The 72089-nt window shown below is 35.2% G+C and overlaps 3 protein-coding genes, 2 long non-coding RNA genes and 2 pseudogenes across 6 annotated transcripts; 4 read left to right on the forward strand and 3 right to left on the reverse strand.

Annotated features, from left to right (window-relative positions):
- Positions 1-22428: 22428 nt before the first annotated feature.
- Positions 22429-23484, reverse strand: LOC113338642. The gene is made up of 3 exons (XM_026584016.1): positions 23368-23484; positions 22860-23201; positions 22429-22709 (listed from the first exon to the last, which is right to left on the reverse strand). The coding sequence occupies exons 1-3, from the start codon at positions 23482-23484 to the stop codon at positions 22440-22442; spliced, it is 729 nt and encodes a 242-aa protein (XP_026439801.1). The 3' UTR covers positions 22429-22439.
- LOC113338716 lies at positions 22520-29548 on the forward strand (annotated as a pseudogene).
- Positions 29549-30766: 1218 nt separating this feature from the next.
- Positions 30767-35522, forward strand: LOC113338736 (exosome complex component RRP41-like). The gene is made up of 7 exons (XM_026584115.1): positions 30767-30971; positions 31401-31479; positions 31738-31840; positions 31933-32053; positions 34111-34199; positions 34347-34496; positions 35085-35522. The coding sequence occupies exons 1-7, from the start codon at positions 30848-30850 to the stop codon at positions 35184-35186; spliced, it is 768 nt and encodes a 255-aa protein (XP_026439900.1). The 5' UTR covers positions 30767-30847; the 3' UTR covers positions 35187-35522.
- A 217-nt stretch (positions 35523-35739) lies between these two features.
- Positions 35740-37903, forward strand: LOC113338735 (RNA-binding protein CP29B, chloroplastic-like). Its single transcript, XM_026584114.1, has 4 exons — positions 35740-36166; positions 36379-36480; positions 36669-36971; positions 37485-37903. The coding sequence occupies exons 1-4, from the start codon at positions 35804-35806 to the stop codon at positions 37542-37544; spliced, it is 828 nt and encodes a 275-aa protein (XP_026439899.1). The 5' UTR covers positions 35740-35803; the 3' UTR covers positions 37545-37903.
- Positions 37904-38550: 647 nt separating this feature from the next.
- LOC113338227 lies at positions 38551-41978 on the forward strand (annotated as a pseudogene).
- Positions 41979-54189: 12211 nt separating this feature from the next.
- LOC113338983 lies at positions 54190-55578 on the reverse strand. 2 transcript variants are annotated; one of them, XR_003354904.1, is made up of 3 exons: positions 55217-55578; positions 54635-55006; positions 54190-54545 (listed from the first exon to the last, which is right to left on the reverse strand). It is a non-coding gene; the product is annotated as an uncharacterized LOC113338983 (long non-coding RNA). The 2 variants fall into 2 exon arrangements; XR_003354903.1 differs by having other exon boundaries at positions 54190-55006.
- A 1043-nt stretch (positions 55579-56621) lies between these two features.
- Positions 56622-59516, reverse strand: LOC113338359. Its single transcript, XR_003354739.1, has 2 exons — positions 58869-59516; positions 56622-57421 (listed from the first exon to the last, which is right to left on the reverse strand). It is a non-coding gene; the product is annotated as an uncharacterized LOC113338359 (long non-coding RNA).
- Between the last annotated feature and the right edge of the window lie 12573 nt (positions 59517-72089).

Raw genomic sequence — 72089 nt, forward strand, 5'->3', positions numbered from 1 at the left:
TTGAAGAAAAATCAGATTGATTCAAAAGAATCAGTTCATGAATATTTTAGCCACGATTTGCAAAGATTGCATTCCTTAGATTATAAATGTATTTTTTCATGAGTATGAAATCATACTTAACACATTTTAGAACTTAACCACATAAGTTTGCAAACGAGTACGCAAACTTAAGTTCCGGACTTTGATTTTTTCCGACAGTTCGCAAACTGGTACGCATACTGTCGTTCTAGACCGAGTTCAGGTGAAACAATTTGGAAATGGGTATGCAAACTTAGTTCCCGGACTTTGACAGTTAAAACTGTTTGCATACGGGTATGCATACTTGGTTCCCGGACCTGAGTCATTCTTACAACAGTTTGCATACTGGTATGCATACTGTGCTATATCAAGAAAATGGTAAATTGTTCTAAACTCCCATTTCAATCATTGAAACATCCTTAGAAGGCAGCAATAGTTGTCTCACAAAAACTATTAGCTTATAAGTAATTTTCAAGTGATTAAATGATCAATACGAAACATTCCGAGTCTACATCAAGTGATTGTCTCACATAAATCCTGTAAGATGTTACAAGGCGATTCTCACATGATCATCTTTTGACTCATAATTTAGTTTCTAACAAATAAACTGTTTCCAACTAAACTTGTCAAGAATAATGATGAACGTATTTAAAGAAAAAAATATTTCCAACAAATATTTCGAGAAACATATACGCGAGTTAAACTCAGCTCGAAATATCAAATGTGTATAATATAAGAGTCTATATAGCTATACGACTTAGTCTCAGTAAGAGATATAATATAATAGACTTCTGAGTGATAGATGAGTTTAAGTCTCCACATACCTTTTGTTGATGAAGTTCCTCCAAGCTCCCCTTAGTAGATATTCGTCTTCAATCGACGAATGTCGTGAAGTCGAAAACTCAACTACACATTTTATCCTAATCCGAAACATACTTATAAGTAGACTAAAAATCAAGAATTATAGTTTTGACACCTAAACTTGGCAAACAAGCTTGAGATAGCAATGCTTGCGAGTTCAACCGAGCAGTGCTCTAACACTTCTTCCTGTTATTCCCTGTCTCACCTTCATTGATTTCTGAATATTGGCTCCGCTAAGGATTAATCGAACCCTAGATTCTTAAATTTCCCCGTGTTTATAATCTGACCTAGAACATTTGTTTTTGAAGATATTTATAAGCGGGTAATATGTTTGACAATTTTTTCCCCCACAACATCACGATTATGAAGTGGTTTCAAGTAAGAAAGCTTTCCATGTTATGTCTAATGGTCGATATTTTGGTTTATGCATTTGTCACTTTAGTTAGGGGTTTGTATTATGTATAACACTATGATTTCAAAATACCATTTGGACTTCCAATTAGGTTTCAGAAGGAATCGAAACATATATAGGAATTTCCCACACTTGATAGGCTTAGCTTAATCCACCACCATGATTGCAACAGATAAAATCAATTTATTTTCCTGTTTTCTTACACTATGATTTAACTATTTTATGTTGTTGGTTGGACTGCGTTGTGAAGGTTTGTAGTGCCATTCCAGAAGGCAGACATATAGATGCAGTAGGACTATTGATATGGGTAAAAATAACAGTTCCTACACCTTTTATAGACATAAAATTACTCCAAAATCAAGTAAAAAATATTGAATATTGACCTTAGGTGTTATAGGTCATGTTGTTCTTATGTTATATAGAGGTTTTCGCCACCATTTTACTATTATAATATTTCTAAAGAGGCCGAACCGAAAGTGTGCCAAGGTGACGATCATTTTTGTCAGTAATAATACAGAACAAATATAGGTATTATGCTTGATATGTCTATGCAAATATCCATTACGAGCCCTCTCATTTGTTAGCTTTTTACAAACTCTCGGTCTCATAGAGATCATTTTATTCAATTTAACCATTTTTGCCTTTCTCTTAATTTCTAAGATGTGTTATTGGTTGTGCCTCACCAAAATCGCACGATGGTTATTTGATTATGTTGAAAAGTCAATTACGGATGATAGTTCAAAACATACTGACCATTTATAAGGAATTGAAAAAAATAAAGGACTGTTATTGAGTCTATTTTTTGTTTTCATTTTGACACTGTTATATTGAGTAAGTTATTATGTGGATCAATGCCAATGCTAAATTTCTGAAAAACGTGAAACTTTATGTAGATTTCCTTTGTGGTTATCAATCATGATTATTAGAGTCCTACCAGTCTAACCAAATTATGACTGTTATGGTTTTGGTCTCCCCAACCAAAGACTAGAAGAAACTGAAAGATGCAACTAAGGGAAATTATGTATTTAAAGAAAAGCGCATGCCGATGAATTTTTGGTTGCTTATGATATCGGAAAACACTCCATCCGTTTTTGGAAAAGAGATACTTTCATTTTTCCAATTATGTATTCCAAGAGCACTGACTTAAAATTGAGACTCAATCAAGAAGTATATCAAAGAGCTTTATCTCTTTCTCAATATAATCAGTAAAATCGAACAGATAGGAATCCGTGAGCCTGATGGATATGAGAAATAACTTGGGCGGTACCAAAGACCAATGTCCAAGTGTCAATCAAGTTTTATCCAACAAACAATGTCGGATTTATCAATTGTGATTGAAATACGCACAACTTGTGATATTTCAGTTATATAAACAAATATAATGCATAAAAGAACTAACACAGACACCAGAAATTTTGTTAACGAGGAAACTGCAAATGCAGAAAAATTTCGGAACCTAGTCCAGATTTGAACAACACACGGTATTAAGTCGTTTCATACTCTAGCCTACGACAAGTTAACTTTGGACTGAAATATAGTTGACCCGGCCCTAACCAAGTCTCACACAGATTAAGGTCCAGTCGCGCTCCATACGCCTCTTGAATCCCAGCAGGACTCTGTGCACTTGATTCCCTTAGTTGATCTCACCCACAACTAAGAGTTTTTATGACCCAGAATCAAATACTTACAAGCACTAATAATTTCCCATGGATTTTTTTTTTCTCTCAGTCGGATTCACGGAGAGATACATGGTCGTGAAATTTCAAAGTTACGGGATTTACAACTCAGCAGCATCTTCTCCTCGGGAATTCACACCTCCGTGAAAAATAAAAGTTCCTGAGTTTTGTAAACAACATCAAAAGCTTAACTCCATCTACTTCCTCGTTCATTCACAGTACACATATCCAGCTCCATTCCATCACCAGCCCAAATTCTCCTTTGCTGCCATCTATCACCAGCTGCAGCGATCAATCAATGATATCAACACCACAAACTCTAGAGTACACCATTCTTCACTTCCAAGCTCGATCAATTACAGCAACAACCTCAAGCTCCAACTTCTTCTGCATCAGTTCCATCCCGTTGATCATCAGAAGCCTCTCTCGTCATCAGCCAATCGTCCAAACACTCCATCTTTGTTTCATATTCTTCTCAGATTCAACCCAACAGACCTCTTATCGATCAATGGCAGCGCTACCAATCTTCACTACAACCACCGAGCATACCCTGTTCTAGCCATTTGTGCCATCACCATCAGTCTTCATCTCGCTGTATCATTCGCAGCAGCTCAGCCCTTGTCGTCTCTGCCATCTCGAATCCACAGTTAACGAGCATCACCCAAACACGAGTCTCAATTGCAACCAATCATCTCAGCAACTGCCATTAACCTTCAAACCAATCCCGAGCACCACAAACCTAATAAACTCCACTCGAGTTTCCCATTTTGAACTCAAGCTCATTTCCATCGATCACAGCCATCTTGCCTTCCATCTCCATTACTTTCAGCAAAAGCATCATAGTCTCATCACCGATCACCACCATACCCTGGTTTACTATAAGCTCGAGCTCCTCCATCACTGCCCAGCTCTGTCACTATGTCAGTCAACACCATCACTGCCATGAACTCAACTCCATTAAATCAAACATGTTCTGTTTAAGCTCTAGCTCTATCTTCTTCACTTCCAGAAACGTCCATCAGTCACTGGCAGTGATGGTGTTGGAGATTTTCCAAGAGATTTTCGATCATTATTTGGATAAAGCATTTCCAGGAATTATGGAAACCGAATTTGGAATATATTGCATATCTTGAGAATATTTTCGGTTTTGGAAATTCCTTGGTGTCCAATCTTCCTTGGTCTACAAATATGAAAGTTTGCATTTCAAGCAAACTAATCCTTCGTACAGCAAGAACTATCTCAGTTATGCTGTGGTGAAGCCGCCTATTCGGAGAGGAGAGTAACCTAATTAGGAGAAATATCTTACGACCGCTCAGTTTAAAGTCTTCTTTGGATTGAGAAGCTCTATTAGTATCGTTGGTGGGAAACTAGATAATTGCGGTTTATCTTTTGTTTTCGATTGATTTGATTGACTAACGGTGGTTGAAGTTTGATTGCACCTAGTTCGTTTATGCTTGAGAGTCTTCTCTTCTGATATAAGATTCATTCAAACTAGATCGAAGTTTCGACAGGGATATTTAGAATGTTTGTAGATCTAAAGACGTCTTGTGATAATCTATTGTTAACAGACTCCGTTCTGTGCATGATTGATCACAAGAGATTCAAGTTGATTGTGTGCAGGTGTTTATTGAAGATCTAAGAAGATTCCGAAGATTTATGATTTGGGGTGCATAATCTTTGATGTGCACAATACTTGTTTCGATAAAAAGGATCCAACTATAATCTGTTTATCCTTGTGGTAGATTAGATTGTTGTGTAGATTGGTATAAATGTAATTCTTTGTGATTAAAAGTATTGATTGCAAAATCTTAACAATTACTTCGGTAGATGATAATAAGATAAACCTGACGAAGGAGTTTATTGAGATAAACAGAAGAGCCTTTGTCGACCTCACATTACTTGGTTGAAAAGAGTTGCTACCAAACATATTTGTAGTTCCTTTACTATTTGGAATACGAACCAAAAGAATTGTTCCAAGTACGTGACTTATTCATAAGTTGGAGGCGCGGGAATACAGACGGAACTAGGTGAACTACAGGTTTAGTTGCTTGGTATCTCAACTATACGAAGTTGGTTTGATTTTGTATAGCGGCTTAATCCTGAGAGTATTCAATTCTGGACAATGTCCCGGGGTTTTTCTGCATTCGCGGTTTCCTCGTTAACAAAAACGTTTAATCAGAAGTAAAATACACAAACGTTAATTCCTATTTACTTGATAATTAATCCTATTGTGTTTGGTTAAGTCCGAACCTTTTTATCAAGTAAACATACTTCGTCGTTGTATTGTCTCAATCTCGTATCCATAGACAATCACACGAAGTGTGAACCGATTTGTTGTATTGTCTCGACTCAGTCCATACACAATCACTTTCGAGAAAGGACTTATCGGTGGAAAAGTTTTATATTGAGGTATATTTGGGTATCCTCGTCTTTTCAATTCTCCGGCCACTGAAGGATTCTGCATAAAAACCAATTATAAAGAAAATCCATGATAACGAGTTTTTATTTTTTTGTTAAATCATGCATCAATAAGAAAAATAATTTACATATCATTTATAAATAACAAAATCCTATAGCATACCTAGAAACAAAGAAACAAATCAAAGCACAAAACTGTTTGTAAATGACCTTAGTGATATGAAGACATCTGGTGCAAAGAATCACAACCAACATTTACATTCCTACGAATCAAACCCTTCAATCAATAAACATGTACAAAGAATCATAGTTACATAATAACAGGTTTTACATGTTTTCTCCTCGACCACATACACACCACAAATATGGTATATGAAATCACTAAATCGCCCTTTCCAAAAAATTTAGTAGATATGAGATGGAAAATCAAAGAATGGATTTAAAATCCACTCAGTTGATCTGCGTCACCTGACAATTTGAAGGGTTTCACTAATTTATCTGAAGTGAAAACCAAAGACGTAGCGAAGATCGATGAATATTTGAGGGAAGTTATTAGTTTTGAGAAAGTCAGTATTTATAGGAGACAAAAAATATATAATCGCATATAATTTTGGGCCAAATATCGTATTTATTTTAATACCTTCTATGCAGACCTTTTTTCTTCTAATTTTTCACATTTTTATTTTAAAATGATATGGAAAGCGGAAGGATAGGTAATTGTATATACATGTACAAACCATCCTAATTAATCCTTAAAAAAATACCATAAAATACTAATACGAAATGTGTGAGATTCAACTTAACCATATTTTAAGGATATATTAGAGGCCAAATATATTGTCACTAGTTACAATAATTAAATTAGATAAAAAAATTTTGAATTTTTTTTATTGAACATTAACACTATAATATAGGTAATTTAGTTAGGTTTAGGGTTCATCATGATAAAAGATAAATGTTACAATGCATGTCGTTATGGCACGGGTTATTTCTAGTTTATGACAAAAAGCGGGAGAATTATTTAGTAGTAATCCTATTAATACATAGACGAACGTGAAATTTAAATCTAGCAAAAGGAGATAAGTTGCAGATACTAAGGAGGAGAACATATTACCATATTATTGCTTCAAAGTCTTGAAACAATGAATTTTAAAAAAGGGAACAATAATATGCACCGGTATAACAATCATGGAGTAGATTGATTATTCATTCTAAATGGTCTAGCTTGAGTATTCTCATAAGTTGTTATAAGCTAAGGATCTTCAACTACAAGGTAGTGAACGAACACATGCAAAAGCATAAAATAACTTGAAGAACGAAGAATTCAAGATTGTTGAAGGATTCAATAAATCAAGATACATTATGGGATGGAGATGAAAATATTTTAATTTCTTATCCATAATTAATTAATAGTTTTGTCATTAAATTGATAAAAGAGGAGATTGTTAGAGCACCGCTCTGTCAAACTCACAAGTTTTGGTATGTCAATCTTGTTATCAATTTTAGTTTATCAAACTATGTCTTGAATTACATATGATCTACTAAAAATTCGTCTCTGACTAGGAATAGAGCATGGTAGTTGGTATCAGAATTTACCAATTTACCTTGAAGATTTGAAAACTGAAGGCAACATCAACAGAAACTTCATAAACAAATAAGTGAAGACTGAGTACCACACTTACTCATATTATCTACCGACACATGTTGTATGACTTTATATGGGTATTTCAAAGACGCTTGCAAGCTATAAGGAGTAGTCAAGTTAGTTCTTAAAGTTCACAAACTGTTACACGAACTGATATTGCTCCGTTCGCAAACTGGTTGATTTTGAGATAGTACTGGATACTATTTATTTCAGCATACACAAACTGATTTATTCAGTTCGCGAACTAGTTAAAATTATATATTTTTTGTACATTTTTTATATTTCAAGTACACAAACTACTTTTTACAGTTAACAAACTTGTCAATATAAAAAATCCAAAGTTACAAGACAAATTTATAATTTACAAACAGATTTGGGCTTGTGACAAAATAAGCTTGTTTGTTTCAGAATTACTTAATTGTGGCTCTTGAAAACAATATGGTGCACTCTGGTTACATACATCTTCTTTGTAATTCAAAGCAAACTTCTCGCATGCTTTCAGCTTTCATGCATAATCTATATAGAAAAAGGCTCACTTACTTGGCAGTTCTATACAAGGAAATAACTCATGATGAACTTATCTTTGTTTGTAAGCTACTGTATGCTAAAATAAATAGTATTAAGTACTATCTCAAAATCAACCAGTTCGCGAACTAGTTAATGTTATATATTTTTTGTACGCTTTTTAAATTTCAAGTACACAAACTACTTTTTACAGTTAGCAAACTTGTCAATATAAAAAATCCAAAGTTACGAGACAACTTTATAATTTACAAACAGATTTGGGATTGTGACAAAATAAGCTTATCTGTTTCAGAATTACTTAACTGTGGCTCTGGAAAACCATGTGGTGCACTCTGGTTACATATATCTTCTTTGTAATTCAAAGCAAACTTCTCGCATGATTTCAGCTTTCATGCACAATCTATATAGAAAAAGGTTCACTTACTTGGCAGTTCTATACAAGGCAATAGCTCATGATGAACTTATCTTTGTTTGTAAGCTACCAAGATTTTTCATCAATATAAACATAGGACTTCCTGCACATTAAAAACTTAATGTTGGCGCTTATGTGTCCTAGTTGTACACTAGAGTCGTCCTCTAAAAACCCTATGTTTCCTCTGGAAACTGTATCCTAGGTTAAGACTAAGAAAGCCTCCACTAAGGGATTCATGAATCCCGGGAAAACTATCTTTTACCTGATAGTTGTTGTCATCCGGATCTTTTTCTTATTAATCATATAAGTTCTCGAAACTTTAGATCAGGAACTTAATTGATACAAATCAAAAAGTTTTCTTTGTCTCAAATGTGTATCTAAAATCACTTTTGACTTTATTTGTTTAAATTTTTTTTGTGAGGTAGAATTGATTAGGCATTTCTATAATTTCTTGAAGAGAATAAGTCCAACATAATCATGAGTTTGTTTGATTTATATGTTCTTGAAGATCCCATGTAGCATATAGATTTCCATACCTTAACTGAATATTTTTCGGAAGGAAATCAAATAGGCTTTTTGTTAGAGGCAGGATAGTCATAAAAGCCGTCACTTAGATTGAAGAAACTCTTAGGACTCTAAATAACGCCAGCTAGAGGAATCGTGTTGGGTAGGGTCTTATGAGATCCAAGAAACGTAAAGAAGTGCAAATGAAGTTGAATTTTTAGTAGCATATGAAAAAGCGGGGGTCTAACAACCACACCCAATATTTCGTTAGGCAATCTGTATGGACTAACTCCAATACAATTACGAGAGAATCAACTAGACAGTAAGACTCAATGAAGAAAATATATCCAAGAGTTATATCTCTGTTTATCAATGTAATAAGCAAATCAAACAGATAGAATGCGTGAGCCTGATTATTATGAGAAACAACTTGAACGGTACCAAAGACCAATGTTCAAGTGTCAATCACCAAAGGTTGGATTTACCAATTGATTGAACTACGCAAAACCTGAGATATTTCAATTATATAAACAAATATAATGCAGAAAAGAAATAACATAGACACCAGAACTTTTGTTAACGAGGAAACCGCAAATGCAGAAAACCCCGGGACCTAGTCCATATTTGGACACCATACTATATTAAGACGTTGCAGACTCTAGCCCACTACAAGTTAACTTCAGACTGGAATGTAGTTGAGCCATAACCAATCTCACACTGATTAAGGTACATTCGCGTTCCTTACGCCTCTGAATCCCAGCAAAACTCTGCACACTTGGTTCTCTTAGCTGATCTCACCCACAACTAAGAGTTGTTACGATCTAAAGTCGAAGACTTTAAAAGTCTATTCTGATAGCTAAATATGTCTCCCACAAATTACCTACGAAGTTTGTTCCATCTTTTGATAAATCAAGGTGAACATGAACCAATTGATAATCCGGTCTTATTTTCCCGAAGAACAGCCTAGAAATATCAATCACCTCACAATAACTTAACTATATGGTAGTAGAACAATTTATTGTGGAATCACAAAGAATGAGACAAAGAGCTTTGTGATTACTTTTTATATCTTACCTATTGGAGATAAATCTCGAGCAAATCTTAGAGAATATAGTACTCAATACGATAAAACAAATAAGATCATAACACGTAACTGCATAGAAAATAATGGGGTCTGGCTTCATAATCCCAATGAATTTTGTAAGTCGTTAACCTATAATGGTTTTAGGAAAAACCTAGGTTAAAGGAGAATCGACTCTAGTCGCAACCGGTATCACACATGAGGTGTGGGGATTAGGTTTTCCAGTTGTTAGAGTTCTCCCTCATATAGTCTTGAATCGGGTTTTGATAACTTTGAGGCAAAGCAATCAATATTCACCGTTATATGAAAAACCTGATTTAAGATTCAAAATGAGTTTGCACTGTTAGATGGTTTTATCTTGTTACACATAAATGAATTATATCTTCATTTAGATATGGGTAACCGTACCTAAACGTGTATATTGAGTTGGATCAATAACAGTTAACAGAAGTTAGCCATATGAACACTTTTGTATTAACCATTTTCGTCTTAACACTTATAGATAAATTGATAATCAAATGAATCTCATTGTGTTACTCATAGAGTTGTTCAATTGTTTATATTCTCATAGAAGTATACGACACACAATTGAAGCAAAATCGGATTGATTCAAAAGAATCAGTTCATGAACAATTTAGCCACGGTTTGCAAAGAATGCATTCTTTAATTTTACAAATGTGTTTGGTCATGAGTATGAAATCATACTTAACCGATTTTAGAACTTAATCTCATAAGTTTGCAAACAGGTACGCAAGCTTAAGTTCCGAAATTGATCATTTCTGACAGTTCACCAACGGGTACGCATATTTTCGCTCCAGACTGAATTCAGGTGAAATAGTTTGCAAACGAGTACTCAAACTTAGTTCTCGGACTTTGACAGTTAAAATTGTTCGCATACGGGTATGGATACTTGGTTCTCGTACCTGAATCATTCTTATAACAGTTTACATACTGGTATGCATACTGTGTTATATCCAGACAATGATTAATTGTTCTAAACTCTCATTTCAATCATTGAAAGATTCTTAGAAGACGATAATAGCTGTCTCACACAAACTATTAGCTTATAAGCAATTTTCAAGTGATCAAATGATCAATACAAAACATTCCGAGTATACATCAAATGACTGTCTCACACAAATCATGTACGATATTACAAGGCGATTTTCACATGATCACATTTTGACTTTCGTCAAGAATAATGATGAACCTAGTTAAAGAAAAAAGATTTCCAACACATATTTTGAGAAAGATATAAGCGAGTTAAACTCACCTCGAAATATCAAATGTGTATAATGTAAGAGTCTATATAGTTGTACGACTTAGTCTCAACAGGATATGAAATATAATAAAATTCTGAGTGATAGATGAGTTCAAGTCTCCACATACCTTTTTTTTATGAAGTTTCTCCAAGCTCCCCTTAGTATATCTTCATCTTCAATCGATGAACACCGTGAAGTCTAAAGATCGATTACACATTTTATCCCGAGACATATCTCTAAGTAGACTAGAAATCAAGACTTACAGTTTTGACAACTAAACTTGACAAACAAGCTTGAGATAGCAACGCTTGCGATTTCGACCGAGCAGCGTCGATTCGATCTCAACTACATTCCAGTTCGAAGTCTAATTGTAGGCTAGTGTGTGTAGCAGCTTAAATCAGTGTGGTGCTCAAGTTCTGGACTGGGTCCTGGGGGTTTCTGCTTTGCAGTTTTCCTCATTAACAAAATGTATGGGTTCTTGTGGTTATTTATTTTCCTCATTTTATTGTTTATCTTTATAATAGATATATCACAAATATTACCTTAGAATAACCTAGACAGTTTTTAAGCTTAAAAGACTGTATAAAACCTACAAGGTTTATTCTTGAGAATTTGTATCTTAAAAGAAAGATTGCAGGACTAGTCCTTGTTGGAATTCGATACTTATTATCGTCCAAGTAAAAAACTTGTCATCATATCAGGTATCAGAAATTTTTGTTGGTCTGTACTACAGATTGTGACAAGTTTGTCCATATTAGTTTCCAAATTAAAATTTGATGGTGTACTTGGTACCCCCTCTTTTTCAAATGTCACTATGTATACTTCTACTAGTGTTGTAAGCATTACTATTTCTATTGAGATTTGTTTTTGGTCTTTTAATAAATATCAAAATAATGTAAAAAAAAATATGAGACAACTATCTGGAAAATGACGATAAGACTGAAAAAAATAAAGTAACAATTTTGTGTAGAAATAGAACAGACGAGAGAACAAGTAAAAACAAATTAATGATATCTACATCTTGTTTGTTTGCAGCTGACTCGACGTCTGGGTCTGAGTCAACCCCTGACTCGCGCCGAATCAGCAGTTAAACTGTTTGGTTTGTAAATTTGGTAACCCCTGACTCGGTATCTGAGTCAGAGCTAACCCCTGACTCGGGCCCTATTGAGTCAGGCATGGGAATACCCCTGAGTCGTTGGCTCAAACACCCGACTCGCTAAAGTTGACAAAAATTCCCATCAACTCTTTATATCAAAATTTTCATTTCTTCATTTTTTTCCGTCGAGAGCAGAGATGGGAGATGAGCAACCAAACCCTAGACTCTTCTCAACTGATATCTCCTTCATCTCTCTCAATAAATTCACTAATTTCTATCTTCATCACCACTCTCAACTCATCTCTCAATCTCTTTCTAATCATCTAAGCTTCTTTTATAAAATTCATCGTCTTCAAGTATGATTTTCAAATCTACCAATTCTTCATCCATGCCTTTTCTTTCATTATAATATGGGTTTTATGTGATTTGGAACATGAGTTTTTATTTATATTCTAATTTGAGTTCTTAATTGGCTTCAAGGGGGAAAGAAATAAGGAAGAAGGAAGAAGATTAAAGTTTTGTGAAGGTATAATAATTTCATTCCATGTTGTTTTCTTTTAGAGCCAGGGGTTTCCTATGCTCATACTCCACTTGATTATTTTGTTCTTCTAGGATGGTTTGATTTGCTGGTTCAGTATTTGATGAATGTTTTTTTTAACTTTTAGATGGTGTTTGTGAAAATGCCAAGGAAACAAGTATATTTGATCATTAAGCATGATAGAATATGTCATCTCCTATGGATTTTTGTGTCATGTTATGTGAATGTTTCTAATTTATCTAGTCAGTATACCTAAGATGTTATGATATAATTGCAGACATAGACATAAGAGTATGACTTTTGTGTGCTCTCGTATTGTCTCCTTGGCATGACATGCAAGAGCATCAGTTACTAAGTTAAGCATGTAATCCCTTTGAGGTTAGGCATGTTTTACAAAAATAAGCATTGGGAATTTCAATACAAAAATATTGATTCCTGGATTCTTCATTGACGATGTCCTATCATTAATTTTTTTCCCTTAATTGTGAATTAACCTTTTCATTTTGAGCTCTATAAATACTAAATCTCATAGGAAATCGTTTATTATACCCATTGCTCTCTCTGTCCCCCTCTCTCGCATATGATGTTTGACATGAAGTCGTTTTACAATAGCAGTAGTTTGTTGAGGTGCCTAATTCTGTCTCTTCTAGCATCTTTATACCCACAAGTAGGACAATACCAAGTGCATAACTCATCTTTGCTGCCATTATCGTGGTTTCACCGAGGACATGGTTTCGTTAAAACAAGAGGTACATGTTTCATGGTGAATGGGAAGCCACTATACTTGAATGGTTTTAATGCATATTGGTTGATGTCCATGGCATCTGAGCCATCTAATATTATGCACATTGTCCTGGCTTGTTTAACTGTTTATTCTGATGTTAAGACATCCAGGAAGAGTGATTGGCCGTAATGATTGAAGTCTTTTCTATGGATTTTTTTTCTAGTTTAAAGTTTCTCTATTTCAAGTTGATCTGCTGTGTTTATTTTTCTATTTCCTATTGTACAATGTGATTTGCTTTAGCTTAAAACCCCAAAGCAAATTAGACAGGGGCCCAATATAAATTGATTGATTCCATTTGCACTTGCAGGTTTCAATTGAAGAAGATCATTATCAGATCTTGGTAACAACTTCCAACTTTGATTTTGTTTCAGTTCTTATTTGTATTTTTATTGTTTTGCTCTTGGTAGGAATTATATTTATGTATCATTCAACTTCCAACTTTGAATGTGCTATACTGGACACAAAATATGGCAATTATACTCTGATTAGTCATACATACATTTGTATAGTGGCTGGAGTCCAATAAATTAAGGATAGGTGACAATTATACCCTGATTAGTCATACATACGTTGACCAGGAATGAGGACACATAGGCCGTAACGATTTGGTTCCCATCATTGCCGTAACGATCATGTTTATCCTGCTAGAGCTTTTGTATCGGGCTGTTTCTTGTTAAATCCTCCACCCCAAATTTAACATAGTTCACCTCCTGGTGTGTCACATTATGATTGTCATCTCTTAATCATACTATGACCCTACTTCTAAATTGAACATAGTTCACCACATTTGATATACACTATCAATACAGCTAGCTATATGAATGATAATGATTATAACATTATGCCAAGCTTTTGTTTGGACTGAAGGGTCTGCTTAGGATTCTATTTCCCAGCAAATATCTAACATTGGGATGGAGGAACAAACCCCAACAACTCTTTGGATACTTTGTGGTGAGCATGTCTGCGAGTAAGGATGTCTTGGCTCGCGCTGGTTCATCTTCCATGATCCGACTGATGGTCCTCAAGTTTGTTTTGGGCATGTATGCCAGTAAGGATGTCCTGGCCCTGGCCTCTCTCAAAGTTGACCTGTCAAGCATTGAGCATGGCTCTACTGTGACTGTAAAGTGGTGTGGGAAAGCAGTTTTTATCAGGCGCCGCACTGAGGATAATATAAAACTTTCCAACAGTGTTGACCAAGGCACCCTGTGATCCAGAGGATGATGCAGTTAGAGTCGAGTACCCAGAATGGCTTATTGTTGTTGGTGTCTGTACCCATCTTGGTTGCATCTTTTTTCCTAATGCCTGGGGTTTTGTTGTCATTCTGTCCATGCCATGGTTCTCACTACAACATTTCATGCAGGATTCGAAAGGGCCAACCACCAAAGAACCCGGAGTACCTACTACTAGTTTTTGGTGGATAACAAGTTTCTTTATGCTTTTAGGATTTTAAACTTGAAATTTATTGTAGAATTTATTGTTTGGTGATGTTTGATTACATGAAAAAGAAAGATGGTTAAAGAGTCTATTGAATAAGTTGGTAGTGGTAAATGTTAATGATATAAAATGTGCACAAGGGCATTTCATGTCCAAAAAAATTCAGTTAGCTGAGTCAGGTCTGACTCAAAAAACAAACATATTTTATGACTCAGATCTTAGTGAGTCAGATCCAGGTGAGTAAGGTGATTTCACTCAGATCCAAACGACTCAGATCCAGACGACTCAGATGAGTCAGCTTCAAACAAACAAACAAACAAGATGCTAGTTATATCAATCGTGGGTTTGCAAAGGAAGCGTGGATAAGAAGAAATAACAGCTAGAAGAGGAAATGATCATAGGGTTGCTTAATAAGTCAATGGCAGTCAATTTATTTGACGTGACAGGACCCACGTGATGACAAATATTTTTTAATATTTTTGATTTTATATGCGCTTGATCAAGGAGGAAAAACATATCATGTTGTGTAGTATTATATACCACATAATTGAATATATTCCTAGCTCTCCTTTAAGGAGTAAGATTTTTTCACTCAAATGCTTCAACAACAATATATATTTTTTTAATATTTGTTGGACTTTGTCTTGTTGGAACTTGGAATCAAGCGTAAGAACATATAATTAAGAGAATGTTATGTAATGTAATATTTGTCTTTTAATTTTTGTATTCTTCATATGTAAAGAGTTTTGTCACTAAAATTGAAAAATGAGGAGATTGTTGTAGCATTGATCGGTTGAAGCCACCAAGTATTGGTTTGCCAAGTTTGGTTGTCATATTTTAGTTCCAAAACTCAAAGCTATTTGATTTGATTACTAGAGTCAACTTCGTCAGGTTAGACTAGGAACATTAAAAAAATGTTGAGACTTGCATTTATTACTCATGAAGAACTTGAAGACGTATCAGCATCAATGAACACTCCATCCTTCAGTTCTAGGTTATTAATAATGACCTGATTTATTCCGTTTTTATCTTTCGTTCTTTCAAGTCGATTTATATTGAAACCATAACATAAGAAGTTCTTGTTTTCATGGTTTCAGTAAGTAGACTTGCAAAACTTGTTTCATCCAAATGATCTTTACTAGGACTTTTCCTTAAGAGAAGGATCTTTATTAGGACCGATCCCCAAGAGAAGGATATCTATTAGGACAGATCCTTGGTCTGACCGAAAATTACATTTCCGATATGTTAGGATTTCGATGTCATTTGGTTAGAAAGGAAAAATCACGTATATCGATATAGTGTATTTGAAACATGTGTTAAACTCATAATACTATATTTTCAAGTGTTTTCCTTCGACACTCAATGTAAATTGACTCTAAAACCAAAATATTCTATATATTTTAGATATCAAATTTACATGTTTATCATATCCCATATATTTGCATATCTCTAGTTACTATATTTGTAAAGTGTATGAAAATATGCTCGCTAATGTTAGTTGTCAACTTGGAGAGTTTTTGGTTTGCTAGTTGGATTACAGTTGGTATTGGTTAATTTCAGAAATAATATTCTCTTAATATATTCTGGGAATTTTCGGAATTAATCCTACCTTGTTTTCTAAACAAACCTTTGTCGTAACACCATAAATAATAAAGCTTGTATTTCTTAATAGATAATCCTAGAACACACTACTTAATTACATGCATGGGAAACCCACTCGTCGACAAAGGAGAGTATTCAAATTAGGTGAAATACTTTGTTGGCCTTCGTTTAAAGTCTTCTTTGGGATCAAGAAGCTTTTACTAGTACCATTAGTGGGAAACTAAATAGTATTGATTACTTTAAAATTTGCTTATTTTATTTTGATAGACTAACCGCATAGTTATGCTTGGTAGATCTTGCTCTTTTTGTTTTTCTATAGTCATTCTCTTATGATATAAGGCCACTCGAGCTTGATGAAGGATTGTTTATAAACATATCTAGTGATTCAAGATATGTGGATAATATTATTGATCATCTAACGTTAGCAGACTCTGTTATGTGTGTGATCGATCAATAGTTGGAATCAAGTTGTTTTATTGTGCATCGATTACTCCGAAGATTGAAGACTTGAAGATTTTCATTTTGGTTTCGGGTCTTTGTGATTGTCTTCTTACACACTTCATTCGATATGATTTAACCAATCAATCTATTATATAAACGTTATACTTGTTTTAAAGATCAACAATTTATCTAGTTGTTTTTCTTTTGAGGATTGCTCGGATAGTTTATGTACTAAGATAGGTTATTCCGATAATCTTTGTCTTTGTTGATCTTTGACCTGAAAGAAATATACATTGATCATACGAAAGATATATTTTACTTAACATACCTCTAATTAAATATTTGATCAAGGAGATTGACAAGTAAGTGGTTACTGAAACAGGTTAGTCATCTACTGTTTCGGGATACGATCCAAATGAGTTGAGAAGCGGAAGTCTTCACAGCGGATGAAGCAACTTGAGATTTTAGGGATTCACGTGTATAAACCATATTAGTTGTAGGTGCATGGATACTGAGGGTCTATTTGGGAGCTTGGAAATAGAATAACATATGATAATGTATCTTAATTTAAGTTATGTTAACTTTGAGATTGATAAGTTTTTGTGTTCTTTGTCTAAAATCCTATCCAGATTTGGATTAACTCAATTTGTGTTTGTTTAACACTCAATCCAGCAGTATATTAACATTGAGATTGATCAGTTTTAACTCAACTTGTGTAAGCATATCAGATATCAAGGTAAACTAGTAAGACCAAATGACAAAATAGTCTTAAGAAAATTTAAATTGTAAAGTGTTTGGCTCTATCCTAGGTTGGGAATGGGGAGAACATGTTTTCCGTAGGATACCATAAACCTAACTTTTTAGCCATTCGAAAACCAAGGATGGATTAGCTATCCTTATACCAACTTGGAATAAAATGTAAACAAACACTTTTCACCCATTTTTTTATTTTTATAATCCTACCTGGGTTGGGATACCCAAGTTCCCAAACATGACCTAAAGGAACCGAGTAACTAGGGGTAGTTTCCTTGGTCTCAGCTATTCGAAATTGCAGTAGTTAATTTGTATAACGTCTTAATTCTGAGAGTATGCAAAACTGGACTATGTCCTGAAGTTTTTATGCCAAACAGTTTTCCTTGTTAACAAAATCTTGTTGTGTGCCTTTACTTTACTTTAAATATTGTAATTATTGTCATAATTATAATTAAAGTAATAATACTTGTACGTTAACCAAATATTTGGTGAGACCCCATAGTTGGTTCGGTCCGGACTATTATATACGAAGTTTACATCTTGTTTAAGTAATTCTTTGTCCATTATTGTTTTGATAGAATTACACAAGGTATGTCTGCATAGGTTGATATCGAAAATATTATTGTGTAATCGGTACCCTCGAAATTTCACTTTGATCTCAAGTAATATAAAACTTCTTGATATAGTTTGATTTCAACGAATAGAAATCGTGTAGCATGCAAGAAGTTTTCTTTGAGTTACAAAAAAAAAAAAAAGTGTATACCGGATCGTTGTTATGAGACCGTGCACAAAATAAGCCCATAATATAATAACCCAATAAGCTTGCGAAGAATGTATCAATATTCAAAAACACCAAAAACATACTACAATAACACTATAATAATTAATAGTCATGAGACTGGTAATTTAACAAAGTATTAATTTATATATAAATTGAATAGTTATTAATATATCGAAACAAACCAAATTTAAGTTTAAATTTTAAAAATATGTAATATCTAGAGATTGTATTTCATAATTATGTATTGTATAATTTTTGTCCAAACACATGTATTTTCATGTTAAAACTCAAACAATTAGAAGAACATCATAAAAAAAATCACTTTAAAAGTTCTCAAAGGACTACATAACATTGGAAATAAAGTCCAATGTTTATACAAATGTGAACAAGAACAAACAACTTTGGATTCCAGTTTTAATAAGGCACCGTAATTTAGTTCTATCACACTGATTATGAACTTGTACATTAGTTGGGCCATATTGGAACGTGGAAATTTTATTCTCTTATAAATTTAGCACACTGGCCCAACTCGAGAGTGACAAAAATTGTTTTGTGACGAAGTTAATAATTTATCACCGATTAATTTAATAAAGTTCAATTGTAGTTCTGGAACCCTCCGATTAGTTTGTGTACAAAGACGTTTAAAAATGTCCAGGAACATATTAAAAAATGTCTAGTTTGCGAGCTCATAAATTAATGTACAAGAGTAATCATAAAAAAAATTTAGGAACATATCCAAAATCACGTAGTTCGCGAACCCTTAAGTTGGTCCGTGAACATATGAGTAAATTTGCAAAATGTATAATAATACGTTGAAGTTTCACAATTGTGAACCCATAAATTGGTTTTTGATCTCTTGTGCACTTTGGAGTTTCGGAACATCATGTTTTTGCACAGTTTGCGAACCCTAATATTAGTTCGTGAACAACTTGATATTTTTAGGTTTATATTAATTCACAGTCATAGTTTTTTTGAATAATGAGTTGCTCTCAACCTCATAAGTGATAAACCTTTTAATATCAATTGCTTGTAATATTGAAATTAATCAAGTACAAGTTTGCACTCGAAAAGTTTTCTTTGCAATTCATCAATTATAAAGCCGTCCAATGTTATCTTAGTAGATAAAATGGTATAAACAATGAGTAAATATGATAGTCAGTCTTCATATACCTTTGTTGAAGAAGTACTCAAAAATGTCTTCGTTGTTCTTCAATCTTCAAGGGTTATTCAATGAATTCTAACACTCAACTGCCATGCTCTAGTCCTAATCTAGGACTGGTCTTAGTAAATTATAAATCAAGATATAATTTTGTGAAGCTAACATTTAAAACAAGCTTGACATACCAAAATTTGTGCGTTTGACCGAGTAATGCTTTTAAAAATTTAATTTTTCTTCTCGAGACCGTATTTGATATTCCAACAAGAAACAGTAAGAGAAAAATATAGTTTCTTCAGTATTCTATGATTCATAACAACAATTTTTCTTATCTCTTTGTTGGTCTTGTATTCACCATTGTTTTTTTCGACCAACCTTGCTCCGATAGTTTTCAGTATAGTTGAACTCGTTCGATATGAATTTTTCTCATTATTGAGGATTTTTTGAACTAATCTTAATATAAAAAAGTTCTACGAAGAAATTGGATAGCGCAATGATGAATTTTGATTCTAATTGATGATTTCGTTTACGATTTTATGTTCCACTGGTTGCGTTTCAATAGGCTAAAAGAGAGACTAAGAAATTTTTGATCAGGAAAAATATTTTGAACGGTGGTTGATCATTTCTTTTACGGATTTTATGGGAGCTTATATTGGTCTTGCTACAACTAAGATACTCTTTAAAATAATCTAAGGCCAAGAAAATAATTTCGTTAAGACCCATAATTTTAGGGTCATAACAATAAAAGACCGTATGAAAAAACTGTACATTGTCACTGCCAACAGAAATGTTAGACACCCAAGAATGGTTTTGAAAGATTGTTTTAGGGTAAACGATCATTTTATAAATTTATGGGAGGTTATTTTAGTCTTGTTACAACTAAGACAGGGTCACAATGGTCTTAAGGAAAAAAAGATAGGGCATTATTGATTTTTACGACACAGAGGTCATGGGGTTAAAATACATGATTAATAGGTCATTTTGGTCTTGTTATGATTAGGTCAAGGGTCTTGGATTCATGACGATACTTTAATATTTATTTTTATATATGACCATGAAAGTAAAACTCATAATTTTGTATGACTAAGAATTTTTTTCTTTGATGTCCAAGTTCATTTTATTTGGAAAAAATATCGTTTGGTCCTTTTTTTAGGTGGATCCATGTCTGTTTGGTCCTTTGGTCAAACGTCTTTACTGTTTGGTCCATAATTATTTAAAAATATTAAACTGGCAAATATACCCTTCCGTGTTAATTTTTATTTATTTTTTTGTAGCAGTTCATTCCAGAAATGAAGTCCATACAAAAACCTAAAAAAAACAGACTTCATTCCACAAATAAACGCCATACAAAAACATAAAAAACAGACTCCATTCCAGAAATGAACTCCATACAAAAATCTAAAAAAACAGAGTTCATTCCAGAAATGAAGTCCATATAACAACCTAAATAAACAGACTTCATTCCAGAAATGAACTCCATATAAAAACCTAAATAAACAGACATCATTTCAGAAATGAACTCCATATAAAAACCTAAAAAAACACAGTTCATTCCATAAATGAAGTCCATATAACAACCTAAATAAACAGACTTCATTCCAGAAATGAACTCCATATAACAACCTAAATAAACAGACTTCATTCCAGAAATGAAGTCCATATAAAAACCTAAATAAACAGACTTCATTCCAAAAATGAACTCCATACAAAAACCTAAAAAAACAGACTTCATTCCAGAAATGAAGTCCATACAAAAACCTAAAAAAACAGACTTCATTCCAGAAATGAACTCCATATAAAAACCTAAAAAAACAGAGTTTATTCCAGAAATGAAGTCCATATAAAAACAGAGTTCATTTCTGGAATGAACTCCATATAAAAGCAGAGTTCATTTCTGGAATGAACTGCAACATCATCATCTTCGTCGTCTTCAACAACAACAACATCTTCGTCTTCAAAAACACCACCGTCTTCATCATCAACGGTAGTCGCAGTAGCAGATCTTTATCTTCTTCATCTTCTTCATCATCAAAATCAAGATTAACACCATCGTCTTCATCGTCAACAGCAGCAGCAACAACATATCTTCATCTTCTTCATCGTCAACAACAATAGAAAAAATAAAATCAAGATTAACACCATCGTCTTCATCTTCTTCATCATCATCATCAAAATCAAGATTAACACCATCGTTTTCATCGTCAAGAGCAGCAACAACAACATATCTTCATCATCTTCATCGTCAACAGCAGCAGAAGAAAGAAAAAAAACCCTAAAAAATCGTATTCAACAGTACCAACATCATCGTATTCATCGTCTACGACTACCGATCTAAATATCTAAATCGATTTTCACCTTCATCACCATCGTTTACAGCAGCAAGAAGAAAAATAGAAGAAAAAAAATGGAGACGCCATTAACAGGAGGAAAAAGAAGAAGAAAAAAAAAGAGAGAGATATTAGATCTGGAAAGATGAGAGAGAAAGTAAATCTGATAATGACTTATTGTCTCTTATTTTTTGATTATATATATGGTCCTTATCCAAAAGGGTATTTCTGCCACTACAAGGTGACATTTACATCATCCATGACATCATCCTAGGACCAAACCATAATTTTAGGACCAAATTATAATTTATATTACTAAATAGGACCAAACAGACAATTGATTAGGTCCACTGGACTAGACTGCCTCTAATATATTATTTGTAGGACCAATCGGTATTTCATTGATTTTATTTTCAGCGACCCAAATGATATTTTCAGTGACCCAAATGATAAAAGTATAATAATAATATAATTAGTTGAGTGAACAAGTAAATGCAAGTCATTGGAAGAAGAATACAAGTTGTATTCATTTTTTGTTTTCCTTTTGTTGCGTTTTTACATATTGACTTGATGACTGATTAAGACGACTCGAAGACTTACTGTTTTTTGTTGCTTTTTTACATAATGACTCGATTACTGATTAAAACGACTCGAAGACTAGAAACAGACTCGACAAGACTGACTCGATGACTCATGAGGAAACATCACATTTTTTAATATTTTTTCACATAAGACTCGATGACTCGGATAGAAAGACTCTGTTGAGTTGATACGATCTGCCTCATTACGTGGCATGGATATGACCTGGCTCGATCGGGTGCATCGGAATCTGATGAGCATCGGCTTGGAAGGTGCAGCTGTAAACGGAGCTCAGCAAGGTCTGCTCTGGTCTGTTTGAGTTCCGTTTCAATCTCCGTCAACTTTTTATGCGTTTTGTAGACTTCCAAAGACACGTAATGAGATGGTTCGATCCATTTTAACGCCTGCAAAAACAAACAGCACTTGGTTCCTTTTTACACAGATCTGAAAATCTAATCGAGAATCAACTAATCGGATAAAAGCAAATCCAATCAAATCAAGAAAGAATCGAAAATCAAAATCAAATTTAGTACATAGAGGATGAGGCAAATCACCAATGTACACCAGAAAGAGATCTTCCCACATAGCAGCTCTGAAGCAGTCTCTCCATTCTTCAGTTCCCATTTGTGAAAGGTGATGATAAATCTAACGGAAAGCATCACCGCTGCTTCAGGGAAGCCGGTGTCTAAAGCATAGCGATCTAGGCCGACATCAATCACAATAACAGAATAAAAGAGCGAGGTAAAAGTTGTCCAACCGAGCTTCTCCTCCACCTTCTTCAGTACAAACTCCGCCCACAGATGAGAGATGATTACAGTGATGAAAACTCGCACTCCAATCAACTTCAGTAAATTTGTTGCGGTGAAAAGCAATTTCTCGTTCTTATGTAATGCTCTCTAGATAGCTAAACCAAAGAATGTAAATCCGAGCACAGTAAGGAAGTAGTAATAGAAATTCTCACCGTCGGACGGCATCTCGAAGAGTTTTAGATATGTTCATACACTCTCAACGATGGATACACCACCGCCAATGGCAAAGTAGCGATAAGAAAAACTTAAGAACCAGTTTCAGACATTTGTTAACAGCAGCGATGAAGTTTTCGAGCGTAGAAAGATGATTAAGCAACGCCATAACTGTGATTATTGTTCGAGCCGGAGGGAATTGAATCGGAAATGCCATTTTTTGAGTTAGGGTTGGAAATTGAGAGGGAATGAGAGGGATTTTAAAAAAAAAAATATGAGCTGTGTGATGAGATATAGTTAGGTGGTGGTGTTTTTATAGGCGGCAATAAAATTGGATGGGTTTTGAAAGGCTTTTGAAATTTGAATTCATTGAGAGTTTGTTAGATCAGAAATTCCCGGAGAAGGTTGTCGAAGGTTTTTAAATTTTGGATTAGAAATGAAATCGGCTCAGATTCGCAGTTCGTTATTCTTGAAACGGTTAGTGGGTCAGCGCAAATGCTGCTTATTGTCTTGCACGGTTTTTTGATGTTTAATTCTGATCTTGTGCGCGCCTTACATGTGAATAATGAGAAGGCAAAGATGTTGCTGAAGCCTGATGCAATGGTTGTCACTGAAAGACATCACATTTGGCCTTCTCTAACTGATGATCAATGGATGCAGGGTAAGCCTCTTTTTCACATTTTTCTTGATGCAGTCTGAGATATATCATATTATTCTTGGTGCTGAGATCACTACTACCCTCGCAAATGAGCAGTTCAAGAAGGTTCAAATGGAGCTTGATGGTAAGATGATTGAACTCCATGCTCTTGGTAAAATTACAGGAAACTGAGTATAAAATTTTTGTATTGGTCAAGTAGAAGTTACAGATGAGTACTATGGGCATGTGGGGGACATAGTGGAGGGCCTGGAGGCCTATCTTTTGTGTAGAAAATATTACTTTTCATGATTGGGGAAATGGTAGATAATACCATGCAAAAACAAGCAGCGATGTTGAACGATGTTTCTTGTACATATGAACGTGATAAGAAATCCTGGGTTATAGCTATTAATAACTTGGAAAGAAAAATCAAGGTACTTCGTTTGACTCCATGATAATACCGGTAAATTTCTGTTTATTAGAGTTCACATTCCTAGTGCATATTAACTTGGATTTCTTTTGCAGATAATGTAAACAGAGCAGTCACAGCTGTCCCATGAAGCCCATGAATGCGCCGACTCGATTCCTGATTTAAGCCAAATGGTGTATGCTGTTCAAGCATTGGGTAAGTTGAGCTCCACTTCATCTGCAGATTTGTTCAATGCACAATATGCATCTCATTTAATTAGAAATATTTGTTGTAGTGGCCCAATGTGATTATCTCAGAAGGAAGTAGTTGGGGGAACAAGCAATGAGAAAGAAACTATATAACCAAGTTCAGGAATCTAAAGGGAATATTAGGGTGTTCTGTAGATGCCGCCCACTGCAAGGAAGATATCTCAGCTGGGTGTTCAACAGTTGTTGAATTTGAAGCTGCCAAAGATGGGAATCTTGGAGTACTGACTGGTGGCTCCACTAAGAAGACCTTCAAGTTTGACTGGGTTTATGCTCCAAAGGATGGACAAGGTATTTCCGCACGTCGTTTTTGTCGAGTGCATCAAAGTAGGAACTTTGAAATATTTACTAACTTCAAATGTCTTTTGCCATAACAGCTGATGTGTTTGTGGATGCTTCACCAATGGTGACTTCAGTATTAGATGGATACAATGTTTGTATATTTGCATACGGGCAAACAGGGACTGGGAAGACGTTGGAGGGACCTGAGCATAATAGAGAAGTCAATTATAGGACTTGACGAGCTGTTTTATAGAGCCAGGGAAAGGAGTGACACTTTTACTTGCAGCATATGCGTCAGAGTGCTTGAAGTTTATGATGAGCAGATTAGGGACTTGCGTGCTACGTCCCCAGCAACAAAGAAGTAAGCTTTTATAAATCTCTTGCAAACAGTTATGAAAATGAACTGGTTTTATTACCGTTCTCCTTTTTCTATAATGAAAAGCACTTATCAGAATTTGTATCTTGTTATAGGCCGGAGATCAGGCTAGCTTCTGAAGGAGTTCACCATGTTCCAGGAATTGTGGAAGCTAAAGTTGAGAACATAAAAGAGGTCTGGGATGTATTGCAGGCTGGAAGTAATGCAAGGGCTGTGGGATCTAATAATGTGAATGAGCATAGTAGCAGATCTCATTGTGTACAACATGCTTTCTATAATGGTAAAATCTAAAAACTTGATGAATGGTGACTGCACCGAATCCAAATTATGGCTAGTAGATTTGGCTGGCAGTGAGAGGCTGGCGAAGACTGATGTGCAGGGGGAGCGACTAAAGGAAGCTCAAAAGATCAACAGATCCCTTTCAGCTCTTGGGGATGTCACATTCCTTGCAGGTTTTTACTCGAACTTGCTTGTCTTCTCGTCTGGCCTTCATCTTCAGCTGCTGATTATTTTCGTGGAGCATTTTCAGGAACTCGAAGCTAACACACTTAAAGATTCATTAGGTTAGTTTACCAAAATATGCTTTTTCAGAGTTAGATGCTTAATATCATTATTAACATATTTTTGAACTTCTGAATTGCAGGGGTTGACTCAAATTTTTTGATGTTCGTTCAAATCAGTCCTTCAGAGAATGACTTAGGTGAGACACTAAGTTCGCTAAATTTTGCAACAAGGGTTCGAGGAGTTGAGCTAGGTCCTGCAAAGAAACAAGTCGACACTGCTGAGCTTCAAAAGTTGAAAACCACGGTAGGAAAAGCAATGGTGATTCAGACATTTCTTAAGTTCCCTTTCCAAGTTAGATTTCAGAACTACTGAGCTAGTGGTTGAGTTGCTGTATAAGCTTGTTGCTTGCTTCTTTTTCGATTCCATCTATCCTGAAGCTTGATAAAGCAAGGCAAGAGTCGAGATTCAAAGATGAGTCTTTAAAGAAGTTAGAAGAGAACATACAAAACCTGGAATTCAAAGTGAGATCCGAGGATCAGCTGTGCAAAAGCCAACAGGAAAAGGTTAAAGAACTTGAAGGACATCAAAGATGGAGGTGCACAACCAATCTGATAAACATGTTTGGCAACTTAATGAGAAATTGAAGGGCAGAAAAGGAACATGCATTGGTCTTCAAAACAAGGTTGTTTTATAGTGGTTAATTTTGTCAAACTTTTGATATTATTCATACCACTCTGACAAAATAACTGGAATAATTTCTGATGCATCGTCACTTCTAATTTCCTTGTTCAAAGGTCAAAGAGCTTGAAAGTAAACTGAAAGAACGAGAACACATGGAGTCTTTGGCACATCAGCAGAAGGTTTGTTTGTTCTATAAACACTTCATTTTTTGCCACAAATAATTAATCCATACATTCTTCTACTTAGATAAGTTTTCTTAACTTGACAATTGTATCGTATCATATCAACCACCCTAGTTAACAATTCAGGGTCGCAAAACATTGCATTAATGGACATCATAGAAGTGATACGATTAATTTCGTGTGGTCTGTTGTGCACAGATTAAGGAGCTCGAAGTCAAACTGAGAGAAAGCTTGGCAACAATCTGACTCTGGTCCTTCAACAAAAGGTTTGTTGATTCTGTGTCCTTAAAGCTATTTTGTGAACGGATACGAAAGGTTTTATGGTTGCTGGAGCGCAGCTAAACCAAGTGAAATTCATTTATCTAAATTTTTGTTCTTGTACAGGTTCGGGAGCTTGAAAACAGGCTTAAGGAGAGAGCGCAACAGCCGGCTGAGTCTGTGATTCTTCAACAAAAGGTTTGTGGCAACTAAACAAAGCTTAAATTTGTTTCCCTGGAAATTGAGAATCTTGATTCTAAATGCCTCTATGTTACATAGGTGAAGGAGCTCGAAAGCAATCTTAAAGATCGAGAACAAAACATGGAATCAGCACTTCTTCATCAGAAGGTTCTTACTGAAAACCAATTTTTTTACTCTGCTAATTGTATGTTCGCTTATGGCTGCTAAACAATTGGAAAACTTGTGTAATTGCTAATTTCTTTCATGTGTCTATGTCAGAATAAGGAGCTTGAAGAAAAGCTTTGAGAGCGAGATCAACAATTGAAGTCTATGCTGCAACTGTCACATTCTTCTAAGATGTCTAGATGTACCCCACTGGTAGTAAGCCCCCCTGAAAACCTTCAAGGGAAAGAGATACGCTGTAGTGTAATGGTTCCTTAGTTGGGTACACATCAGCATGTGACTCTTCCATCGGCTCTTCCGGAGCATGATTTCTTGAATGACCTGGAGCCGCTTGGGTGGATGGATACCCAACAAAATGAGCTTCCTCAGCTGTGTCACAGGTACTTGATTTTCTTTTTTTCTTTGGTCATTATCATTGTTCTCGTAGTTTGACAGAAGACTATGAAGATCCTTGTTAGCATCACCTCTCCTAACGTGAAGTTAAAATTTATGTAGACAAACACTGGAAGTTGACTTTCTGATGTACCTTGTTTTTCAGTGTCAAGTTGGATCTGACTTTTAAATTTTTTACTTTGTGCAGGATTTGAATCGCCATGCTCGGATGCTTGAGATAAAAAGCAATGGGAATGGAGAAAACTGCATCATCCTGACCTGCAGTTTTGCTCCAGGTTCATGCTCATTAACTGAAACTTTTCCCTTCAGGATATGAGTGGGGCCGTGCTAACAAGGACTCTAGAAGCTATCCCCATGGATGTACTCCAACTGTGATTGGGACTACAGAGGAAGCTAGAGCATCCATGGTTCTAAAGAAGAACAAAACAAAGAAAGGAAAACAAGGTAGTCAAAGCTCTGTTGAATTTGTTAGTCTAATTCATAAAGAGAAATTAACTCAAGGAAATGGGAAAAGACAGAGAATGAATTTTGAGTGGAGATCCTAAAGCTAAGGCCAAGGGGTGGTGATTAAGGATACTGGTAACATCATGGGAGAGAAAGACAAGAGGATGAAGAAACAGATTCAGATGATGAAGTTAAGAAGGTGAAAAAACGATAGGATTGAGATACTATTGAAGGAAAATATCAATTGCAAGGCTATGCTTGGCTTCTATTAGACTACATTCAGTTGGGAAGGAAAAAGCTGGTGACATCATTTCAAATGCTCTGGCTTATGGTAACATGGAAGCTGGTCCAGTAAATAATATCCCTCTGGAGGTAGCTGAAGCAGCCTTAGTTGAGGAAACCATGGTCTTTGAGAAAGTGAAGGAGCTAAAAATTGTTGAACAAAATTCGAGTACTGAGAGCTCTGTCAAGGTACTCCGTATTTTTTTTCCTAAAACTTTAAACATTTTATCTATGCTGTTATCACTGTATTGTGTTAGTAGAGATAATACAGTCACAGGAAGTTAATCACACATGACTTATATTTTATAGATATAAAAGACCTTTTCTACTTTTACAGTTGATTCTCTAACGGCGAAATGGTTAGTATATTATTGCTTAAAAAATATGTCTTTTGACAAGATATGATTTTTTTAACACATAGTTTATAAATGGTTTGCTGGATTCGAACAAACAGACCAGCTCTTATTTTTATCCTTTTTTCTTTAGTAATATTTCTGTGCTTAATGGTTTTCTTGATTTAGAAAGGATCTTTTGAAGGAAGGTTGTAAATGTCATTGAAATGTGGGTGCCTATTTTCAAATCCAAGTCATGAAAGACTGCCTTGTGATCTTAAAATTTCTCATGGGTCTCTGACCGTTTTTTCATAATTGGTATCTTTTTTTTTTCCTTTTAAGGATCCCCGTAATGCGAAATTGGCTTTAAGTTGAATTGAAAAATGGTAGTGTCTCAACCATTTGTCAAGGAAAGGAACAGTGTGTACATAGTATTTAATTGGATAGTTTCCCCATAGTGGGATAGCATGCAGGTCATTCTGATGTGCCCATAATTATGTATCTCAGGTTTTTTAGATTCTTTCCAACTGCTGCAATACAGGCGTATCTTCAGAAAGAGCTGGGAAAGATACAGGACTTGAGAAATAAAGCCATGTTAGATGGGGAACTGTGGGACGACCGTGTTTTTAGCTCCATGGGTCAGAATTCATAATTGTTTTGCTCAGTCTGGTGCTATCTGAAGTTATGAAAAACTGGAAGAGTGTGCATTTTGATTCTTCTTCAGCTTAAGATTGTTTGTGATTGTTTTCTTTTCGTTTCCATCTCAGCATCATTATTTTGTTGAAAAGAAGAGATCCAAAGTAAGTTCAGTAGGGTTACAACAATTCGGAAAATGAAAAGACACATGTTAACTTATTTTTGGTTTGTTGGAATTTTCAAGTCCAGACGCGTTTAACCACCTCTTGTTTCTGGATGATTGGAGGGCCACAAAGAAGTTCTTATTATCAAATTTCTTGCAGTATATCTATATTTTTCAATGCTGGTTTAAACTTTACTACAGAAAAGCAGAAAACTAAACTGGTACTTACTTTGGAGTTATTTCTGGCAGTAGCTCTGGTGTACTTGGTAAACATAGAACAGTTCTAGGCTGTACCATCACCGGCCTTGCAGAACAGGCTGTTTAAAGCAACTTCAATTGAAAGAAATTTTTAACAAACTGATCTGAAATAGTAAAGAAGACTGAGAACAGAACCAACATGAAATTCAAATCTCAAGAGTCAAAACCAGCATGGAATAAGATTCTAAAATTCTACATGACAAAAGAAACACTGTATCATAAGTAACCAGTAATTTTTACAATTCGAACCCAAATTTAGCCTCCACTTGGGAACACGGACCACAGTAAAATTTAGTAACGCCTATCTTGCACAACCTACAAACCTGCCACCAGGACCCCGTAGACTTGGGTTCTAAACTAAGGTCTAAAACCCATGAGGGTTTAATCGGATACCAGAACTGAGAGCGTCCACAGTGGTGCGAGTATAACCAAAGACCAAAGACTAAAAAAAAAGACCAAATTTGGGTTTAGTCCGTCATGTGGCGTAGTGGGAAAAGAGTATATTTGATGGCGCGTTGATAAACATTACGCCTGGGATCAGGCATTGGTAAAGATAACGCCCGAGTGGGGCGTTGGTATAGTCTACGCTTCAGAAACAAAAAAAAAATAAAAAAAAAAGTAATAATGGGGCGGAGGTATAAAGCCCGCCCCATGCAGAAATCAAAAATTGTGAAATACAAATTGGAGTGGGGCGTTAAGTATATGAACGCCCCATTTCGCGCGACCACCTTTACCAACGCCCCATCGGGCGTACATTATATCAACGCCCCGTTTCAGGCGTACATTATATCAACGCCCCTTGTGTAGCGTATATTATATCAACGCCCGATGAATGGCGGAGATTATATCAACGCCCGATGTGTAGCGGAGATTATATCAACGCCCGACTATATTTGGATTTGGTCTTGATCGCAGACCAAATTTGGTCTGGATTTTACTCTTTGATCAAATTTTGATCAATGGTCCGTCCCACTACGCAGGCCCACTCGACTAAAAATTTGGGTTTACTCATCCATTGCAGTTGCTCTGAAGAGTTTCTGTATTTTTCCACACAACATTCAGCGAAGAGACTTGAAATTTGTAAGAGACGGTGAGAGAGGCGCTCGAAAGAGAGATGGCAACGGGAGCTCCAACAACATATTCACCATCTCCATCAAACAAAAAACAACAATCTATATTCAAAGATGTCGATTGGGTTCGTCCTGATGGTCGCGGTTTTCATCATTGTAGACCTGCTTGTAAATCTCTCTCAACTATTTTCTTGTTCTAATTTTTGAGAAATTTGTATTGATGTTGTTTTTTTGTAGTAAGGGTTTTTGGTGGGGGTCAGTTCTGTATAGATTTCACTTCGTTTCTAGGTTTTGATTTTTTTTTTTTTTTTTTTTTTTTTTTTTTGATTTTTGATTCTGTGAACCGTATGAGTAATTTGGTGCCAAGGGTTAACAAAAAAGGAGTTTGTTTTGGTTAGATAGCAATAGGGAGCATTGATCAATTTTAATTTTTTGTTGCCCTAGACAAGAACATAGAAGCTTTGGTTCAGGGTTGGGTAGATTCTGAGGAATTTTAACTGAATTTTAATTTTACTTAGTACTTCAGTGTTGGGGAACTCTAACTTTGTTATTCTTATTGGAGGTACATAGATAATTTGATGCTTAACTTGTTTGCAGTTTTGAAGACTGGTATGGTGAATGCCGCATCAGGATCTGCATATGTGGAGTTCGGAAACACCAAGGTCATCGTATCTGTGTGAGTATAACTTCTGCATCAGCGAATTTCTATTTTATCGTGTTTGTTTCTCTTAACCGTCGCTATTGTTTTGCGAAATTGTTGATTATTGATGGTTAAATTTGGTTAGTCTCTAAAAATTGAGTACTCTAATGTTGTTCATAAGCTACCAAGTAGGCAAAAGTTTCTCGTAATTCTTTAGAGCCGACCCATCTCTTTAGTTCTTTCATTCTCTCGCTGTGACTTCTCTTAATTGCGTTTTAATTGCTTCTTGTTCAGATTTGGTCCAAGAGAAAGCAAGAAAGCTATGATGTACAGTGATATAGGTCGTTTGAACTGTAACGTGAGCTACACAACATTTTCTTCCACCATTCGTGGACAGGTATGTGGCTGTGTTTGCTGCAGTTGTGCTTTTGTTTTTCGCACTGTAGGTATAATATTTATGTAATAGTAGTGATTTTTTCATGTCCTCAGGGTGCAGACAACAAAGAGTTTTCATCGGTGCTTCATAAAGCTTTAGAGGGTGCTATTATACTGGAGACTTTTCCAAAGAGCACCGTAGATGTTTTTGCATTGGTCCTGGAATCTGGTGGCAGTAAGTATTCCAGAATTTCCTTTATAAGTCAAGTCATTTTTGTGATGCTGAGTGATCATTACCGTCGAACTGCATTATTTGGGATTTATCGTGCTGATTTTATTTCCAATATGCAGTGCTGCAGCTTGTTGGTTTACTTTACTTCTCTTAGTTTTGATGTTACCTGTTTAAACTATACCTACTTGTTTTGTGACTTTTGTCCATGCCGTTTCTTAATAGCTTCTTAGATTTTTTTTTCCTTCCCTGTAGTCTTATAGCATGTAGTGATGCTCGAAAATCTGTCTCACTTTTATTAAAACCACACTAGGTATCACCCCGGCCGCACTCTTCGATTGTTTTGTGTTCTACAATTTGTTTCTACCTTTCTTCGCTTTATAACTTAAAACATTATGCCTAACTATCATTGTCAAAATGTTATGCCTTCCACTGCAACATATGTATGCACTAATGAAGATTAGTTGGAGTCTATTCGGGGACGTTAGTTAGTCCATTTTATTCGACAGATGCCTGAACGATGCAGATGTGGTAAACTTTCTGTTAAACTGAATAATTATGGTGGAACTGTTTTCCAAAGAATATTTGGAGGCATTTCTTCTACAGATTCGGGTATAGGCCGAGTCTTAGTTATCCTACCAAATTTCCTCATTCAGAAATCACTCAAAGATCTCGGGCACCTGATTGTTATCTGGTTATCAATTCCTCCTCAAAGATCTTCACAAGTACTTTTTCAAGTGCATCCTTAGCATTTTCCTGCTTTTTTTATAACATACTAAGTCAGTAACCTGCATAAATAGCTGTGACAAATATTCTTGTTAGTGATGGTAGCTGTACACACTCGTCCAAAATTGAGTGGATGGAGTTATGGTATTTTGATATGCGGATCAGGTCAGTTGTCGTGCAGACAAAAACCTTTGTACCTGTCCAAGGACTCAAAAGCAGTTGTACCTGTTTGGTCTTCCATTCTTAAGTGTAGCAGGAACTTCGGATTTGTATCATCCGTTTTCAGCCAGTAATGGTTGGGCCTTCACACATTGCAATTTTAGATAAAATTACAATTTTGTTTAAATACTGCAAGCATTCTTACACTAGTTATTATTGATGGGAAAGCCTCAGAAATATACTGGTTATTTTGCCCTACATACATAAAAAGGAATGAAAATTAGTAAGTTACTACTGTGATTTGGTATCTTTGAACCATGATAGTCCAGAAGTTGTTTTGGACAATCCTGAGGGAATCAAAGTGGTACTTTAAGTTTAATATCCCATCGACAAAAACTAAACATCGGATCATTGGTTTTACTGGATTGTTTCTTTCTTCATACAGAACAATAATTCAATACTGAATAATTATCTTTTAGAACAATACATGTAGTAGAAATAGTGGTTACAACAGTCTGAATCCTACACAATACACATAGAGATAGAACGTAATCTGGAAAACAACTTAGATGCATGCAAAGTGTATCAGAAGAGACACGCTTAGAATTCTATGCATTGACTACCTCATAATTTGGAGCTTCTACTGGATTGTAACAACTTTTGATGGGATAAACCGGTTGGACAATTGGATTTAGAACAATTAGAAGGCGTTCGATGATCTTAGGACCAGGGTTGCAAAACAATCCTCTAAAGTTTATGTATAAAAATCCAGGTCGTAGTTATTGATGGTGTATCCTTTCTACCTGGAAGCAACGGCTCATACAGTATTCCAGTGATTAGACAATTGTACGGAGTATGTTCCAGTGATTGGAGAATTGTATAGATTGATTGTGTATGTTAGATACGGAAATTAAATAAGGAATCCGTTTTAGACAGAGAAAGGTTAGAGGTTAGCTATTTCCGGGCCATGACATAATCTATGCCGTCCAGTCTAGAATTGATCTCAGCCGTCTTTTTTCCATCGTAGACACCACCTCTCCTTAGAACATTGATTAGTTAATAAAATGGGAGAAGGTGGTGCTAGAAAGTATGGATTTTCTTTATGAGCACCTTTCTTTTTCTAACTTGATTATAGTTCAAATGTAGTTTTTCATTAGACTTTGATTTTATTGATGTAGGTGATCTACCTGTCATAATATCATGTGCAAGTCTGGCCCTAGCAGATGCGGGGATTATGATGTATGACCTTGTGACATCAGTTTCTGTGGTATGTACCTGCATATATCTTTCTTGAGGTGCTTTAGAAACTCTAAAGTACTTTTAAGTTTATGTTTTCTGAGAGGTTCTTGGTCCCTCATATCTGTTCACTCTTATGAATCTCTTTTCATTTTTACTTGGCTTTTGGGCGTTGCAGTCTTGCCTTGGGTCAAACCTTGTTATAGATCCTATAACAGAAGAAGAAAGTTGCGAAGATGGAAGTCTTCTGATAACGACAATGCCTTCGCGCAATGAGGTCACTCAGCTAAACATTAACGGAGAATGGTCGACTCCAAAGATCCACGAGGTATGAAACTTTTACCCAAAGTTTTTTTTGCACATCTACATGTTTATATAAGAATGCTAAGGACTTCTCTGTCCGTTGAAATGGTTATGAAATGTTCAGCCAATGATCACATATTCATGTGCGTAGATGACTGGTATGTTATGAATCAGATCTTAAAATAGATGTGAAAACTGTGTGTGTTTAAAAATGATGTCAAATGCTTAATGATCTCTCTACTAGTTAATTTACACCGTATGAGCATCAAATATGTAGAGTTAGTCATGGGAACTGTTCATAGGGTAGGGAGTAAAAGCGGTGGGAACTTTCTCGACGCCAAAATACTCGATCTCAGCAACTTAAAAGCCTGAATAGCTAATGCAAAACTTTGAAAAGCGAAATTTCAAACGACAAATTAGTATAACTTATCAGCATGATTCTGCTAACTCTGTTAAATTCCAACTGCGATGTACAAGCCTGAATTGCTAATGCAAAACTTTGAAAAGCGAAGACTCGAACTACTTATCAGCAAGATTCTGCTAATTCTTTGTGAAATTCCACCTTTTCTATAAAATTTCTTGGTTGTTTTATGATAAAATTGTTTATGAGCAGGCAATGGAGCTCTGTCTCACTGCGTGTTCCAAGCTTGGGGAATTAATGAGATCATATCTAACCGAACCGGAACCTGAACCTGCTTCTGCGTCAGAGGAATAGAAATGTTGCTTCATCACTGTCACTCGTCAACTGGTCAACTATGTTCAATCACATGTTCTTCATCACATTTTTTACTCCGACTGAGGATGTAATTGGCTTGACATTCCCACTGAATGCGGAAGGAAGTGCCAGGATTTGTATAGTGTTTGCGATATTTATTCCCAACCTTCAGTACAATGACTAGTAGTCTTGTACCATCCGTCTTTCAGACCAATTTTTGGGTTCAATTTTGTTTGAGTTGTATCACCAGATTGGAACTGGTTCCAGTTATCTTCAGCTTTTATGTCTCAACTTGGAACCAGAATGTGTATGTAGTGTTATTGGAATTTGGAGTTATGTCTACTTGCCTCACTAAAACCCTAAAACCTGTGAGAATATTAGGGCATCTCAATTTGGGACATGGGCCTTTAATAGATATTTTGGAGGCCTATCCATTGACAAAAAGAAAAAAAGATCAAGATTTTCAGATTTTATGTGGGCCCCACATTTAGGTGTAAAGGAGGTGTAAGACAAAGTAAAATTCTTTCTATAAGATAGAATTTCCCATTAGGTTTCTTATCACTAACAAATTTTGCTTCAGATTTTTCTTTCTTTGCTGCAAAAACCTTATCTTTGCAATGGCTTCATCTTCTTTAGTACTTCCATCTATATCTGCTAAATGCATTTTCCATTCACAAACCCTAAAACCATCACTCTCTTTCCACTCAGTTTCACTAAAGCTTTCAAGCAAACCCATTTCTATTACTTCTTCATTTCTCTCTGAGAAAGTAGCATTTAGAAGCTCTCGTTTTGTTGTACCTAAAGTTGCAGTTACTTCAGAATTTGGCCAAGAAGAAGATGTTTCAAGTGGTGATGAAGGTGCTGTTGAGCAGAATTTCTCTCAGGATTTGAGACTTTTTGTTGGTAACCTTCCTTTTAATGTTGATAGTGCTGAAGTTGCTGAATTGTTTGAGAGAGCTGGAAATGTTCAGATGGTTGAGGTGGGTTTTCTCTTAAAATTCAATTCACCTTTTTACTTATTTATTTTATTGAAGTTTTTTGTGTTTTGAATTTTTAGATAAGGTTTGGGGTTTTTAAGGGTTTAAGTATGAATACTGTTTGGGTAATTTTTATTTTTATTTTTAAATCTTATCCTCATTTTGTGGGCTCTTTTCTTATATTTTGATTATCTTGAATGAATTCTTACGACCAGGTAATCTATGACAAGCTAACTGGAAGAAGCAGAGGGTTTGGGTTTGTTACCATGTCTTCTGTTGAGGAAGTTCAAGCTGCAGCACAGCAGTTCAATGGCTATGTAAGCTCTCTCTCACTGCATAATTCTGAGTTGTATGCTATCTTTTGTCTAATGTCTGCAAGTTGATTGTAATCGTTGTATTTGTAAGTGGTATTCTTAACACTGTTTGATAAATTGTGAACGGATTAGATAGATTTTGTTGTTGTTGAAGTTATTTGGTTTCTAAAATGAGAAATTTATGATGACAGGAAATTGGGGGTAGAGCTATTAGAGTGAACTATGGACCACCTCCACCTAAGGAAGATTTTCAGTCGAGAGGACCTCGAGGTGGTGGAGGCGGTGGTTCTGATTCATCTAAAAGGTTATACGTGGGTAACCTTTCATGGAATGTTGATGATCAGGCACTTGAGAGTTTGTTCAGTGAACAAGGAAAAGTATTGGAGGCCAGAGTTGTGTATGACAGGGAGACTGGTAGGTCAAGGGGTTTCGGGTTTGTCACTTACGGCTCAACCGAGGATCTCGACAACGCACTTTCATCCTTAAATGGCGCTGTAAGTCTTATATAAGAATCTCTTACACTCTCTTGTTTCTTATTATTGTAGTTGTTCTAGTTATTGTTCGAGATTTGCTAAGTTGATGGTAGATGATTGCATAAAGTTTAAGTAGAGCTTTTGAATTGTTTTGCCCCCATGTTTCCTATTGCCTATAGTTTAGTTATTCACCCGTATGTTGTAGTATTCACTGGTGTTGTGCATATAAGACTTTCGCAGCTACTTATCATTTTAAATATAAGAATGTAATTATCTGCATTTTCTTACGTAGGCAAGTTACACCAACGTAACTATAGGAATCCCATAACAGGCTTCCTTATCACCTCTGGTGGTGTGTGTCACTAAAGCCACAATCTGTTGAGCCTGATATTTATGCACTGTTTCTTTGTTTCACTTCTCATATAAGCCACTGTAGAATTTTATGGGAGTAGTATTTAGTTTGTGTGCTATAGGCCATAGCTTCATGTCCTCATGTTATGTTCTTACCTTACATCTTTTTGTGTACAATTACAGGACTTGGATGGCAGAAATATTCGAGTATCTGTTGCTGAAGAGAGGCCAAGGCGCTTTTGAGCACACCAGATTTCCACATTCTCCATCAAAAAAATGCCTTTTGGTATAGTTCTGAAACCTTGCTTTTCTTAATAGCTTACTTATATATCAAATAGGCGCGCGAGCAACCGAGATGTGGCTTTGATGCCCTAATCTTCAGAACCACGTTCTTTTTGTGCTACAAGTGCCTCTCTTAGCACTAACCATTTTCACCAATGTGCTCTTCTGGTGGCTTCAAGATGTATCAAAAGAGGACTGTTATAGAGCTCCGAACTATTTTGATGTAACAACTGAATAACAAATTTTGATCCTTTCCCTCCTCTCTGGTTATATGTATCTTGTATTATTTCATTTTGCATGCGATCCAAAATGTTTTCTTATGAGATTTGTTAGCAGTTCCAACCTATTCCTTTTCAAGAGAGTGTTTGCGTTGCTTGTGAATACACTTCCGAGTGGGCTATTGATTTTGTAATTGGAAGCTGCCAATTTCAACTGTTTAAGCCCATTCAGCTGTATCCGCAAGCCGAACACCCTACACCTGCAAAGATCTGAGTCTTTGAAGTTGTTGCATTTGGCCCTGTAGTGTAGACCGTGAGGCATGTTTCAGCTAGACAATCAGCCTGGGTCCATGAATGATATTCTTAACCATGTTGCTTTGAGGTGAAAAGTTACCATGAGATTTCAACTGAAGCCAGGTACAATAAAACAGACTGATATATGCAACAGCTATGATGCTGCTCTCTGAATCGAGTACAATGTCATGGTGTTAGGGCACAAATAGTTTATGATCATGGGGTCCTTGATTATTCTCTGTATGAGTCCAAATTCATACTGTTAGACCTAACCTTAACCTAGCAGCACCAAACTACATGGTGGGCAACTCGCTTTGCCTTAAATTTCTGTACAATCTGTGATCTGTGGTATCTTAAGTTAATCTATCCAATCATCTCTGCCTACCTTATTGTCTACTCCACAGTCCACACAAATTCAATATCATAATTTGGACTGCTCATTTACTATTTTCAGTTGAGGGTTAATGGGACCCAATAAAGAGACATATTTAGTTTGGGTCCCAGCTTTCACTTTTATATTGGCTGGTTGCAGGTGTCCATTAGGACCTTGGTGCTTATGTGCCATAATTTGATTAGCAGTATGAGTTGCAAGTATCACCTGGAGACACATTTCCCAGGAGTCTACAAAGTTGCACTCTAAAAATGGTGCATTCTGCATGGTTAAGATCTCCTCTTTGAAACAAAAAAGATTTATATGCGCCGAACTTCAAAATCATCTACAACTTTGGACCTATAGAAGATGCAATTGACTTGGTGCAAGGTATAAAGATTCAAGAATAAGCGAAATACCAGTTCAAATATTGTTTTATAACTTAAACAAACTTCCATTTTCTTGTTTTAGTATCCAAAACAAGTTATCAACCAAAAACAGATCCCTCCATCTCTGGACACAACAACATAATTCTAAACCTTCTCAAGCAGAAGAAGTCAATGAATGATATTCTTACAGGTTAGAATTTTTTTTCTTTCAAATGAGTGATTCTTTAAGTTTTAATCACTTCATAGCTTCAAGTTCTTCTGTCTCTATGTTCCATTTGGTGTCACGTGTCTGCGTTTCGAGTTCTTCGCTGTTCTAGCTTCCGTGGAGTTATAGCTTTAATCAAATGTTTATATGAATGAAAAATCATTTTCAGCATGGTTTGATGTTGTTGGGTTCACATGGTTGTCAAAAATAAAGGAGTGAAGTGATTGAAAGTTCTTGTGACTATTAAGTCCATAAGGTTAGTCATCCATTTCTTTCATCTCTTATTAGACTTTTCGTGTTTTCGATTTCGATCAATTGAATATAGAGAATTTGAATGCAGTTTTGCAGGTTTCAGGACAATCAAATTGAACTTAAGAACTTCCAAAGAATCAAAGCAGAAGATGTCATGAACAAAAAAGGAAGGGTCTGGCAAAAATGAGAAATCTCTGAAAACTAAAGTACTGTCAAGAGTGTTTTCAGAAGACTATGAAAGAGTGAAACAAAAGATACTAGATCCTCGAGGATTATTCATTCGTCGATGGAACAAAATTTTCTTAGCTGCATGTTTAGTTTCTCTTTTCGTCGATCCGTTGTTTTTCTACTTACCTACTGCTAGAACAGAAATGTGTATTTATATAACTGTACCACTTGAAGTAGTCCTCACAATTATACGTTCAATAGCCGATGTCTTTTACATGGTTCAGATTTTTGTACGATTCCGGACTGCTTTTTTTGCTCCTTCCTCTCGTGTATTTGGTAGAGGGGAACTTGTTATTGATCCTTCCAGGATCGCTTCTAGGTACTTAGCGAAGGAATTCTGCATTGAACGTGTTGCTGCATTACCACTTCCACAGGTAAAAAGCTTACTTAACTTTGCAATATTTTTCTCAATTTTCGCTAAGTTAACCAAATATTTTTCATGTTGCAGATATTACTTTGGGCTGTAATTCCGAATCTAAGCGGTGTAACAATGACGAGCACAAAAAATGTACTTCGTTTCAGCATAATTTTCCAGTTCATACCAAGGTTGTTTCTCATCTTTCCACTCTCATCTCAAAACAGAATGGGCAGGGGCAGCTTATAATCTTATGCTTTACATGTTAGCAAGCCATGTAAGTCCTGTTGAACACTATCCTAACTTCATGAATATGTTTCTTGTTGAACAAAAACGTCACTTCGTTCCGGTTTGTTCTTCTTGTACAAAAAGGTTATTGGAGCTTGCTGGTATTTGTTGTCGATTGAGAGACAAGAATCCTGTTGGAGAGAAGTCTGTGATATTCAGAGTCCAGAATGTCAGTCTGAATCATTGACTGCGATGTGCTAAACAATCCAGATAGAGTGACTTGGTACAGCTCCAGCAACATAAAAAGAATATGCAACCCCCGTAACAATTTGTATCAGTTTGGTATATATGCTGATGCACTGAATTACGGGATTACTACATCCTCGCCATTCTTCGAAAAGTACTTCTACTGCCTTTGGTGGGGACTGAAAAATCTAAGGTACATTTTATTTTTCTACCGTTTCCCTTGTTGCAAACTCCTTTGTTGGGGTCTCCTCAGCCACACAAAAAGCTCGTAGTCTCATACTCTCATGACAATTTTTGTTCATTTGTGCAGTTCTTTAGGCCAGAATCTCCTAACTAGCACTTATGTTGGTGAGATTTGTTTTGCCATTGTGATAGCAATTCTTGGTTTGGTTCTTTTTGGATTGCTCATTGGAAATATGCAAGTAAGTGTACTAGTTCTGTTCAACTTAGTTATAAGATTCAAAGAGTGCTTTAGGTGTGCTTAAATTTAATGCCTTGGCCAATGGACAGACATATCTTCAATCTACGACTATTAGACTTGAAGAGTGGAGGATAAAACGAAGGGATACAGAGCAATGGATGCGACATAGACAACTACCCAAGGAACTGAGGGAGTGCGTTCGAAGATACAATCAGTATAAATGGGTGGCCACTCGAGGAGTTGATGAAGAATACCTTCTCAAGGGTCTCCCGATGGATCTCCGTAGAGACATTAAACGGCATCTTTGTCTCGAACTTGTTAGACGAGTAAGTCCTGAAACAGTCTCTTTTCACTGGAACACAACTTCATTTGTGGACTTTTTCAGCTTATGGCCAAACAATGATGGGTGATTTTCTTTTGTTGCAAAAATATGTAAACGTTGTAGGTTCCTTTGTTTGATCAAATGGATGAGAGAATGCTCGACGCAATATGCGAGAGGTTGAAGCCAGGTTTATGCACTCAGGGTACATGTTTGCTCAGAGAAGGTGATCCTGTCAATGAGATGCTCTTTGTCATTCGAGGCCACCTAGACTCGTATACAACCAATGGAGGCCGTACCGGCTTCTTTAACTCATGCAGCATTGGCTCTGGTGATTTCTGCGGCGAGGAACTTCTGACATGGGTTCTTGATCCTCGTCCGAGCGTCATTCTCCCTTCATCCACTCGTACAGTCAAAGCTATTGGTGAAGTTGAAGCCTTTGCACTAAGTGCAGAGGATTTGAAATTCGTAGCATCACAGTTTCGTAGACTACATAGCAAGCAGATACGGCACAAGTTTCGGTTTTATTCGCACCACTGGCGCACATGGGCTGCGTGTTTTATACAAGTAGCGTGGCGCAGATTCAGGAAAAGGAAGGGTTTAGCTCAACTCAGGACTAGAGAGATGTCGTCAGTTGATCAATCTAGAGTGAAGCCACAGGAAGAGTTAGTAACAAGAGGAGGTAGTAAGTACCTCAGGTCAGATTCCGATGTTGTCCCCTTGCAAAAGCCTGCTGAACCTGACTTCACCTAGACTATATACATGATAGATACTCGTATCTAGTTCCTATACTTCTGAAGATTGTATTGAGAAAAACAAACATGTTGTTGTACTTGTACAAGATTTATAGTGATGCAAAAAAATATCACCATTATACGGAACTACTAATTTTAGGCCCATGAATGTTAAAGTTAAGGCAAGGATGCTGGGAGATCTTGTCTACGTTGACATAAAAAAAAAAACCGGGCAAATCCCGTGAGGGGATGGGACGATGGAGGGAGAAACTTCTCAGCATTGGGATTAGAAGCGTGCAGATGTGGGTCCTGCAGCAGTGAGTCACGGGATTTGCTGCGGTATTTTGTCCGATAAACCTAGCATTATTGGATCTTGTCAGGCTTGGAGATTCCTAGATATCACCATGTTGTGACTAGGGAGTTTCGAACACTTGACCAACTCAGGAAAGAGACTGTGAGAAGATTATTTTTTGACGGATGTGGTTTAGTCCCACATAATGGGGAGATCTTAGGCAAGCGGCTAGGGGTGTAAATTCGGGCAGGCCAGGCCGCCCGGCCAAAAACTAAGACAGGTCGGACAGGCCAGGCTTAACATTTGTGAGCCCGTAAACAAATTCAGGCCGGGCAGACCGGGTAAAAGTAGATAATTTGCTACCCAAAAACCGTCCAAAGCCCGCTTTTTATACGGGTAGGCCAGATCGGGCCGGACAGGCCACTATTTTGAATTTTTTTCTTTTATTTTAAGTTTAAATTTTCAAATGAATGGTATTAAATGTATTTATTTTTAATACAATATCCTTTCCTTTCTAACATTGCATACCGTAAGTGATAGTATTATTTTATATTTAAATTACAATGACAAACTTTTAATTTTAGCCTATAATAAATAATTAATTAGAGTACAATAAACTTTTTAATAAGAAAATTTATTACCATTAATGTTTTTAAAAGGCTAATTATAAGTAAAAGCAACTATATATTTTATTTTTCTTGACAACAAAATTGACAATTATAAAATGGTAACTTTTAAGTCTTTTTAAGAGGATATTAAATGATTAATGGCACATATAAGGTTTTCAGGCCGGGCCGGGTATCAGGCCGGGCATCATAATTAATTGCAAAACCCGAGACCGCCCAATAAATTAATCCAGGCCAGGCCGGGTGGCCCATGACGGACCATAACAGGCTTTGAGCTACTTCGGGTACAGGCGGGGTCAAGCGGGTACAGGCATGCCGAGTATTTTCGGGTATTATTTACACCCCTACAAGCGCCCTTCCAAAGTGCAATGAAAGTTACTAACCTAGGCCATGGTCCTTCTTGATAAACCATAGACCATGAAAGTTACTGACCTAGGCCATGGTCTTTCTTGATAAACCATAGACCTTGTCCAGGTAAGACCCTGTTTGTTTGCATCTGATTCGCGGTTTGAATCTGAGTTGATCCCTAACTCGCCGTGAGTTAGATGTCAGACCATTTCTTTTCAATTTTAAGTCAGATCTGACTCGACCTCTGACTCAGATCTAACCCCTGACTCAGACTCGTTTGAGTCAGGTAACAAAGTACCCCTGATTCATGGGATCAAATCACCGACTCAAGTCAGGTGATTTCAGTCAGATCCAGATGACTCAGATGAGTCATGAGTAAACAAACAAGGTGTAAGTATGATTTTACGTTACATTTCAAGCTTTTCTTATAGGGATGTTTTTCTATCTTTTATTTTATCCAACCAATGTGGGAGTACTATTACCTTTCATTTTATGACTCCCAGTTTCTTACTTTCATTAAGAGAGGTCGAGCAGTGTAGACCTTATAGTCTTCTGGCAACACTGCGCCCAAAAATAGTGTGTCTTTTTGGTAACATATGTGGTCCAAAAAATAAATAAATCAAAATCCGTGTTTTGAGATGATCGCCTTTGAATAAGCTACTGTATCAATGTTGTAATGTTATAGTCGCAATATATTTTGGTGCTCAATGTTGAGCCTGGAGCGACATGGTTTAACGTTGCTTGCTGATAAAAATTGGAGCGGGCACAAGAAAAGTTGGACTTCAGAGATCATCGAGCAATAGACTCCTCACCCGTCGATCAATTGGTATCAAAATCGCATTTAAACAAGTTTGTGACGCAGTAAAAACCAAGTTACTGCAACCATGTAATGATGTACTATGATCATATGAACATGTATAACTCATTAGTAAAATATAGTTTTCAAGATACATATTGATAATTGAGATATCCTATTAATATAACAGCCATATTTAACTAGTTGCAAATTAATGTACTTTGCTAAATTAGTCAACTAGTTACGTGTAATTTTCTGGGAAAGGAAAACACATTAATTTTGATACTAAATATATTAAAGAAAATCAATCTCAAAATATTAATCAGGTTTTAGCCTTGAGTATCAAAGGAATTAAATATGAGCAATAATACGTTGTAGTAGAAAGCATGTTCAATATTTCTTAGAAAAATGAACTTTCCCATTCCAACTTGTGTGATCATCGAAATCTATCAATTAGAAAAATAAATAAATAATTTAAAAAACATAAGCTAGAATCAGTTCAGGATCGGTACTGGGGACTGACCTGGTTTTAGATCGGTCGTGAAATCAGACTTGGTTTGGGGGATCGGTCCTAAAATCCTTATTTGAATTTGAAAGTTGATTCGAGTTCAAACTAGCTTTGATACCTGTTCACCAAATTTCTTTATAACATGTTAATCAAAACACAAATTCAAATCAAACATTAATTAACCACAAGCGAAAAGGAAAGGGTACCAAGTACACAACAAACTTTTCGTTCGGCAAGCTGTTGTTGATAGTGGTTTTTAGCTTAGGGTTAGAATTGTAAAACCTTACACCTGATGTGACGTCACTCTGTAAGGAAACGAAGCCATGAGTGTCAACCTATTCACTGGCACATTTATTGAGCAAATCAATACTTTCTTATGAAATTTACCCAGAATGGTGCATGTAGCAACAATCTCAGGCATTCTGTAAATTTTGGCACCTTGCCTACACTCAATTAATATAAGTTTCTTTGAATGCTTTCTGTGCTATGTTCCCCGGCTGAACCCTTAATGTTGATATGGCATGACAATTTGTGTTCACTCGCAGCAGAGTAGCACGAATTCCAAATATTAAGGATAAGGTCTTTGCATAAGGTATTCAATCAGAAAGCATGCTTCTCTCTGGCAACGAACTTAAAAGAACTCCGTGTCAACACATAGAATCCAATCAATCCTGACTAATTTGCAAAAGTTAGGGTTTTGCGCCTTGCGCAGTATATCAAACCTTGCTTGTCGAAATTAAGCCTAGGAAAACTAGGTAATTAATCCGCCATGGATCAGCAGATGCAAAATCTTGCCCAGAATCAGAAAACAAAGAGCCGCAAGATAGGAGCAGCAACAAAGAGAGGCGTGGCCATGCCTTAGGCCAACCGGTGCCGTTTGCCATTGGCCAAGCCCCATCCTAAACCGGCCCTATTTCCCTCGACCAATCAGATCTCACTAAACCTGCCTCAGGTCTCCTTAAACTCGCCACACACACATAAGTTGTGGCTGGTCCCATACTTGTCGTCCCTATTTCCCATCGACCAATCAGATCGCACTAAACCTGCCATGCGCACCAAAAGGGTGGCCACACCCATGCTTGTCCGGCTCCCTACTTTCATTGACCAATCAGGTTGCTCTAAACCTGCCACAACTTTAAAAAGGGTGGAAATTGTGTCAAAAGGTTACCCTACCAAGTTGGCTTCCCAAAACCATGCCAACATGCCAAACGGCATGCCAAACGCGCATGCCAGGCGCACATGCCAAACGGCATGCCAATCATACCAAAAGCATGCCAATCGCACACGCCAAACAGGCATGCCAAGTGCATACGCCAAACGAGCCACCTACTACATACTACATGCCATATACGCTAATTAGGGTTTCGACATGCCAAACCCTAATTTAGGCAAAGTTGCCGCGCCAACCGAGCCAAACAATGTTCCACAGAACATGGGGATCAATGTGTCCATTAAAACTGATGTTGCCACACCACGTTTGAATCTAACACCAACGTCCCAAAAATCCAGCGGCCGTGGCTACGCCAGGCTCCACTTGCACCATCGTGCCGCTGGCATGCACAAACTATGCCAACCATGCCGCAACGCCACTAGCATGCACTAAAGGCGCCATTGTGCCATTGTCAGGCGCCAACGGAAGGTATCCACAATCAACGGCTACCCTTCCCCATGAGATGCAATCTCATCCATCCAAGTTTTCTACCAAACTAATAGACTTGTGGAAACTTTTAGGCGACCAGCCGCCTAAATCCTGTGGCCATGGCTATGTCAGGCGCCGCTTACACCATCATGCCGCTGTCATGCACAAACTATGCCAGCCATGACGCAATGCCACTGGCATGCACTAAAGACGCCACTGTGCCATTATCAGGTGCCAACAGAAGGTATCCATAATCAATGGCTACCCTTCCTCATGAGATGCAATCTCAGCCATCCAAGTTCGCCACTGAACTGATAGACTTGTGGCAAGTTTCGGGCGGCCAGCCAAGACTAACCTAATAGCTTCACATGCTATTTTCTTGCGGCAAGTCTCGTGATTTTGACTTGCCAAAGTGCTACATGTTTTCCACAAATAACACTCGAGACATCAAACATGTCAAAAACTGGGGGATACTCATCAGGGTATTGGTCTGGCGGTTTACAGCGTGCGGCGTGCAATATGCCCATTACAAGAAAGTGTCATGAAGAATGGCGGTTAGTAATGGCAATAAGTAATGATGTAAACGTTTCTTTCATCATGAAAGCATAAATTCTAACGTTACATGTTACTCCACTCTTCCACCACCCCAATCGTTTCCACTTCCTACGAGATCAGGGTACGTTTTATTATGACTTGTATAAATAGGTTTCACCTATTTTCCACAAAACAACAAGTTTTGGTCGGAGAACAACACGGTATCCAGAAATCATAAACAACCACACCTTCAGAATCAACTATTCTGGTCTCAACACTTTCTTCGCTTCCCTCCCTAAGACCAACCCTTCTCCTTCACTTTGTGACCGAAGCAAGCCTGGAACGAACATTTCTTGGTTTAGGCCAGGATTGTACAGATTGATCTCTCGAATCAAAAGTACTCCCGTGCAGTGCATTGTTTAGGGTCCAGACTCGTTTCTCATCCACACACCCAAAATTACCAAAACCGGCATAAGCAGTTTTCACCCTCAAACACCTGTATGAACAAAACCTAATACAATTACAAGTAGACCAACTTAATAATCCTTGACAATATGTATATAGAGTTTATATCTTTATCTCTTCACAATCATAAAGTCCAGACAATAGAGTCTATGAACACGAACCTAATTATTTAGAAGAGTACTTGGACGATCTTAAAAATAAATATCCAAGATCAATCTAGTCGTATCCAAATAATCCAATCGGAATTCTTCCAAGTATGAAACTTATTATTTATCTTTCAAGATACAAAATCTATAATAACGAATCTCGTAATCGATCACAATTAATATGATGTATCTACTAGAATTGATGACGTACTACTTGTGTTGTTCATATTATAAAGATAAACGATATAATGTGGTAAGGAAAACATAAAAGACGCCAGAATTTTTGTTAATGATGATACCGCAACTACAGAAAAACCCTAAGACATCGTCTATATTTGAACACCAAACTGCATTAAGTCGCTACAGACACTAGCTTACTATCATACTTCAGACTGGAATGTACTTGAGACCGAATTCACCCCTCCAAGCAATTCAGCTGCAGTTTTGCTCCTTACATCTCTGAACCTCGAAAGGATCTACTCAATTGATTCCCTTAGCTGACGTTCTTTACAGCCTAGGAGTTGCTTCATCCTAAGTGAAGATTTTTGATACCAATATGCCTCTAACAGATAAACCTATTTGGTTTCCATTTTGATCGAATAGATCTAGGCTTGGAAATCTGTTTGCAAACCTCACAAATCCGGAACACTTACACTCAGTTAGCTGAGAAGCATAGATTCTTAACAACCTATCGATAACAATCGTGAACTAATCAATTAAATATAGTTTTTCAGATATCCATCTCGAGGAATCATAAAGTCTGAAATGAAAAGAACTTCGCGGATTTCTATCTATCTCGCTCCTAAAGGAGGTTACTAAAAACTTGATAACATAAAGAAAAAGATCAAGGTACACGAACTATAGAGGTAAAGATAGTCGGACCCGGCTTCACGGATCCCTAAGCAAAGTCTTTCAGATGTGGACATAATTATATGTTCTCAGAGAAAATCTAGGTCAATAGAAGACAACTCTAGCAATAACCTAGGACACAAAAGTACCAGAGATTGAATTTCCCAGTTCAATGAGTCTCTTTATTTATAGATGTTTAAAACTGAGGGTTGCTTAGAATTCAAGCAAACACATTTTATGTTTAGATGAAACTCTAGTTAGGGTCTCAAGTAAGAATGTGAGGAGTTTGTCTCAAAATCACATTGAAGAATATACATTGTGGTCTGGGTACCGCAACCGTGTACAATGGTAGTTATTGGCAAATTTTCCATATGAACTTATAAGCAATATTACGTTCATTTAAACACTTAATACCTAAATTATGATGCACATACACAAGGTGTTTTAGTGTTCAATGATGTCTTAGAGGTGTTTATTAGAGTCATTTTGTGAAACGGTTCGTGAATCATTAGCCATTTCGGTATTCGGTGCGCTACGGTTCGTGAACTGGGTTTGTGAACCGTTCAATTATTCCAAAACTCAGATGTCTACGGTTCGTGAACTGGGTTCGTAAACCGTTGACTATTTCACAAGTTCAAACCACCATAGCTTGTGAATTGTTCTATCAAAACTCTACAGTTCACGAACTTACCTATATTCTGTAACATCAGATATCCATGGTTTATGAACTAGTTCACCGACCTACCCTGAGTCCATATTTCAGTAGTTATGATAAACTCTCTTCTCATGTTGAAACGTTCTCATTTTCCACAGATATAAATATATATATATTTACTTGGACAATTTTCAAATGTTCCATATAATATAAAAACAGTTCTTGAACAATTAAATGTTTTGAACTAAGAATTCTAAGGACTAATGGGAACCCATTGCTTAAATCATATTTCGAGATGTTTAACAAGACAAGCTTGACTCGAAATTTCTTCTTTTTAATATTAAATATACTAGAAGTCATATGATATAGTCTCACAAAGATACAATGGTAATACATATGAATAAATAAAATGGTTCAGTATCCACATACCTCTTTGTTGACGAAGTTCTCCAAATGTCTTCGTCGATATTCAGTGTTCGAGGGTTATTGAAAAGACAAGGGTACCCAAATACACCACAATCTTTTTATTTCAACCTATAAGTCTGATACCAAGTGTGATCGTCTATGGAGAAAGTCGAGTCAATACAACAACTTGATATTCACATGACAATAGTTGCGGTACAAGACCGATTGACTATAGGATCAAAGTCAAGTGATTAGGATTAACGTGCAAGTGTAATTTACTTTATTATAATAAGGCAATTATAATGCAGAAGTAAAGTAAATGACACAACAAGACTTTGTTAACGAGGAAACCACAAATGCATAAAAACCTTGGGACCTAGTCCAGTTTTAAATACTCTCAGAATTGAGTCGTATTAGAAACAACAAAATCCAACTTCGTATAGTTGAGACGAAGTAAACTACCCCTAGTTACTTAGTTTCCTCAGTATCTCTGCGTCTTCGACCTTTTGGTCAGGCCCTTGAATCTCAAGAAAAAAATTACTATCTCAAGTTGCTTTACTCCTTTTGATCGTATTCCAAACAGTAAAGGAACAAATCTGTTTGGTAACCACTCTATTCAATCTTTAAGAAAAGATGTTTTTGAGTTGTTTACAAAGGCTCTTATGTTTAATCTAATAAACTTCTTTATCATGTAAGATCAATCCGAATCAATAACTTGGATTCATTTTCACAAATATCAGATTCAGATATTGAAGAATGCCGCAAAATAATAGTTGTCGATCTAAACGACTTTACGATTAGATAAATATAATCTAAGTCGGATCCCAACCGAATAAGATGTGTGCACGAATTCACAAAATGCAAAAACTAATTATATAAATCATCTTCATCTTCAAATCTCCAAATCTTCAGTTGCCTTCTTAAAACCTGCACAACACAAAATTTAATCCTCTTGTCATCAATCAAGCACATAACAAAGTCTGTTAACGATAGATTATCACAAGATGTCTTTAGATCTAACAACAGTTCTAAAGATTACGTTGATACTTTGATCTAGTTTGAGTGACCCTTATGTCAGAAGAGAAGGCTCTCAATAATAATCAAACTAGGTACAATCAAAGTTTCAACAACCGTTAGTAAATCAAATCAATAATCGAACATTAAAATAACAATGAAATTATCTAGTTTCCTACCAACAGTACTCGTAGAGCTTCTTGATCCACAGAATTCTTTAAACGAGAGCGGTCGTAAGAGATTTTGCCTAATTAGGGTACTTTCCTCTCCGGATAGGCGGCTCCACCAGAAACAACACGAATGAAGTTTTCCTGAATCTTAGGACAGTTTGCAAGAAACATAAACTCAACTATTTATAGATCAAGGTTGTTTGGACAACAAGGAAATTCGAAAACCGAAAATATTCTCAAGATTTGCAATAAAGTACTTAATTACGGTTTTCCTATTTCCAATGAATGTCAAACAATATTTCCGAAATTTCTCATATAGAAAATTTCTATTATTAGTTTATCACATTAACTAATAAACCTTTTCTAGAGTATATGCTTTAATTGCTGGTAATTAAAACATATAAAATCCCAAATCATAATTAAATACTTTTTAATATTTCGGTTTGGGATCACCTTGAGCATCAAGGAAAATCTTTCATCAATCAATGATAAAAATTATGCACATGTTCAAATAATGTCGACATCTAGAATTTTTCTATCTTAGCAAACGCTAATTCCAAATTCACACACAACATAAAGAAATATGTGAATATTGGAAACTCGTTTTTTCTCTTGGGACTGGTTATACCATGACTCTCAAACTAAGTTAGGATCGGTTATACCATGACTCCCAGTATAGGTTATTACCGGTTATACCTTGCTTCCCAATGCTAGTTAGGATTGGTTATACCATGTCACTACATATAGGTTATGACCAGGTATACCTTGTCTCCCAATACTATTTAGGATCGGTTATACTATGTCACTAAATATAGGTTATGACCGGTTATACCATTTCTCCCAATACTACTAAGCATCAGTTATACCTTGTCACACAATATAGGCTATGACCGGTTTCTGCCTTGATTCTCAATATAAGTTAAGATTGGTTCTACCTTGTCATCTTGCATTGGTCATCCAAATAATCTTAATTAATGAAAAATCGTACCAACATACTTATTGATTTCCCTTTCGATTACGAAACAAGTTCGTAGATATACTTCCTTAAACCAATGTAATAATACATAGTTTCCTAGGATGAAATTATATATATATCCTACACATAATCAAGTAACTAAATACATAGATTATGTTGATGTCGCATTTACGAAGTTCAAAAAATAAGTATTATACTTCGTAATTTAATATAATTCCTTGATACTTTGATCATATTGCTATGACAAGTCTAGTACTAGAGTTTCATAAATATAGCTTCACATATTATGTTTTCAATATAAAGCGACTTGAAAGATATGTTAGGAATGGAAAAAAGTCAAGTCAGTATTATTAACGTCGAGTGGAAGGATGATGTCTTCGTTGTAGTCGTTACTTCTTCACATTCTTCGAGTCTTCAGAGTAATACTTGTAAGTCTCAACATTCCTAGACTTTATAGTCTAACCTAAACGAAGTTGACCCTAGTAATTAACCAACTAGATGAGTTTTGATACTAAAATATGACAACCAAACTTGACATACCAACGCTTGGTGGGTTCAACCGAGCAATGCTCTAACAATTATTCGCTTATGTATGGTACTCAACTACATACTTTTATACCTAGTCCGAGACTTGACTTTAGTATACTAGACATCAATATATAGTTTTGTGTATCTAATATTGACAATGAGCTTGAGATAAATCATCTTGTGAGTTTGACCGAGCAGTGCTTTAACAACAATTATCAAATTAGTGTTACGCCGAAATCACTAAAGTATAGAAAACTATACTACAAAACTCAATACAATGAGTTATAGAGACAACTAATGCATATCATTCTCTCCACACTTTTATCATGGATAATGATCAAGTCATCTATGTTCTAAAGTCATGTAAAAAAATGTTATATTTTTAATGAATCAGACTGTAAAAACTATATAAAAATGGTATGGTCGTCGATAGTTACTAACCTCATTTTGGGGGATGATGTCTTTGCTTGCTCTTCAATACTTCTTCATCTTTTCAATGAGTGACTAGATCATATCTCAAAATTTCTATTTCCTAATTCTAACCTAATGAAGTTTACTTTAGTAAGTAAGTGGTGAGTTTTGGAACTAAACTTGACAACCAAACTTCACATACCAACGCTTGGTGGGTTCAACTGAGTAGTGCTCTTAACACTTTCTCTACATGGACTTAGAGCATGTCCAAAAGTGGGTGTCAAAAATCCTACATCCTAATTAGACTTTTATTTATAAGGGTTTATATACGTGGCAATAATTAGATATTTTGGCGCATGAATCATCTCCCATGTGTATGGTCTTATTTTAGAATCTCACATGTGCATATGAAGAAAAGTAATTTCCTTTTTTTTCTATTGGTATAGTATATTTTATTCAATATAATAATTAAAAAATTCTTAAAAGTGAATGGAGGTCTAAGTGAAAGTTCAGTTAAGATTTTCTCTTAGACCTTTTGTTGGTGATCGCTTGTCGCAGGGCATCAAAATTAATTTACATTCTCACTGTACAAAATATTAATGAATTATAGAATAAGAAGGAATTCGTTTCACATGAGGCTATTGTTGTTATCTGATTTCAATTTCTTAAATAACCAAGAGGGAATTTCTGATTTTAGCTAGCAACAAAAGCTAAACTGAAAGTAAAGTAAATAGTTGGAAATAATCAATAAGATGAAGATATTGGTCATGGATTTTTTTTCATTTACAAAAATGTATTTGTATCAATAACAAGAACTGGTAATTTAATCTCTCATTTAATAATAGTCCTAGAATATCTTGATCGCAAGAATATCCTTTTAATTTCCTTATTTCATTACAAACAAATTAAAAGATGCAATTGTGAATTCTACCTAGAGAATAACCTAAAGTGTAGAAGCACAATTAAGTTTAACTCCCCAAGAGGACTAAGTTCTATGAAATAAGAGTAATCAATGCAATTGACAAACAACATGTAGACAATTTCAATAATTCCAAAAAATTTGGATCTGACCAGTAGGAATATATTTTGCCTAGTTAGAGATGTAAACTCCTAGGTTTATTTTGAAATAACACATCCAAAAATTATTATTGGACATGATCTTAGTGAAGTGTCGACCGTCAAGAAACAAAAATCATTGGTTTCTAATATTATTGTTCAAGACACAAATTAGTAATGTTTCTTTTCTGTATCTAGTGCTTAAACAACCATGAGTAGACATAACGATTTCATGAGAATCAATAATAAATACTTATATTATTGTTTGGGTCCTTATATTAAAGAGCGAAAAACTTTCTCTCTCCTTTCTCTCAAAAAAAAAAAAACTAGTAGCAGTCACGATAAGATCTGAGCAAGGATCAATATTTTTCGTTAGTTTAGTAGATTTTTTAATTGAATAAGATGTTTTTTCGTTTTTGGTATCTTTTTACACAGTCTTTTACTATTTTGGTGATTTTATCTTTACTTTTCGGGCGATTCTTTCTTCGCTTGAAGGCGGTTAATTCTTCATTTTGATGGTGATTTGTTCAATCTTTGTATGTTGGCTCATGGATTGTTATACTAGATTCGAGAACGTCGACGAGCTCATCTTCAACAAAAGCGATTTAAGGAATCCGGGTTTTTCGTTTATATATACAAGATTAAGGGCTAAGCACTCTTTTCTTTTTGGAGCATCTCATGTTAGAGAAGACAAATATTCAAAATGGTTGTAATTGATTCTAGATTATATAATACTCTTTCTCTACTTCTCATACAAAAATTGAATACCTTTACGGTATTTTGCTCTTTCTCTTCACGATTTACATGTAATTGGTATCTTTATTTGTATATACGTTTTAATATTCTTGTATTTTGATGTTTTTTTAATTGTAAAAAAAATCATGTAATCACCTTTTTGGATATTTTTTTTTTCTTAACCCAATAATTTCTTAACTTATAAGTTTCATGTAATAATAGTTTGTATTATAACGCAACAATAAACAACCATTCCTAACCGTGAACCCAAACATCACAAACTATTGTTAACTACCCTACACAAGCTAAATACCCTTTGATCAATTACTCAACCTGAACTCGCGCCTCACCCATTTCCTTTGCAACAACCTTACAAATAATTTTTTACACACTTATAAGTAATCTTTCCACTTATTGGATTAATCTCTCAACTCCAAACTGCTTACTTTTGTCCACAATCCGAGATTTCAATTTAGATTGCTTCTTTTTGCCAACCTAAATACCTCGAGTAGCTCCCTGGATTGAGCTCTCTTCTCCAAACGACCTACTTCTGTTCACAATTGCAAACTTCAATTCATATTGCCTCTTCTAACGCAATTGAAAAATATCTCTTACGCATATTGGTGTTAGGATACTTACCAATGTAGCGTAGAAGAACCAGTTCGGACCATGGTTGATAAAAAAATCAAACCTTTGAGAAAGTATTTGCTGAACTTCTTTCGAGTATAAATCCTTTTCGAGAATAAGTAACGGATTGCAGGTTGTAATACACAGCATCTTGCTAAAAACCGAAAACAACCAATCATTGCTCCCAAAGAGAGAACCAACAGCACAAAAGGCAGCCCCAATCCCCCATTCTTAATATCAGCCCAAACCACCGAATGCCTAGCATATACCCGTAGAATGTAAAAACAATAGATCTGGAAGAGGTACAGGGAATCGTAATTATAGATTTTTCTCCTTATTAAACGACGACCAGTATCTTCAGCATGTTCCTGGATATCCATAGATCTGTAAACCAATCAACCAAAGAAGGATCGCAAACAAATCAACAAATTGAATTTCCAGAAAAAACAGAGAACTAGACATTATCAATAAATATTCAATTTCCAGAAAACACTAAGAGAACTAGACATTATCAATAAACATTCAATGGATGTACTACTCTAAAAAAGAAACAAAACAACTTCCAATATTCACAAATCCAGCAAATACATTTACCCGATTTCCACAGTACTCAACGACGAGTTAAAAAACGAGTTAAGCAGGCCATTCCTTCAGAGCTAATCACAAATTTTAACATTATCTTTCACTAAAAAAAATCGAGTAAAGCAGAAACCCAAAAACTTCACAGTTTTACAACTAATGATATAAAATAGATCTAAAATCCCTCTTCTCTCTATATCTACATTATTTTCTCTACATTAAGCTACTTCGTTCAACCACCTTTTTGAGTTGAATAAAATGTGGTCTGATTGTTCATCAAAAATAATAATGAACGGTAACCGTCATCGGATTTGTTCCTTAAAAAAAAGAGATAAAACGAAGAATCAACCCACTAGATGTTGGTCGCATTAACGATGTGCGAGCGATTGGGTAGTCAATATAAACTCTCCTCGTAACAATAAAAAATATATATTTATTTTATATAAAAGAAAATAATCCTTTAGGCTAACGTGTCATCACCATATTCAATTTATATTTTCTAAGAATTTAGAGGGTGAACAATGAGACATAATTTATGCGACAAAACAATGAGTTTAACAAGAAGGCTTTAACTTATACTATAATTTATACGAAGAATCAACCCAATTGAAAACTCTTAAATTCATTCGTTTTAGTGATAGGAAAATATTTATATTCATTAATAAAAACATCTAATTGATTATAAAATTTCCATATATCAGTAATTTCAATTATCGATTTACTAAATTTTTCAGTAAAACGTTAAAACCATTTATATATAGATATATTTTTTTTTAGGAAAAAACAAATTAAGTACAACCCAAAAGATCTCATCCCTACTCATACTCAATTCATTTCTTATATTTACAGAGTTGGGTTGTATAGTTTACGGCACGGGATTCAGTGTACTTTTTGATATTAAAATCCACGATTTTTCATCTTATACACCTGTAGCTTCCATGTATTTTCTATTTTTTTTTTTTTTTTTGTAGTCAAAAGGAAGTCTTGTTGTTAAATTTGGTCACCACACTAAAAGCAGGTTTGAAATATTTCTTGTATCCATTCCAAACACTTTTTTAAAGATTCGAAATTATGGTTCTTCAATAATTACATAAATAAGATTTATAATGGCGATTAAAGGTACCATGATCTATTCACGATGGAAAGCTGGAGAGTGGAGTCACTCAAACTATTCATGATTATCATAGCTTAGGATATGACCCGCTAGTTTTGGTGAGAGTGAGAGCTAAGGAAAGAAGAAGAGTAGGAAATGATTTAAACTTACAAATAATCGCTGGAACTGATTTGAACTTACTAATGGTCTAGTACATTAGCATCGAGTTACAGTTCAGCTGTAACAAACGTTTTGCGGGATATTCTTATCCTTTTTATTATTTCTAGTTTGTTTACAATTACAAAATGAATTTTTCATTGATCAAACTGGTAAAATAATAAATTTCATTAATGGTTTTTTAAGAAGCAATTTGTACAAAAGCCACAATCAGGATTGAAAATAGCTTTTACGCTTACATGATAGGTCTATAAGAAAAGTACTCTCATTCAGATATCAAGTCCATTTCTTGCAGGGCCGGAGCATGGTAAATGATTGTTTTTCAAAGTGGTGATGCCGATTGCATTATACAGCTTGAAAATGCCAATTTCATTTCAATTGAAAAGTTCTTACGTATACCCAAACAGATAGATAACACACCTTTGATGATATTGTGGTGATCTCCGTAGATAGTAGTGTGAATGGATCTTAAAAAAGTTGAAGCATATAAGTCCACCGCAGCAAGGCATCGTAAACGAAGCACAGAACGAAAAATTTGTTGCCGGAACAGTTACCAGTATTATTTTCCTCGATTCATTTTCATAAATGTTTTATTTGATTCAAATTGTTCTCCTCCAACTGCAATTAACAAATGTTACCCTAAATCCTTGATAAGCAACTCAAACATTATCTAAAGCAAGATACAGTTTAGTAGTTTGATTCTCCAAGTTTTATATAAAATGGATGGAAGTAAACCAAATACAACCATATCACTCTGTCAATCTGAACTGGCTACAACTTTCGGATTTGGTCAAAAAATAGCATTGATTTAGCCAAATCTTATGACTAATATCTGAAATCCCTGAAACATTAGGTACAAAATACACAAAGAACTTAAAAGCAAGTAAGCCATTTCAGAACTTCATACCTTTGAAGCAAAAGTCACTTTTTACCAACTTAAAAGCAAGGATCTGCACATAAGGCATGTATCAGTCTGCTTTCAAATATCAGCTAAACATAATTCTCCACTATTTTTATGGTAATTTGAAAATTAGAACCTTACAAAAGGAACCCTTTTAAAAAAACTACTACAACTATCAGTTATATCTGTCATGATGGTTTAAGGGTCACCTATATTGTTCCAATATTTCAAAAATAAAATAAAATGCTACAGTCTACAGCTTGGGAAGCTTTAAGAAGCATATGGTAGATTTCTTATAGCTCATCTAAAGAAAAGAAAAAATGCTTGTTTCTTCAATACGAAACAGAACATAAGGAAGTGTTAAGCATTGGCATACATGGTCTCAGGCTCAGGAAAGGAAATTTCTGCCAGTGCTTTCGATTCATGTTTTTTAATTTATTAAGGATGCTTTAGCACAGACATGCATACTAATCGTCCAGTTAATGTACTGTTAGTTGCTAACCACCTAGTTATAAGCAAGCAAACCAAAAGAAAGTAAACCAAGTTGAAATCCGAAAATAATATAGTTCACCAAATGGCACAAACTCATAGTTGTTGGCGACCTGTACATGAAGACAGGTAGTCATATACTTAAAAATGCTTACATTTGATCATTTAAATTTTAAAGTTTCTTGGAAGCTTTCCAACTAAATATGAAGAAGAGAGAAGGTAAGAATCTGTAGAAAATAAACCCAAAACTAAATTAAGAGAGTACAGTCTACAAAAGAAGTCATTGTGCTAGATAAATTTAATAAAAACAAAGAAATTCAGCGACAAAGAGCTCGATTTTATAATTATCATCAACCTCAACCAAAAATAAAATACACAGTGATCAAGTTTATGGCCTAATTATAATACAGGTTGCTGGTTATCTTCTCTAACATATTAGAGATGTGTCAGATTTACTATACTCCATCAAATTCCATAGCGAACGGGATTGGATTATCTTAGTCATATAAAAGACGCTAAAGCGAGCAATGAAGATTTGGCACTTCGTCAACCCAAGTAAATGGTTTACAGTGAACTTTCGGAAAACCAATAAATTAAATCGCTCAATTAAAAACATGTTAGAGCCATGAATGGCTGGAAGCAAGCTACAACCAAATTCGTTTTTATCCCGAGAACCCCCACCCGGAAATAAGCCTTTTTCCAAAACAACCAAGGAAGCCATATTGACAAAACAACATCATATCTAAGACTCTAAATTAGAGATGGTGCAGCTTATAGGTACTACTATAGAATCAAGCTAACTATTATCTTAAAAAGAAATATGAAAAGGCAAAACAGAGTAAGGTTATGAAAAGAGAAAACCTATACTTAAGCATTGGTTTTATCTGTGCGAATACATAACAGAGAAGATTAAAAGTCGGGGGGAATGAAAATAGATGAGGACTCAAGGTATTACCTTAACTTGAACCTTAAGGCTGCCACATAAATAAAAAGACATTAATATTTACCTTAGCTTGAACCTGAAGAATGAGAACATAAGCAGAAGCTCCAATAACCGTTTTCCTAGCCTAAATTTGGTTAGCATTAACACATCTAAATGATATGCTTTTCAATGCAATGATACTTAGATGTACAAATGCTAACCTAGTTCAGCTGGGAATGACACGAACGCTTGCAACAGCATCAACATCGGTCAGTAAAAACGAACCTGTTGAAATGGATTTTCACTTCTGGTCCTACATATAATTTATTTGCTTTTGCTAGAAAATGAAATGACAGAAAATTAAAGTAGCAGTGAAGATGGAATCATACAATTGAAGGTAGAATCCAGGAATCAAATAGAACTGATACGAATCATACAATTGATTATAACAACAATTCCTCAAATGATCAACACCATGGAACAACATTAAAAATCATACAAATTCATGATTAATAGGAAAAAAAGAGTGAAGATTTGCTGAATCACAATTCGCAACATAAAAAATCAAATAAATATGCATAATATAAGGTATTTGATTCACAGACATACATGATTCCAAACAAATCAAAGGGTTTGTTATACTATGAAAACAAATCGAAGAAGAAACCAATTCCAAATCTTAAACAAATTGAAGAAAATATTAAGAAAATCAAATTGAAGAAGAAACCAATTCCAAATATACCAATTAATGGTCCCTGAGTTGTTTTATAAAAATAACAATTAAAGAAAAACTAATTGAAACTAAGATGGGATTACCTAGTATGCCTGTGAGAGAGATAGAGAGTATGCTGGAGACAGAAACAGAGAAATCCGGGAAGATGATAACCTTCTCAAGTACTGGGAAAGAAGAGAAGACCTAACCTGTTTGTTATGGTAACGTAAGAGAAGAATAAATGGTAAAAGTGATCTGGGTCGTCGGTGGACCTAATTTTTATCTCTTACGTTACCGTAGTCAATATATTTATCTCCAATGGAAGAGATTAACCAATGTATTATGGTAACGGAAAAGATAATCAATGTTAGAAGTGATCTGGTCCGTCGGATGCAAGCATTAAACATGAGTTGATTCTCCGCCACGATTTGTCTTTTAACTTTCTCAACTTTGAGAGAAGATACCGGCCATGGATTGCGATCAAAAACCCATCCACAATCATCGGATTGGGAAAAAACTATTTGTTTTTGTAAGATACATGTTTTTAACTTATAATAATGTTACAATGGTAAGATCTGGTAACATGAAAGTAATCATGAGATAATATGTTATACATGACAAAAAGAAAAGTAAGAGAAAAATCATGACATAAAAAACATTTAGAGAAAATTCTTAAGTTATGACGTGTCACCACCAAATTCATCCTCACAAATACGTTTATATCAATTTTTATCGTTTCTGAACTTACAATCTCATAGTGTTGCATAAGAACTAGAACTAGTCAAAGAGAAACAATAGATTATCATCAATTTTTTGATCAAAATTTTATCGCCACTAAACCGAAACCACTTTGAGCAAATTTTCTTCTTCTAAAATATCAGCAATAAATACCTCTTTCCACTAATATCCTTTGTATAAGATTTCTAAAAGGCTTATAGAATCACATAAAAATCTTGATTTCCTAATGAAGAATCGCGATAGGATGGCACCCCTGATAAGTGGTCTTCCTGGTGTTCCCATTAATGAATAAGATTTTGTGGAAAACCCCTCGCATATCTTTACTTTAGATATTATAGGCAAAGAGAAGGATAAGTGTAATATTCTGAAATTCTTATTAACAATCGGTCCATAAATGAGAAAGTTCCATTTGTGTTCATAGTGGATTAACAACATTCTTTAATAGTTGTACAAAATTTATATATTAAAGATAAATTTTTTCATTCTCTCATGGCTAATTTTTTTTTTTATTGGAGAATCTAATGAAATCTTTTTTTGTCATCTTATCTAATTCCTATTTATGGCATGCAACATTATTAAATGGACAAAGTTTTGAACTAGCATGACATTACACAAGCATCATGGACTTGTTATAATACTAAAATGAAACTGCAAAAGTCTCACTATTTAAGCAATTGAAAATTTATCACACCTACATTTCTCTAAAGAAAGGAGTTACATTGAGTTTGTATGCTAGCTCTAAAACTTATATAGCATATACCCTTTTCATATATTGATATAAATTACTTAATACTATGATAAAGTCTCTCCAATATCAAAAGCATACTGCTTCTTATCGAAATCCGAATGAGGTATCACTTTATATGCAAGAGATGCAAAGCTTGTTGAAAAGAATATAATGAGAATGTTAAAGGAAAACATTAGAAATTTATAAGATAATAAGGGCCAGAAGATTAATTACAAAATAGTTTCAAAGACCCTAAAACCATAAATGAAACAAAAATAGGTCTCATAAAATTCTACACATGAAACCCAACACATCTAGAAAAATCAATTTATATAGGTCTCAAAATCGTTGTTTAATTCGAAGAAGTTTGTAATAAAGATCCGTGAATTCTAAAGCCAGAAATAAACAAGAATCATACTCATATAATTCTAAAACATGTAACCCTAAAACAACCACAAACAAAAGATAAAGATAACTAAGAAAATTTACACATACTTTCATTTTTTGAAGGAATGTAGCGTATGTTATACCAACACGCTTCGTAGTTGTTCTCGGTATTGGATTTCCTTCCTTATAAAAAAAAGCACTAAATATTGATTTAAAAGGATTCAAAACATCATATCTCAAAAACATGAATCTCGCATCACCAACAAAGTTGATAAAAACATTTGCAGAATCTTTCATACAGTGCTGAAATTGATTTATGGTCTTCTGACTTTCTCTGAGACTTATCCTCGCAGGTTCATTACAGTAGATCTAAGAAGCCTCATATCTTCACATGCATGTTCACTACCATGAGCTTCATTTTCCTTCGAATTCCCTTTCTTCGTTGATGACGGCATTGGAAGACGAATTTTTTTTTTAAGAAAGATTGAGAAAAAGGAGAGGGGACTGAAACTGTTCTCATCATGACGATTATATAATATAGGTTAGGTCTTCAAATTAGGAAAAATTTAATAAGATTAGGTTTTTGAAGGAAAAATAAATTAATCAGTGAGATTAAGTTATATAATGGAGACGGCTAGGAAAATGTCTAGAGTTTTTGCTCCCTTTATATAATACTCTCTATAAGAAAAAGTACACTATGAATCCTTATATATTTAGATCTATTTAAATATTTGAATAGGTAAAATAAAGGTGGGTAGCGACGTGTCGGACATTTTATGGTTTGATATCAATATAATATCGACCCCGTTTTTGAGGCAAAATAAAGATAAGAAAATAATGAGTTTAATTTAAAGGGATATAACTTATATGATCGTTGGAAAAAAAAAACAATTGACAACTCTTAGATTCATTTATTTTCATGAAAGGACATTATATGCACTAATAGAACTTGTAATTAACCATATAAATTCCATATATTATTATTTTCTTTAAAAAACGTTGAAAAGGGTAAAAGCACAAATATTTCATAAGAATTTTGTAATAATTAAACCAATAATGATTACATACTGCAAGTTCATCTTCCAACAACTCTAGAATTTAAATAAATAAATCTAAAAACATGCAAGATGAAAAACGTTGGAAATAGCTATGTGTAATCACAATCTTTGCTATACCAAACCCTAAGATCCTTCTCAAGATTAAAATACTTAAATGAATATTCCTATATAACAAAAGGAAAAACAAGTGAAATCTAATAAAAAAATCTTAAGAAAAAAAAAACTTAGACTTTTTCTATTTTTTCATACCTTTCTGCAACTCCATCAAAGAATGACTCTCCAGCATCTTTTACCCTTTGAACGGTTAACATGTTGTGCTCCTGGCTCAGTATAACGACCTTTCGATTCACAATGCGAATGTGCTTCCTTAGGGTTGTATATGCAGAGATCAGCTTTTTCTGGTTCCTAATCATGACTTTTTGCTTTTCGATTATCTTGAACTGACTATCGAGGAGATGATTTAATTGTAACTCAAAGTTAGCAATTTCAATCTTAGAGTCATGTTGAGCATGAGTTAGATCCCTGAAAGAATCAACAATCCATGAGTTATTTTCTTTTCTTGAACCAATCCTTTTCAGCATTCTTTCATTGCAAGGACTTCCTTCCTTAGAGTCATCTTCACCGAGATTGATGGTTTCATGAGGTCTTTTTGTGCTTTCCATTCTTTTTCAAGGACGAAAGTATGAGTCTCAACTAATTATTCCTTTAACCAAGGGTTTTCAAATAATAAGAGTTCTCTACCTCTTTTTATAAGTAAACCCTAACTATTTAGAGAGTTACGCGAACGGTTTAAAAAAAACTGGTTTGCCAACTACGGTCCGAGACTGGAGGTAGTTGCAGGTTTGACAGCAAGCAGGTTCACAGCTCAACAAACTCCGAGTAAGAGTACCCAAAGGATTGGAGCACTTGGAAGAACTCTCGAGGAAGAAAATAGAATAAGAGACATACCAATTGTCAATTATTTAATCATTTCCTATAAAAAGTAACAAGGGTTAGTCGAATAAGAATCAGACTTGAGAAATCTCGACATCAAGGATAATACTTGATAAGTATAGTCCTTGTAACTCTCAAGTTAGTTTCAAGGAAATATCTGTTGAGATTAACCAACAGAGTGAGACAAAATCTCACCACTGGTATCAGTGGGTGATACTTAGAGATTTATTTTGTTGTAACGTCTCTTGTGACTTCTCTTTTTCTTTCTGTTACGTTTCTTATGAGGTTTAGATCTAACTTCATGTGCAGTAGGAAGTTTGAAAAATTCTCTTTCTTAAAACGTTTTTCTAAAGAAAAGTTCCCTCGGGAAGAAAAACGAGGACCTATTGAAATACGTTTCAGGGAACAGAATTACTTGGATTCCATTTTCTGAACTTTGATCTCCCAGAAGTACTTCTACTATCAGTACAAGCGCTGATATTTGTAGTGTAATTAGATACTACATTATGAAAGTAACTTTGCTTATGGAGTTTTCTTGTGGAATCACCCAGATTACTCCTCCCGTAAGTTTTCTGGGGTCTTTTGCAGAGACATAATCCATTGCAGACGGATTTTTTACTTATTCGATTGCAAAGTTAAGCAATTTTTGGAGATTAAAAATCCGTTTCTTTCTAAAATAACAATTTCGGGCAACATGATTCTTTTTTCCACAATGTGAACAGAATTGTGGAATAGAAACCTTTGTTGCATTGTTTTTACACACAATTTCATTAGGTGTAGGCAGGTTACATGAACGTTTTTCGCCAGACATCTTCTCAGAAGTAACTTTCCCAATGCACGGTATAGTGTCACAGGAACTATAACAACATGCAATAAGTTAATTTTACTTTTTAAAACAGAGTTTTCTTTTTTCAAAGCATGACACTGTTTCTGAGAAAATAGAAGATCTGCGACAAGTTTTTTTTTTTCCACACAAAGACTGTCCTCTTTCAATTTGTGAGACTTGAGCAAACATTCTTCTCTAGTTATACTTTCTCTAAAGGTATCTTCAAGTATACTAATATTTTCATCTCGATCAGTAATATCTTGTTCGAATCTGTGCATATCCTTAGAGAGATTGTCAATATAACTAGAGAGTTCACACTCCCTTTCATGGGATTTATCAAGCCCATCTGAAAACTGAGTACATCTTTCTTCCAGATCTCTCATTCTAGAGGTTTTGAGATCAAAGAACTCAACTGTCCTTTTTAGGCTTCTGGTAAGTTCCAACTCAGTAATTAAGGGAAGCATATCATCAGAGACTGACAACATGGTATCTTTTCCTATGGATTTGGAAGAACCAACTAAGGAGTTATCCTTTGAGGTAAGTCCCAAGCACTTGGCATAACGAAAACTGGTTGGAGACATGTTTGTATGTGAATACAGATTCTACAAGATTTCCATACACATACTTATTAGGTCTCAACGTGTTTGCGCTCTCTGATACCAACTAAAAACGCCGGGTACCAAAATGCACCACCAACTTTTTTTTTGGCAATCTGTATGGAAAAACTCAACACAACTCCGAGAGTAAAAACTCAATCAAGGAAAGTTCCTAGAGTTATATATATATATATATATATATATATATATATATATATATCTTGTTGTTAGAACGTTTACATAATTGAATCCGTGAACCTAACTACAAAGAGATTTCTTGGATGGTACCAAAGACCAATGTCCAAGGATCAACCAAGTCTTATCTAACTAACAAGTTTGGACCTAGCTACTGTGAGTAATACACGTACAACCTGTAATATTTCAGTTATAAAGATAAACAATATAATACGGAAAAAGAAATAACACAGACACCAAAAATTTTGTTAACGAGGAAACTGCAAATGCAGAAACACCCCGGGACCTAGTCCATACTCAACACAAAACTATATTAAGCCGCTACAGACACTAGCCTACTACCAATTAACTTCGATATGGAATGTAGTTTGGCCCGAACTCAGTCTCCCACTGATTCAGGTACAGTCGTGCTCCTTACGCCTCTTGAATCCCAGCAGGACTCTGGGTAATTTATTCCCTTAGACGGTCTCACGTCAACTAAGAGTTTCTTCAACTCAATTACAGACTTTAAACCAAATCTGCTTTATTTCCTGATTTACGATCTAAACGAGATCAAACGATCGATCCATGTGATGTAAATCGATAGCAACTTATACAAAAGTCTGGTTATCCTCAAAATCCGGACTTATGGAACCCGAAGTGCAGCCTAGACTATTATTCACCTCACAAGTACAAAACTTGTGGAATCAAAAAAGTATGAGACAAGAATACTTTGTTGATTAGTATCTATCTTGATTGATGGAGTAAGGCTCTACAAACAATCAAGATTATGATACCCAAGTTATCAAGATAAAAGACAATTGGACCTGGATTCATGAATGCCAATGAAGTTTTTGTAGTCGCTAAACCTAAAAAGGTTTCTGGAGAGGACGACTCTAGATACAACTAGGACACACCAAAAAACTTATGTCAGGATTCAAAGATCCCAGTTGCCAAGAGTTTCCCTTATATAGACTTCAAAGCGTAGGTTTATTTAGGTTTAAGCTAAGAAAGCTTTGGAACCAAGCAATCAACATTCACCGTTAGATGAAAGATTTGAATCTTATTCACATATACAAGATATATACTATGGTTAGGTAAACCGTAACCGAACCGTGTATAAAAACTATGTTCAACATGGTTAGCCTAAACTACCCGATTTGAACTTAAAAGCTTAACACTCATTCTCATGTTCACTAAGACATTAGTATTGATTCACAATCATGTGATCAAATGAGTCTAGTGTTAATTAAAGAATTGATCAAATGTAAATTAATTCAAGGAAATAATTTAATCGCAATTGAATCATAATCGACATAGTTTGTAAATGTACAAAGTACAATTAATTGAACCATTCGTGAATCGGCTGAGTCACAGTACACAGACCGGTTTTCAAACTTATATACAATAACCGAGTTCCGAAGTCTACAGAACTTCTCAGTTCATAAACTGGTTTGCAAACTTATGCAATTACCGAGTTCCAGACTCTACCGAACTTTTCAGTTCACGTACCGGTTTGAAAACTTTAAACCACCTCAAAGTTCCGGAGTCTACATAACTTTTTAGTTCACGTACCGGTTTGCAAACTTAGGACCTTTGCCGGTTCCGGAGTTCACAAAACATTCATCTTGCGAACCGGTTTGGGTACTAATCTGGTTCTAGAACATAAAATTGTTTTGGATCGCATACCGGTTTGATTATTTAACCCGGTTCCCTTACCACAGTTCCACAATGGCTTGTATACGAATATACATACTTATCCGGATCATGAAACAAACATATTTTCCCATGATGTACATACAAATATGCATATCACACAAATCTGAAATTCGAGATATAGCCACTCCGTTATGTGTACGAATACATGTAATACGGCTTCAGACATATAATAGTTTTTTCAGTTTGTAAGGCTGATAATAGTGTCTTGTATTCCGAATATAGTAGTTCTATATTTATCTAAATCGATTCGAAATATTCCTGAATAATATCAATGATACATATCACTGTTCCAGGATATTTTCGAATGATAAACTTGAATCATGATTTGGTTCCGAAATATAAATTGTTCTCCACCAAATTGATCAAGTATGAACAAATGTTCATTAAGCTTAGTCATTATATTTCGAGAAATTCGTAAACTAAATAACTAGTTCTCGACTCGAAATTCTTGTCTATGCAAGCTAGTCTAATTAGTTATGCGACAACCGTCTTAAAGATACAAAAGTGGATATAACTTGAGAAATAGGTGGTTCAGTCTTCATTTACCTTTTGTTAATAAAGTTCTCCAAAAGCTTCGGTTGATCTTCGCCTTCAAACGGTAGAACACAAATGATGACTGGTTCATTTCTCAACTCCACTATCCTAGACCGAGACTTAGTTAATTATAGACTAGAAATCAAGATATAGTTTTGACAACTAAATTTGAAAACAAGCTTGATATAACAACACATCTGAGTTCGACCGAGAAATGCTCTAACAGTCTGATGACATTAACGAAACGATATCGTCTAGGAATTTGAAAATTCCACCATACATTATCGGTATCGGAATTCCGATAGAAATTATAGGTAACGGTACCAGCTGAGCCAGTTACTATTTTGATAGGTTACGTTGACAGCCCCACTTACAATCTCATAGCATCCCATAAGAAATAAAATTAGTTAAATTTCTTATCGTTTCTTAATTAACTTAACACTATTTTTCTTAATTTTATTCCCACAAATTTCACAGACTGCCTCTGGAAAAAAATAATTAAAAATACGATAAAAATAGTTAAAAGGACGGGATATGGAGGATGCACTATCAAGTACCCAGAGATGTACAAACACTGAGAAATTGACTTCTGTAGAGATTTTTTTTTTTTTTGACATTTTTCCGAACATGTAAAGAATATTACCTGATCCTATAACGTTTCCATTGTTTGGTGATCTTAAGGTTTGAACAGCATCGGTATATTATGGACAGATCTTGGAATGTGCATATAATGTCGACCAAGGGATTTGAACATTTTTCAAAACTCTTATTACTTAATGTTTAAGTATTTCCCATGGTGATCAAGGCGAGATCTCGTAATCAAAATATTTTGATATCTTTTAGATGTTCAAATTTATGTCCTTACCATATCCAGAGTTTTGCATATATATCTCTACTTACCATATTAGTAAAATATATGAATGTATGCCATCTAATATTAGTTATGAACTATGAGTGATTTCGGTATATTGGTTGGATTTCAATTAGAATTTTTCAAAACCGAAAATATAAATTTATTGTGTATTTTAAGGATTTTCGGACTTGGTAATCCCTTGTTGTCAAAAGAAGCATTAGTCATAGCACTATAAATAATATCATCCCTTGATACACTGCCTAACCGTTTGTACGAGAGCCAACTCGTCGATAGAGGAGAGTAATCTAATTATGTGAAATATCTTTTGTTGTCTTCATTTAAAGTCTTGTTTGGATCAAAAAGATTTTAGTAGCACCGTTAGTGTAAAACTATATCGTGTTGTTATTTTATTTTTCAGTTATTGATTTGATTAACTAACGGTATAGTTATTCTTGATTGATTAAACATGATTGTTCCATAGTCTTTCTCTGCTGATATAAAGTCACTCAAGTTTGTTTGAGGATCGACCATTTCAAATATAATCCAAAAATAAAAATAGTGATAATCCAACGTTAACATACCCCGTTTTGGCAATATTTGTATAAGGACTCCATGAGTGTTGTCTTGGTTTTCTCCGGTGATGATATTGTTGTGCCTTGGTTTCTTATACCAAGATGGGTGGCCGTGAAGGAAAGATATAGCTCCATTCGCTTTATTCATTCATATAGAGAGGCAAACTTTGCGGAAGATTGTATGGCCAAAAGGGGTTGCTTGTTAGAAGAAGGTGAAGGTCTTAGTTATGATAATATGCCTGATTTTATCTTGTCTATTGAATTACCAAATGTATCTTATTTTCGTTTCAAGTAAGTAGTAAGTTTTTGGGGTTTATGTGACCTCTTTTCTTGCTACTTATTTAGCTTTGTAATCTCACTATTCATTTATACAATTTGGACTTACCAAAAAAAAAGATCATTATCATTAGTAGGAATCAAGTTGTATGTGCAGGTGATACTTTGAAGATCAGAGACTTTTTCTTTTTGTTATTTTGATTTTTGTGATACTTCCTGAATACTTGATTCTCTGTGTTAGAGCACTGCTCGGTCGAACTCGCAAGCGTTGCTATCTCAAGCTTGTTTGTCAAGTTTCCAAAACTATAAGTCTTGATTTCTACTCTACTTATAGCTAAGTCTCGGATTAGGATAGTAAGTGTAGTTGAGCTTTAGACTCCGCGACGTTCATCGAATGATGACGAAGAACTACTTAAGGGAACTTGTGGAAATTCATCAACAAAAGGTATGCGGAGACTTGAACTTATCTATCACTTAAAAGTCTATCTACTCTATCTTCTATTTGAGACAAAAAGTCGTATTGCTATATGAACTTCATTTATACACATTCGCTATTTCGAGCCGAGTTTAACTCGCTTATCTATTTCTAGAAATATGTGTTGGTAAGCTTTCGCTTTCACCAAGTTCATCTTTAACTCTTGACGAAAGTCATATTGATTATTTCAATAATTTGAAAATCGCTTTGATGCTAATAGTTTGTGGATAACAACTATTGTCGTCCTCTAAGAAAGTTTCAATGATTGAAATGAGAGTTTAGAACCAGTAACCATGTTTGGATATAAATATAGTGTGTATTCACATTTGTGTAAAATCCAAAACCGGGAACCTAAGTATGCGTACCCGTACGCGTACTAGTTGGTTGTTGGAAGTCCGGAACCTAAGTATGCGTACCCGTACGCATACGGGCGGAAGTTTGGGTTCCATGAATTTCTGCTGGAGTTTGGAAGTATGAATTGGTATGCGTACCCGTACGTGTACTAGCGTAGACAAACTCGTTCCGGTTACTTAGGTATATGTACCCGTTTGCATACTTAAGTAGGTTACTTTCTAAAATCGGTCAGTTCATGAACTAAAACATTTATATAATAAGGAATGCAATCTTTTGCAAACCGTGGCTATGATGTTCATGACTTGATTCGAGTGAATCAAAATCGATTTTGTTTCAATTGTATCTTGTATACTTTTATGAGATCTAAGCAATTGAACAACTCTCTAGCTAGTTTCATTTGAGTCATTTGAACTAGTTATGATAAAGATGAATAAGGTTGATATGAAAGTGCTCATATGGATAACCATTGGTTAACTATTGTTGAACAGACTAAGTGTACACATTTAGGTACGGTTACTCAAATCTAAATGAAGCCACATTTCATTTGTGTATAACAAGTTAAGTTCAATCTAACGGTTGAAAGATATTAGCTTGAATCTAATCAGGTTTTCATCTAACAATGAATATTGAATACTTTGTTAACAAGGTAACTTAGATTGCAAACCCTGATTTAAAATCTATATAAAGGAGAACTCTAGCAACTGGGAAACCTAATCCCCACACCTCCTGTGTGATACTAGTTGCATAAGCTAGAGTCGGTTCTCCTTTAACCTTAGGTTTTTCACGAAACCCTGTAGGTTAACGACTTAAGTAGGTTACTTTCTAAAATCGGTTTGTTCATGAACTAAAACATTTATATAATAAGAAATGCAATCTTTTGCAAACCGTGGCTATGATGTTCATGAATTGATTCGAGTGAATCAAAATCGATTTTGCTTCAATTTTGTCTTGTATACTTCTATGATATCTAAGCAATTGAACAACTATCTAACTAATTTCATTTGAGTCATTTGAACTAGTTATGGTAAAGATGAATAAGGTTGATATGAAAGTGCTCATATGGCTAACCAATGGTTAACTATTATTGAACCGACTAAGTGTACATGTTTAGGTACGGTTACTCAAATCTAAATGAAGGTACATTTCATTTGTGTATAACAAGTTAAGTTCGATCTAACGGTTTAAACATATATTAGCTTGAATATAATCAAGTTTTCATCTGACGGTGAATATTGAATGCTTTGTTGCCAAGGTAACTTAGATTGCAAATCATGATTTGAAATCTATATAAAGGAAAACATTATCAACTGGGAAAACTAATCCCCACACCTCTTGTGTGATACTAGTTGCATAAGCTAGAGTCGATTCTCCTTTAACCTTATGTTTTTTCACGAAACCCTGTAGGTTAACGACTTAAAGAATTCATTAGGATTGTGATGCCAGACCCAACTATTTTCTCTGTAGTTGCGTGTTCTGATCTTGTAGTTTTCTATCGTGATTGAGTACTATCTTCTTTAAGATTTGCTCGAGATTTATCTCCGGTAGGCAATATAGAAAAGTAGTCACAAACACCTTCGTCTCATCGTTTGTGATTCCAAAATATCTTGTTTCATTAATCGATTAAGATTATTGTGAGGTGAATGATAATACTAGGCTGTTCTTCGGGAATATAAGTCCGGTTTATCAGTTGGTTCTTGTTCACCTTGATTTATCAAAAGAAGGAACAAAACTCGTAGGTACTCTGTGGGAGACAGATTTATCTATTCAATAGACTTTTCTGTGTGATACAGATTTGTTTATCAAGTCTTCGAATTTGGGTCATAGCAACTCTTAGTTCTGGGTGAGATTAGCTAAGGGAATCAAGTACGCAGAATCCGGCGTGGTTCTTGAGGCGTAAGGAACACAACTGTACCTTGATCAGTATGAGATTGATTAGGGCTCAACTGCATTCCATTACGAAGTTAACTTGGAGTAGTCTAGTGTCTGTAGCGGTTTAATACAGTGTGGTATCCAAATCTGGACTAGGTCTCGGGGTTTTTCTGCATTTGCGGTTTCCTCGTTAACAAAACTTCTGATGTCTGTGTTATTTCTTTTCCGCATTATATTTTGCTATATTATTGAAATATCACAGGTTGTGCGTTGAATCGATCAATTGGTAAATCCAACCTTTGGTTGTTGATTGAAATTAGTTGATCCTTGAACATTGGTCTTTGGTACCGTTCAAGTTATTTCTCTTATATTCAATCAGGCTCACAAATTCCTATTTGTTTGATTGCGAATTGAATTGAGAAATTGATATATAACTTTTTGATATACTTTTTATTAAGATTGAGTTTGACTGTCTAGTTGATTCTCTTGAAAGTATATTGGAG

This window comes from Papaver somniferum, unplaced genomic scaffold (assembly GCF_003573695.1).
Source record: "Papaver somniferum cultivar HN1 unplaced genomic scaffold, ASM357369v1 unplaced-scaffold_19, whole genome shotgun sequence".
In the NCBI taxonomy this organism is placed as follows: domain Eukaryota; kingdom Viridiplantae; phylum Streptophyta; class Magnoliopsida; order Ranunculales; family Papaveraceae; genus Papaver; species Papaver somniferum.

Bases quoted from the DNA above. Each gene is read 5' to 3' on its own strand.
- LOC113338736 (XM_026584115.1), top strand. From the start codon at position 30,848: ATGGCAACGGGAGCTCCAACAACATATTCACCATCTCCATCAAACAAA. The intron at 31,480-31,737 runs GTGAGTATAACT...CTTCTTGTTCAG, and splicing joins ACCAAGGTCATCGTATCTGT to ATTTGGTCCAAGAGAAAGCA. The intron at 32,054-34,110 runs GTAAGTATTCCA...TTATTGATGTAG, and splicing joins GGTCCTGGAATCTGGTGGCA to GTGATCTACCTGTCATAATA.
- LOC113338642 (XM_026584016.1), bottom strand. From the start codon at position 23,484: ATGGCATTTCCGATTCAATTCCCTCCGGCTCGAACAATAATCACAGTT. The intron at 23,202-23,367 runs GTTCTTAAGTTT...TTAGCTATCTAG, and splicing joins TTAACAAATGTCTGAAACTG to AGAGCATTACATAAGAACGA. The intron at 22,710-22,859 runs GTGATTTGCCTC...TTGTTTTTGCAG, and splicing joins TCTCTTTCTGGTGTACATTG to GCGTTAAAATGGATCGAACC.
- LOC113338735 (XM_026584114.1), top strand. From the start codon at position 35,804: ATGGCTTCATCTTCTTTAGTACTTCCATCTATATCTGCTAAATGCATT. The intron at 36,481-36,668 runs GTAAGCTCTCTC...TTATGATGACAG, and splicing joins CACAGCAGTTCAATGGCTAT to GAAATTGGGGGTAGAGCTAT. The intron at 36,972-37,484 runs GTAAGTCTTATA...GTACAATTACAG, and splicing joins TTTCATCCTTAAATGGCGCT to GACTTGGATGGCAGAAATAT.